We start from the raw sequence: 72089 nt of genomic DNA, 5'->3' as shown, positions 1-72089 counted from the left end.
TATAAATCAATGTCGAACCGGGAGGATACGACTCGAGTTTGATTTGACTTGAGTTCCCAAAAATCACATACTTTATTTTATTGCATTGATATTTGTAATTAATGAGATTGATATGCTTAGTCTATTGAGTTATAGCAAAGCATGTGTCGAGTCATGGGCGGATGTGCCTAGTCACTGGTAGAGGTGCCAAGTCTTTGGCGGATGTGCCAAGACACTGGATGTTGGTTTATATCGATGTTTTCTTAGGAGCGGATCAGCTTCTATCGCTGAGATTTGGTATATTGTGCCAATTTCCAGGAACCGGGATCCATAGATTAGAGATGAGTCGAGTCTGAGAAGATGAGTCCAGAGTTATTTACATCTTAATATCGATCCATGTCTTTCAGATTTTGATACATGTTATTGATATTTGTTTCATGCTTTTATATCTGTTTATATGATTGCATGTATACATTATTTATACTGGGATCTATTTCTCACCGGAGTTATCCGGCTGTTGTTGTGTTTGTATGTGTGCATGACAACAGGTGGGACAGGATCAGGGTCACGAAGAGGATGAGAGATTCAAGATTAGCGTAGAGATCCGGACTTAGAGTAGATGGGTTTTCAGTACTTGATGTAGTGACTGAACATTATTCTGAAATAAATGTACTTTGTACAAGACTTGTACATTATTGTTGATACTTATATCAGACTGATTTCATTATGTTCCGAACTTATGTATTTAAAAAAAAAAAATAGACCCAGATTAATTAATTGATCCTAATAATGATTAAGAAGACAAAGGAGGTTCGGGTCCCCACACTATACTTCGAGTTTACAAGAACAAACTGTCATTATTGTAATACATGATCTTGAAGAGATCAGTTGTGCTCAGTTATTTCAGTCCAATTGAGTACTGTTAACCAGTTTGTAATTAAGAGTTTCAATTTGGCATTGTTAATTATAAAACTGAAGTGGGTCGGTACAACTCTTTGTACTGATCAAAGTCTTTAGTGAATATCATATCAGTAACTTATCTTTGTGATAGAAGGGGTGATGTAGGAGTGTTTGAAATCTCTAAACATCTATAAGATCTTGTGTCTTCTTATTTCAGTTTTATTCTATCTATCAGTCAATTTATTTTCGTACTTTTATTGTTAATTGATTGAAATATGTTGGAAACTAAATTTCATATGTTTGGCAAACTGAGCGTTTAAAAGATTAAACCAACTGATCAAGAAGACTGATAGAAACTGATATAAAATATGCAAAATATCGGTTGCCAGTAACTGAAGAATAATACGCATATTTTCGAAGGCAACTGAACTAGCAACTGAACTACGCTGACAACTTCTGATCAGTTGGAAACTGATCAGTTACTACAAACAGTTGTGAGCTTATCAACTACATTCGATCAGCTAATCACTCAGCTGTACATGTCATAAGTTAAGGAAGAAAACATTCAAACGACAAAAGCTGACTGCAACAAGTAGTGTTATCACCGTATTTCAGAAAAGCTGCAGTGTACAACTGTCAGAAGAATGTTGACGTGGAAAGCAACGAATAGGAAGTTTCAAAACATTTTTAATATTACCATTGGCGGGAAGCCTATAAATAGCAGAGAAGAGCAGCTGAGAAACAACTTTTGAACAACTCTCTAGGAATATAAAACAATCAACTGATCGATTTTCTATTCTGTTACTCTGCTGAAATCCTTGCAAATATCAAAGCTCACGATTATTTCATACATTCATAGCTTTCAAACTATACTTATAGCTTTCAAGCACATACTGTAATACTTGATCTTGCTAGAGATCAGATGTGCTAAAATATTTCAGTTCTAGTGAGTACTGTAAACAAGTTTGTAACTAAGATTTTCACTTTGGCATTGTTAAGTCCAAACTGAAGTGGCTTTGTATAACTGTTTGTATCGATCAAAGTCTTTTATTGAATATCCTATCCTTGTGATAGAAGGGGTGACGTAGGAGTGTTTGAAATATTCGAACATCCATAAAATCTCGTGTCTTCTTATTTTAGTTTTAATTCTATCTATCAGTCAGTATATTTCCGCATATTCTATGATAACTGATTGATATTTATTTACAAGATTCTCGAGTATTAGTTTATCACTAAAATGACTCATCTATATTCGAAAAGGTTGTGAAAATTGTGAATGTTTATTCAACCCTCTTTCTAAACGCTCTTCCACCTTTAACTGATCCTATCAAGTGGTATTAGAGCAGTTGAATCTTGTTTCTGAATATTTTTATATACAAACTGATCACCATGTCTTCATTCAACAAAATTCCAATGTTCTCCAGAGAAGATTTTAATAATTGGAAAATCAGAATGCAGGCACATCTAGCTGCACAAGATGATGACATGTGGTACGTTATTACAGACGCACTCATTAAAATATTGAAGGCAAACACTGCTGTTGCCATAATTGATGGGGCACCGCACCGCATTGAAAAACCACGAGATGAATGGACAGCTGAAGACGAGAAAAGTCAACTTGGACAACGTGGCTAAAGAAATTCTGTACAAAACGCTGGAAAAAGTTACTTTCCGCAAGATAAAGATGTAGAACTGTTAAGGAAATCTTGGAGAAACTGATTCAGTTCAGCGAAGGCAACGAGCAAACAAAAGAGAATATGCTATCTCTTGTTGTTCAAAAGTTCGATAATATCAAGATAAATATTGGAGAATCCATGCTAGAATACGATGAAAGAATCAGTGGCATAGTCGACGAACTGAATGCACTTGGAAAGATGTATTCGAATAAAGAGGTAGCAATGAAAGTAGTCAGAGGTCTTCCCAAGGAATGGGATCTTAAGACAATGGAAATGAGTGAATAAAAGGACCTGAACAAGATCGAACTTCATGATTTATTTGCTGATCTAAAAGCATACGAGTTTGAGTTGCAAACCAGATAAGGAGAACCTTCTACACTAGCTGCTACAACTGCCCTAACTGCTGTCAAACTGTAACCAACTGGTTCAATTGAAAAATCTGCTGATCAGTTAAGCAATGACGCAATGTCATTGTTTGTCAAAAAATTTGGAAGATTTATGAGAAGAAATCAAGGAAACCTTCAAAGACAATATCAAAAAAATCACTCCAAACAGTAACTTAATGCTTGCTACAACTGTGACAAAACTGTTCATTTTATTGCTGACTGTCCCAAGCCAAAGGGACGGTCGAGGCTCAACTGAAAAGGGAAAGAAACCTTATGAGCACAAGAGAAGATCTAAGGATGACAATAAATCTTACAGAAAGAAGCACGAGGTGCTTCTAGCTGAGGAAAGCAAGTCTAAATAGGCAGAATCCGACAGTGACGATTCAGAATCTGAGAGCTTGAGCTGCTCCAGTGATGATGATGAAGAGGTCAAGTGTCTGATGGCTGATGACACATAACTGGAGTCAACAAGTCAACATGTATTCGAATTTAGTTCAACTGACTTCACACGAGATGAACTTATTTTTACACTTCATGACATGGTTAATGAGTATCACAAGCTTGCCTTATCATTTGAGAGGGCCAGAGCAAAGAAAACTGATCCCAAAGACGATAAAACTGAAACTGATGAATTAGTAGATCTGTTGAGTCTTAAACAAGAGATTGCTGAGATAAATGCTGAAAGAATCAAGAATCAATCTATGATTCATCAGTTAATGTTTGAGAATTCAAGGAAAATCGAGCTTATTAATTCATGGAATAAATCATCTGCTGCATTAGCTCAAATACAAGATAAAAAAAATCAGTTACTGATAAAAATGGTTTAGGGTTCAGCAACAAAAACGAAACTTTCACCAGCGATACTCAGCAAAAACTGAATATAGACAAAGAGAAATATATTCACTTTGTAAAATCAGTCATGATGCAAGAACAACCAGAGCCAAGTAAACCAGTTGTACAGCCTATTGAAAATAAAAACAAGGCAAGAAGGTATTGAAAGAGGATCGGTTTTAGGGTGTTCAAATGCGCAACGGAAGTTAAAAATTTCTTTAACACCTCATGTACTAGTGTGTAACATATACAAAACACAAACTATGACATTCATAGGGTGTTATGAAATTTACCTATCAATCACAATGGATTGATGATGGCTCCAACCAAGGTGTAAACACCTTAGCTCTTGATGGGATGAGTTGATCTACAAGCTTCCTCCTTGCTCCAAAATTAGGCCCACCACCAACTAGCTAGAACCCCTCTAATTTTGTACTAGAAAAATTAAAGGATTTTTCAAAGAGAAGTATATTGTTTCCTCAACAATTGAAGAAAGAAAAATGGAGAATTTTTGGCTTCAAATTTTCGTCCATCACATGTGGAGTGAAGTGGAGGATGAGTTTTTCTCGGTTGTGGGAAAAGCTAAAACCACTTTTAGCATGCCATGCAATTTTTTAATGAAAAGGTAATCCCCAACTCTTCACCTCCCTAGCATTCTTTTGAAGTGGGCTTGTAACATTTACAAAGCCCATGGACTTTATTTAAATGTCTCAAACACATTTGAGTCCATTTAAAACTTTACTTGATTTTACTCAAGCCCACTAGTTTAATAATTATTTCTAATTGGGATATACAAGGCCCAATGTTATTTAATTAATTCAACACTTGAATTAATTTAATTATTTGGACTCTACTACGCCCACTAGTATTTAATTAATTCAACACTTGAATCAATTTAATTTAGTCCATAATAATGTTTATGAAAATCACAATTTTCAAATACATTATTTGTTTGGCCAACTTTTAATTTAGGAACACTTCCTCAAATTAAAAGTTAAATTCTCCTTATAGAAGTCATACTACTATTTTTACTTACGCTTATAAACTCTTTTATAAGCCGTTAAACACATTGAAATATTTTACTTCTCAACGGGATCTAGAAAGCTAGTACTTGTGTGGCCCTCAATGGTTCATTGATACAACTAGCCGTGGGTTCACATCTCCATGTGATTCGGACTAAACATGTCCTTATACGAGCATACCCCAATTGCTCCATTCTTAATTATCAACTCCTTGATAACAAGAATGTCAGAACTCAAGTCTGATAGTACCCAACCAATCATGTTAAATGCCTAACAGCATCGCTTACATGATTCCCTAGGTATCAAATGATAGTTCCTGCAAGAACCATTCAATTATGGTTAGCGTACAGTACGGTCCCTTCAACTCATATATCCCGACCGATTCGACAACCATTGGTATATCGAGAGTTGTCGATGACTCGATACTATGTGTCATGTCGTAGTTGCATCGATGGTGTAATCTATGAAACCCATTTCATAATTACCACCATACGCTGATCAGAGATTTCATACTACATACACATAGGATATCCATACCCGAAGTTAAGCGGTGAATCCCCGACTACAATACATTGACTCCTATATGTTTCGACAGAACACCCAACCTTGCCACGTGATGACCCCATGAGAGTCGGTAAACAAGTCAAAGTGTAATTCTAGCACATAGAGTCTCAATGTTGTCTCGGGTCATAAGAACTAATGGTGTACAACCATAAACTAGGACGTTTCCACTCGATAAGTGAGAACCACTTGGAAAGTCCTTTATGGAGGGTTGTTCAGTGCACTCTACAAGGAGCACCTATCTGCATGCTCGGACATCACAATGTCCCCTACCAATGAAACATGGTACTCACATCGCAGATACTAGTCTCGAACTCGAGCGGCCTATATCCTTCTTAGCGGCGGCTAAATCGACTAGGAACTGTTTAGAATATAAAGTATTCCAAATATGAGTTTCATGATACTCATCATATGAGCATCTCATATTCTTTTAACAATTTGTATATTCAAGGACTTTATCTATGTAACTAGCATGGGTATACAGATAAAGAAGTGCCAAAACAATAATTTCAAATATTATTAAAATAAAGACTATTTATACATAGAGTTTCATTGTGAACATTCGGCCAACACTTGGCTCGACGTGCACCTACTCTAACAATCTCCCACTTGCACTTGAGCCAACTACCCATATGCTTCTAACCCATCGATTCGCGATGCTTCTCTAATAATGGTCCAGGTAAAGGCTTAGTTAGTGGATCAGCAACATTATCTGCGGAGCCGACTTTGTCAATCGTGACATCTCCTCTTTCCACAATCTCTCGGAGGATGTGGTACTTTCTCAATACGTGTTTGGACTTCTGATGAGACCTCGGCTCCTTTGCTCGAGCAATGGCTCCCGTGTTGTCATAAAACACCGGGACAGGAACAACTCCATTAGGAATGACGCCCAACTCTTGGACGAAATTCCTTATCCAAACAGCCTCCTTTGCTGCAGCTGATGCAGCAATATATTCTGCCTCAGTGGTGGAATCCGCTGTACTGTCTTGCTTGGAACTCTTCCAAGAGAGAGCAGCACCATTGAGCATGAATATGAATCCAGAGGTTGACTTCGAGTCATCGATATTGCTTTGGAAGCTGGAGTCGGTATAGCCTTCCAATTTCAGTTCTCCACCCCCATAGACCAAGAACAATTTATTGGTCCTTCTCAAATACTTGAGGATGTCTTTCACAGCTTTCCAATGTGGAAGACCGGGGTTCGATTGATATCTACTAACTACCTTAGTGCGAAAGCCACGTTAGGACGTGTAGATATCATCCCATACATGATGCTACCAATCGCAGATGCATACGGAATGCGTGTCATCGCCTCTATCTCTGCATCAGTCTTGGGAGACATAAACTTGGATAGGGATACGCCATGACACATTGGTAGATGTCCTCTCTTGGACTCATCCATCGAGAACTGCTTCACGATGGTATCAATGTATGTGGACTGGGTGAGACCAAGCAATCTTTTTGATCTATCTCTATAGATCTGTATTCCCAATACAAAAGATGCTTCACCCAAGTGCTGCATCGAGAACTTACTCGCTAACCATATCTTAGTTGATTGCAACATTCCTACATCATTCCCAATGAGTAGAATGTCATCAACATAAAGCACCAGGAATGTCACAGCACTCCCACTTACCTTCTTATACACACAGGGTTCCTCAAGATTCTTAGTAAAACCAAACTCTTTGATTGTACTATCGAATCTAAGGTTCCAACTCCTAGATGCCTGCTTTATACCATAAATAGATCTCTGAAGTTTGCATACCATATGCTCACTTCCGATAGATGTAAACCCTTCAGGTTGAGACATGTAAATCTCTTCCTTAATATCCCCATTAAGAAAGGATGTCTTAACATCCATCTGCCATATCTCATAGTCATATCATGCAGCTATGGCTAGCAAAATCCTTATGGACTTGAACATTGCAACTGGAGAAAAGGTTTTCTCAAAGTCAACTCCTTGTCTTTGAGTATATCTTTTTGCCACCAATCGCGCCTTGAAGGTCAATACCTTCCCATCCGCCCCAAGTTTCCTCTTGTAAATTCATTTACACCCTATGAGAACAATTCCCTCAGGTGGATCCACGAGATTGCACACTTGGTTCGAATGCATGGAATTCATCTCAGATTCCATTGCTTCAAGCCACTTGAATGAATCGGCATCAGATAACGCTTCCTTGAAGGTCCTTGGATCACATCCATGGTTAGACTAGTCATGGCCTTCTTCAAGAAGTAGACCATACCTCATAGGTGGTCTCGAGACTCTCTCGGATCTTCTAGGAGCTTGTATCTCCTCTCTTGGCTCTTCGGGTGTGGGTTCTATAATTGTGGGTGTCTCTCGAACCTCTTCGAGTTCTATCATCTGCTCTTTTCTATCCAATAGAAATTCATTTTCCAAAAAGGTTGCATTCCTAGAAACAAACACTTTTGTTTCTTGGGGATGATAGAAGTAGTATCCAACCGAATTCTTTGAATATCCCACAAAGTAACATAAAATGGATCGACTATCCAATTTATCTCCCACTACCTGCTTCACATAAGCACGGCACCCCCATATTATAAGATAAGAATATTTGGGTGGCTTACCCATCCATATCTCATATGGTGTCTTATCAACTGCCTTTGAATGGACTTTGTTCAACAACAGTGCCGCTGTTTCAAACGCATATCCCCAAAAGGATGGCGGCAACTCCGTGAACCCCATCATAGACCGAACCATGTCCATCAAAGTCCCGGTTACGACGCTCCGAAACACTATTCTACTGTGGTGTAGCGGGCGGAGTCCACTGCGAGAGAATCCCATTCTGCCTAAGATACTCTTGGAATTCGGCACTTAAGTACTCACCACCTCGATCCGATCAAAGTGTCTTGATGCTTCGTCCCAACTGTTTCTCTACTTCACTTCTGAATTCTTTGAACCTTTCAAAGGCCTCAGACTTGTATTTCATCAAATACACATACCCATACCTCGAAAAGTCATCGGTAAAGGTGATGAAGTAGGCATGTCCATGCTTAGTGGTGATGCTAAGCGGACCGCACACATCAGTATGGATCAAATCCAATAACCCTTTGGCTCGCTCCACATGGCCCTTAAAGGGAATTTTGATCATCTTTCCTTTTAGACAGGATTCACAAGTCGTGAGAGCATTAATATCAGACATATCAAACATGACTACTCCCACTAGCTTGTTCATCATTCTTAGGGAAATATGTCCTAATCGAGCATGCCATAATTGTGCCGTATTAAGAGTATCTTGCTTTCGCTTGTTTGTTGTTGTTATTGCTTTGACATTGTTTAGTGGAATATCTTTCAATTTTAAGTTATAGAGATCGTTTTCAAGTTCTCCAGTACCAATTAAACATTCATTCTTGTAAATGTTGCAAACACCTTTGCTAAATAAACAAGAATATCCATCTTTTATCAACCATAGAAATGAAAACAATGTTTTTCACCAAATCAGGTACAAACAAAACATCTCAACTTAAAATCATTGTTCAACAATAAGTAAACATCTCCCACGGCCTTGGCAGCAACTTTTGTTCCATTGACCAACCTCAAGAAGGACTCACCTTATCTAAGTCTCCTACTTCTTCTCATCATCTGTAAATCATTACAGAGATGTGAACCACAGCCAGTATCCAATACCCAAGAAGTAGAGTTAATTGAAATGTTTACTTCAATATAGAGCATACCGTTTCCAGAAATCTTCTGGGCAAGATATTCTCTATAGCTACGCCTCCAATGTCCAAGCCTTTTGCAGTGATGACAAATATCAACAATCTTGTCAGCCTTTACTGGTGTGGCTGCCACAACGGGATTCGGAGCTTGCCTCTTCAAGGGCACGTTCTTCTTGGGACATTGGAAAGAACGCTTCTTTCCCTTTTCATGTAGATCAATCTTCGTACCAGATGAAGAACCCACATAAAGAACCAACTTCTCTTCTTTCATAGAAGCCTGCATATAACACTTGGCTTTCAAGTCATGGTCACACCATTCCTTGTAAGTCTGCAATTCCTCAAGAGTGCAGTCAGTCGGAGCCTCAACAAGGGACGACTTAGTAAGTGTATACGCTATCCTTTCCGAATTCAAGACGATTTTCAGATTTCTTAGCCAATTGAGGTAATTAGGTCCGGTTAATACGTGTTTGTCGAGTATTACAGATAGCGGATTGTGAATCGAAGTCATTGTCAAAAAGTATTGAAAAGTTAAACAGATAAATGTTAATGACTATTTTAAAATATTTAGTAAGATATGAAGTATGGACTTTTACTTCATAAATTTTTTACTCCCACTGTTTTGACATCTTTCACTACCCTCTAGTGAAAACGGGAAACTCCTTTACTCAGTAGGTACGCAAGGTCCAACTAGCGAATTATGATCCCGAATAATATCAGCCAATCACAATTCCTAAAATGTAGTTTCCAATTGCATCTCCATGCAACCCTCTACGTAAACTTTTGTCTCACGTTTGATTAGGACCCAATAATATGACGTCGTTCATCTTTACGTGTCAAGCCTTACCCATCGATGTTGAACCTTAATGGACGGTCTCCATGAGTTCCCTCAATAATATGAGCCGAAATCATGGGAGTTCCACGCAGTTCACATCACCATGTCAATGGATGTCACAACTTTCCGGCACCCAGGGCCCCCCCAATAATATGAGCCGAGCCCCGAGCACGGGTAGCGTTCATCATGCACCCATTGTCGATGGATGACATGGAAATTATAAACAACTTTATAATTCTCCTTTTCGGGCTTGATATTAATTTTGAATCTTATTCAAAATGAGGGTTTTTAATTTTGAAAGGTCTCATCATTAATTTTATTTAAAAAACTCGCCATGTTTGATCGTATGTTTGCCGGATTCATGCAACTTTGTTATTATCATAATAATAACGTACATACTCATTATTTATAACATATCATGCATTATTATAAACATTAAACAAAACAAGGATGATCAATCGCCCCAAAACTAATGGCCCGTGTGAGCTAAGCACGGGCCTAGGTCCAATCCTAGGGAAATGCAAGGGATGCAAATGCAACTATTATATAAGCTTCCAATATTTACATGTCTTCGATCTTCATAATCATCAAGGCCACCATCTTCCAATCTTGATCTTCCACTATTCTAATATTTACAAATGAATATCCATGGCAAATAGGGATACATCTCATGGGGTGGGAACGGGCGATAAACCAAGCCCACTTTATAAATTGATAATTATTACAATCATTCAACACAAAATATCCTAGCATACACCTAGCAATTGGGCTTGGGCTTTTGATCATCCTTCATGCATAATATCACATATCATACACCATCAATTAATTATCACAATAATTAATTGATCCAATATTATATATCTTGATCCAATCACTAACCGCCACGATTATAAACTATATTAACAAAGTATACAAACTCCTTTGTCTACTTTCTAATTAATTTATTTATAACCGAATTTCTTATAAATCACAATTTACTATAAATAATTAAAGTCCAACTTCAATTATTTATTTCATGAGATAATATGTACAACTTTTATGGATTTAAACTTAAGGGCCCAAAAATTTATTTTTCACCAAAAACATTTTGGCCCATTTAAATTCACAAATTGTATTAGCCATCTAATGGCCCAACAACTTCAAGGCTCATGACACTTTGATATTCCAAAACACTTTTGGAAACCCTAGTCGTCATCACCATCGCCGGAGCTCCGTCGCCGGATTCCGGCCAACTAAATTTTTTTTATTTAAAAATCATGGGGCTGTTCGGGCAGCCCCTCGGGCGCTACCCAAAATGGGCAGAAACTTGCTGCTCCAAAATCCCGAAAATCCGCCCTTGATTTTGTTGCAAAAATTCTTCTCATGCGGTTACAAATCGACCTCAATACGATATTATGTAAATGATACACAAACTAGTACCCTTAGCTCATGATACCACTTGAAAGGGGATCGGTTACGGTGCCCTAACCAAGGTCTAAACACCTTAGCTCTTGATGGGATGAGTTGATCTACAAGCTTCCTCCTTGCTCCAAAATTAGGCCCACCACCAACTAGCTAGAACCCCTCTAATTTTGCACTAGAAAAATTAAAGGATTTTTCAAAGAGAAGTATATTGTTTCTTCAACAATTGAAGAAAGAAAAATGGAGAATTTTTGGCTTCAAATTTTCGTCCATCACATGTGGAGTGAAGTGGAGGATGAGTTTTTCTTGGTTGTGGGAAAAGCTAAAACCACTTTTAGCATGCCATACAATTTTTTAATGAAAAGGTAATCCCCAACTCTTCACCTCCCTACCATTCTTTTGAAGTGGGCTTGTAACATTTACAAAGCCCATGGACTTTATTTAAATGTCTCAAACACATTTGAGTCCATTTAAAACTTTACTTGATTTTACTCAAGCCCACTAGTTTAATAATTATTTCTAATTGGGCTCTACAAGGCCCAATGTTATTTAATTAATTCAACACTTGAATTAATTTAATTATTTGGACTCTACTACGCCCACTAGTATTTAATTAATTCAACACTTGAATCAATTTAATTTAGTCCATAATAATGTTTATGAAAATCACAATTTTCAAATACATTATTTGTTTGGCCAACTTTTAATTTAGGAACACTTCCTCAAATTAAAAGTTAAATTCTCTTTATAGAAGTCATACTACTATTTTTACTTACGCTTATAAACTCTTTTATAAGCCGTTAAACACATTGAACTATTTTACTTCTCAACGGGATCTAGAAAGCTAGTACTTGTGTGGCCCTCAATGGTTCATTGATACAACTAGCCGTGGGTTCACATCTCCATGTGATTCGGACTAAACATGTCCTTATACGAGCATACCCCAATTGCTCCATTCTTAATTATCAACTCCTTGATAACAAGAATGTCAGAACTCAAGTCTGATAGTACCCAACCAATCATGTTAAACGCCTAGCAGTATCGCTTACATGATTCCCTAGGTATCAAAGGATAGTGCCTGCAAGAATCATTCAATTATGGTTAGCGTACAGTACGGTCCCTTCAACTCATATATCCCGACCGATTCGACAACCATTGGTATATCGAGAGTTGTCAATGAATCGATACTATGTGTCAAGTCGTAGTTGCATCGATGGTGTAATCTATGAAACCCATTTCATAATTACCACCATACTCTGATAAGAGATTTCATACTACATACACATAGGATATCCATACCCGAAGGTAAGCGGTGAATCCCCGACTACAATACATCGACTCCTATATGATTCGACAGAACACCCAACCTTGCCACCTGATGACCCCATGAGAGTCGGTAAACAAGTCAAAGTGTAATTCTAGCACATAGAGTCTCAATGTTGTCCCGGGTCATAAGGACTAATAGTGTACAACCATAAAATAGGACGTTTCCACTCGATAAGTGAGAACCACTTGGAAAGTCCTTTGTGGAGGGTTGTTTAGTGCACTCTACAAGGGGCACCTATCTGCATGCTCGGACATCACAATGTCCCCTACCAATGAAACATGTTATTCACATCGCATATACTAGTCTAAAACTCGAGCGGCCTATATCCTTCTTAGCGGCGGCTGAATCGACTAGGAACTGTTTAGAATATACAGTATTCCAAATATGAGTTTCATGATACTCATCATATGAGCATCTCATATTCTTTCTACTATTTGTATATTCAAGGACTTTATCTATGCAACTAGCATGGGTATGCAGATAAAGAAGTGCCAAAAGAATATTTTCAAATATTATTAAAATAAAGACTGTTTATACATAGAGTTTCATTGTGAACACTCGGTCAACACTTGGCTCAACGTGCACCTACTCTAACAGGTATGATATTGGTTATAGCCCAAAAATTTCAGCTGACCCACAAAGTCTGTCACCAAAAAAGTTCAGAAATAACCTGAATTATTCTTATGGCTACTCCAATTACTATAACAGTAAGCCAGTTCAGAAAAGTTATCGGCTGAACAACCAATTGAAAAAGCCTGAAACTCATATTGCTTCATCCGCACACTTTACATCAAGCACACACAAGCCGATAAAAACTATCTGGAACACATCAGCTGGAAAGTTAGTTAGACTGGTCCAAATCTGGGTTTCTAAAGGACTAATCAATTTAGGACCCAAATAGATGTGGGTACCAAGATTATATATTGTTTGTGATTGCAGGTGACAGGTACAAAAAAAGAATCAACCTGGTATCTGGACAGTGGTTGCTCGCGTTTATGATAGGGGATGTAAGTTTTCTATCCCAAATGATCAAATACACTGGACCAAAAATCAGTTTTGGAGACAACTCCAAAGGTAAAATTTTGGGTAAGGGTAAGTTTATCCATGGTAACTTTACAATAAATGATGTATTACTAGTTAAGAATTTGAAGTATAACTTGATTAGCATAAGTCAGTTATGCGACAATAAATTCTCAGTTCAGTTCGACAGACACACTTGTTCAATTAGAGAATAACCAATGAGGTCATCCTAACTGGTAATCGTTATGGAAATACCTATAAAGTTAGTTGGACTGATCAACCTCATGCACCAGTTTGTTTTATAGCTTTTAAATCTTCTAAAAACTCGTTGTGGCATAAGATGTAGAACCACCTAAACTTTAAATCTATTGCCTATCTGAGTAACCATGATTTTGTAACTAGTTTGCCCAAAATAGATTTTTCAAAAGATAAAATTTGTTCAGCATGTCAGTTTGGTAAGCAACTAAGATCTTCATTTAAAAACATGGGTTGTAAATAATCTTCCCGATGCTTAGAACTGCTACTTATGTATCTTTTTGGTCTTATACCAGTCATGAGTTTAGGGGGAATGAAATACACCTTAGTAGTCGTGGATGATTTTTCAAGATTTACTTGGGTTAAACTGTTGCACAACGGATTAAGCTTTTCAAAAGACTTTTAAATGAAAAATCAGTTGAGATTGATCGAAAAAGGTCAGATTGAAGGACTGAATTTATCAATCAAAATCTTTCACAATTTTTAGAAAATACTGGGATCAAACATGAGCTCTCAGCAGCTAGAACTCCTCGGCAAAATGGTGTAGCTGAGAGAAGAAATCGAACCCTTAAAGAAGCTGCTAGAACAATGCTAGATGATTATGGTATTTCTCAAAGGTTTTGGGCAGAACAAGTAAACACTGCATGTTACACTCAAAATAGATAAATGATTAATAAGAATCATTTGAAAACACCGTATGAGATCTGGCATTGACGCAAAAGTGTGGTATCTTATTTCAAAATATTCGGCTGTAGATGCTTTATTCTTGATAATGACAAAAATCATTTAAAAGCTTTTGATCCTAAATCTGCAGAGAGGATATTTTTTTGATATTCATCAATTAGTAAATGGCCTACAGAGATTTTAACAAATGCACTTTAAGTGTAGAAGAATCTATTCATGTTGTATTTGATGAATATTGTAGAACCCGATAAATCAGACTACGTGTAAGCCATGCATAATTACTATTATTTAAATTAAAATTATTTTCATACATGCATGAGTGTTTAATTCATTTTAAAATTTGTTAAGTCATGATCATTTATTTTAAATCGCAGAAGTTTAGTTTTATCTTTTCGGGTAAATACGCGAGGCCGGACTGGAGTTGGAGTATTGAGATAAAATTTAATAATAAGAAAATATTCCTAAATTTAATTTAAGCCAAGTAATAATTTATTTTAATGTAAAAGAATGTTTATGGATTTATTTAATCAATTGGAGTTAAGTAGTAAATAAGTTCTTTTATATCCAATAATTAATTAAAAGCCTAAATTAAAATGTGTAACCAATTGGAATAAATTAATCTAGGCCTACTTTATTTAAGAAATTGTAACTTAACATGTTAGTAATTTATTTTAAGACCTAGCCATGCATGCAAGAAAATTGTTATCCTAAATTAAATTATTAAATCACTAAAATACATAATAAGTGTTTAAAACTTTAAGGAGTTAAAATTCAGGAATTAAGCAATATTTTTACCCCATTTTGTTAGCAAGATTTCGGCCACCCCCTTGAAGATTTAATCATGCTTGGAAACTCTCCATTTTTTTGATCCCTTCCTTATCCTTTCTTGGTATGATAATCCCTCACTTTTAAATCACTAATAATTATTAATTAAGCAATATTCTTGCCTTCATTTTTGATAAGAAAATCGGCCATCACTCCCCCTAAATCACTCCTCAATTCCATGATATCACACCTCATTCCTTATCTAGCAAACAACTAGGATAGAAAGATTTGTTTTCCATTCTACCGCCCCATTTAATTAGTAAACTTCCCCTTCATTCCCTTAGCATTTTCTCCATCCTTATTCTCAAAAATTCAGAGAAAATCAGTAGCAAAAACGTGAGCCATCAAAAAGAAAATCAAGAGAGAAAAGAGAAGAAAACTCCGTCTCCACCGTGCCGTGTTCGTCGCAATTGTTTGTTTTATTCAAAACAAATTTTCCAGGCATGTATATGTTATTTTTTTCTCTTCAATCAAGTCATATATATATTTTTAAACCATTATATGTTCTTAAATCAAGAAACAAATTTTGAAAATAGGACAGCAACTTCTTCGAAAATCTGTGCATAATTTTTTGGCTTTCTTTCATGCTTCACGGTTTTGATTGTTTTTGTGGATTCAGGAGGTTGGCTCGATTCCAGGCACTCAAGACTGCATCTAGGCATGATATAGAGTGTGTTAGGAAGGCGTTGGTCCATCGGTTTAAGTCCATTTGCCACAACAAAACAAAATGGACAGCAACTCTCCATAGTTGCAATTTTTGAGTCTCGATTTTAATGGTTTGTTGTCTAAGGTGAGGGTTCGGATCATGGTTGGTCTAAGGCCTTTAACCATGGTTAGAACCCTTCCTTAGAATGTCTAGGACGTGACCAAGGTGTCCCTTCAAGGCTTGGTTCATGGTCCCATCGATTTTAAAACAAAACATGCAAGTGCCCCTCGGTTCCATTTTTCTGATTTTGTTGTGTGAGTTGGTTGAGATTTTTTTGAGGGTGTTTGGGTGGATCTTGTTTGTCTTCTAGCCCTTACCCATGGTTCCCACAATACCTCATGATGTCTAGATCAAGCCATGGTCGATCACATGGCCATTTGAATGACCAAGACAACAAGTGAAGCAATACACCCCACGCGCAGCAGCATGGTTCTCGGGTGGGAACGTTGGGTTGTCTTCGGTGTTTGCTTGGATTGTGGTTGGCCTAGGGCCCTTAGCCATGGTTCAAGCCACACCTTAGGATGTTGGGAAGAGGCTCTGGTCGGTGGTTCAAGCCCCAACTGTGAGGCCCGGGGCCGAAGAGGGCGGGGGGTGATCGCCGGTTCCATGAGGTGGCACGGACAATGAGCGGCTCCTGGCAGGCTTCTAGGTGGAGGGAACATGGATGAACCGTTCTTACACCATAAGGAGAGGGATTCCGAGACTGTTCAATGTAATGGACTGTACAGTTGAAGAGGGCTTAAAAGATTTGATTTTTACTACTCATATCACGAAGGTGCATCTTCTTTTCGGTAGCTCATCACATAAGAACTTCAAAGTTAAGCGTGCTTGACTTGGGAAAATTTTGGGATCGGTGACCTCCTGGGAAGTTCCCAGGGTGCGTGTGAGTGAGGACATAAGCACGCTGGAAAGACTCATCTTGATACTGTGAGGACAGTAGTCGAATCTGGGACGTTACAAGTTGTATCAGAGCCGACCTCTCCGAGTACGGTGTGGTTCGGGGACGAACCAAGCGGAATCTGGTGGGCATGTGAGGCCCGGGGCCGAAGAGGGTGGGGGGTGATCGCCGGTGCCATGAGGTGGCATGGACAATGAGCGGCTCCTGGCAGTCTTCTAGGTGGAGGGAACATGGATGAACCGTTCTTACACCGGAAGGAGAGGGATTCCGAGACTGTTCAATGTAATGGACTGTACAGTTGAAGAGAGCTTAAAAAATTTGATTTGTACTACTCATATCACGAAGGTGCATCTTTTTTTCGGTAGCTCATCACATAAGAACTTCAAAGTTAAGCGTGCTTGAATTGGGGAAATTTTGGGATGGGTGACCTCCTGTGAAGTTTCACAGGATGCGTGTGAGTGAGGACATAACCACGCTGGAAAGACTCGTCTTGATACAATGAGGACAATCGTCGAATCTGGGACGTTACACCAATGATCATTAGTCTCGTAAACGAACACAGCAAGGGCAGCTGCTGCCATTGCGCATTTGACAACACCATGGCTTCGGTTTAGAGGTGTTGTTTGAGCTCTTGGTCGGTGTTTAGCTTATGGCCTTGGACTGGACAGTGCCTCAATGAGTTAGGAAGGTTATGTTTTTGGCCGTTTGTGATTTGGTTAAGTTTAGAAGTCGTACGAGAATTTACGGTGCAATGTGCCAAAATGACTCTCGAAAGAGCGTTCCACAATTTTGGCCTACATTCACGTTTTTCGCGTATTACAGCCCTAGGGATGTATTTTCCAGTATCTTAGGAGTATTTTAATCATGGTTAAACGATGGTTCAATGTTGGTTCGGGTTGGTACGAAGCCATAGTTGAATATAAAGTTTGTTGGGCGTAGTTGTCTCGTTTTTTGGTTCAAATGTTAAGTTTTGTCAAGATAAGATTATTTACATGTTTCTCATGTTAGAATTAGATCGCAGCGAGCATGGGAACGATCCAACTCATTCGGTAAAAATATGGTTATAATTATATTACGTGCATAAAATATAAATTGTTTATTTTTGAGATATATGCGATATGTCTTGTGGCCACCTTACGCTTATGGGATTGCTTCACCCGGTGACTTACGGCCGGTTTACGATTATGTATGGGTACGGATATCCAGTCCAAGGGCTGTGATGATCTCTACCGCCCAGTATACTGTGGTTTAGTCTGATCAGACGTGCATGTTATGTTATGGGCCACTTGCGTAGAAACATTATCTCTACAGAAAAATTACGATATGATATGTTATGACAGAGCTCTATCGAGCAAGCTTTTACGTATGATTTTAAGATATGCACGTATTTATAATTACTCATGACATGATTTTCAGCTTACGCTTTACGATACGATATTTTTTACGTTACACGAAATTTTATTATATATTTACTTGTTATTCACGATAGATACATGCTGAGCCTTTAGGCTCACTAGACTTGATTGTTCTAGGTACTGATGAGGTCGAGACTGAGGGCGGGGACCAGTGAGCTAGCTTGGGTCGGCGGTAGTAGGAACCCGAGGACCTCATGTTTCAGTTTATGCACTATTTTATATTCAAACTCAGTTTTAATATGTTGAATGATTTTTAAGTGAATGTTTTGAACACAATATTTACTTCCTCTGTTACTTTTAAGTTAAACCTATTTTATCAGATTATTTCATGAATGTTGCATGTTATTTATTTAAAGAGAAAATTTTTAATAATTCCGCAAATTTTCATATACGAAATACGGCCCTCTATAGTTGGTATCAGAGCCTATGTTCTTGTAAAAGGTTATACTACTACTGATCTCGAGAAGCTCACGAAGTCACGTCTTCGGTCTGTAAGTTTTACGTTTACGCATTTCGTTTAAAGCATGAAATATTTTTACAGCATGTTTCATGAAATGTTTTATGTCAAGATTATGATTATGCAGTATTTATTTAAATTTAAAGAAATAATGGAATTATGCATGTTGGTTACGTATGGGTTATATGTATGGAACAATATGCATCCTAGACGCATTCCTGAGCGCATGAGAGATGATGAGCATCGTCATGAGGACGGTGAGGATCATAGGCAGGAGAGAGATTTACCTTCACCCCCTCCACCGGACATGAACGCCCAGATGTTAGCCGGAATGATTCAGTTCTTCGCGCAGTTTGCGGGGATCAATGCTGGGGTAGCCAGGCAAATGGGGCCTGAGGCTACCTACGAACGGTTCATGAAGATGAGACCGAAGGAGTTCTCAGGGACGATAGATCCTATGATTTCCGAGGGCTGGATTAAGTCCCTCGAGGTTATCTTCGAGTTCATGGATCTTGGAGATGAGGATGGGGTCCGTTGTGCGACCTATTTGTTTGGAGGAGACGCCCGCTTGTGGTGAGAAGGAGCATCTGTGGCCTTGAATTTGGCTATTCTGAGCTGGACGCGCTTTACAGAAATATTCTACTCTAAATATTTTACTGATGAGGTGCGTTCCAGGTTGACCAGGGAATTTATGACCCTGAGGCAAGGAGACATGACTGTTACGGAGTTTATCCGTAAGTTTGAGAGGGGTTGCCATTTCGTACCACTGATTGCAAATGATGCTGGAGCCAAGTTGAGGCAGTTTATGGATGGTCTGCGGTCGATCTTGCGCCGTGATGTTAGGGTGGCTGGCGCTACTACTTATGATGTCGCTGTCTCCACAGCTCTAGCTGCAGAGCAGGATCTGAATGATATTGAGAGAGACCGCCAGGGCAAGCGACCAGTCCATGCGCCGCATCGCCCTCCCCATCAGCGGCATCAGAGTAAGAGGCCTTTCCACGACCCATCCATGAATAGAGGACAGCAGCAGCAGGGACGTGTAGTCCCGATGGCCACGGATTATCCAGTCTGTGCTAAGTGCACACGCCGTCACGCTGGAGCTTTTATGTATGGCTCAGGGAAGTGCTACAAGTGTGACCACTTACTGAAGAATTGCCCTCAGGGGAGTCTGCCTACCCAAGGCAGAGTTTTTGCCCTTCATGCAGCGGAGACGAACCCGGAGACTATGCTCTTGATAGGTATCTTAAAGCTTTAAGTTTATATTTGAAAGTTATTGTTTCGAGGGTTTGGGTTAAGATTTTGAACATAGAATTGATGATAGGATTTCATGTTCTAATCAGTGTTACTTTCGGGAATTTTAGGTTAGAAAAACTTTGACCTTCGCATGTCTATAAGTGTAGTTCTTGTAATTATTGGGTTCAGCTTGATGTTCCAACCTTTCAGGGAGAATCTTTATAGCTGGTTCAGCTACGAATGCCTTGATAGATTCAGGGGCTACTCATTCGTTCATTTCGGAGACCTTCGCAAATTTTCTCCAGATCAAGACCATTGGGCTAGATGTAGCGTATTCAGTAGTGTTGCACTCGGAGAGGAGCTAGCCGCTAATAATGTGATCCGAGACATAGACCTCGAGCTTCATGGTAACCTTGTGTATGCGGATCTTATCGTATTGCCGATGCCAGAATTTGATATCATTCTGGGTATGGACTGGCTATTAAGGAACAGAGTTTTGATTGACTTCCAGCGGAGATCTGTTCTAGTCCGACCTCTTGGGAGAGAGCAGTTCTTATTCGAACCAGACACGTACTTTCCTTTACCGCGTATTATACCTTGTGTCCATTCAAGGAAGCTCATGCGCAGAGGGTGTCGAGCGTTTTTAGCGACTTTTGTATCTGTCCCCGAGACACCCAGTCAGTCGGCCTGCGATGTCCCAATTGTTAGGGACTTTCTAGACGTGTTTCTTGATGACGTCTCTGGTATGCCACCTATGCGGGAAGTGGAGTTTTCTATTGAGCTTATGCCAGGTACGGCACCGATATCAAAAGCACCATACCGATTAGCACCGACAGAGATGGCAGAACTCAAGAAGCAGATTCAGGAATTTCTCGACAAGGAGTTCATTCGCCCGAGTTTTTCACCTTGGGGCGCTCTAGTCTTGTTTGTTAAGAAGAAGGATGGTTCGATGAGGCTCTGTATTGTTTATCGGGAATCGAATAGGGTTACAGTGAAGAACAAATACCCACTCCTGAGGATTGAAGATTTATTTGACCAGTTGCAGGGAGCTTCAGTATTCTCAAAGATTGATCTGCTTTCTGGTTATCACCAGTTGAGGGTGAAAGATTCCGATGTTCTCAAGACTGCTTTTAGGACTCGTTATGGCCACTTCGAGTTCCTTGTGATGCCATTCGGTTTGACGAATGCGCCAGCGATCTTCATGGATCTCATGAATCGCGTATTTCAGCCGTATCTTGATCAGTTCGTGATAGTATTCATAGACGACATTCTCGTCTACTCAAAGAATCATGAGGAGCACAGCAGACATCTGACCGCAGTTTTGCAGACCTTGCAAAAGCACAAGTTATTCGCAATGTTCAGTAAGTGTGAGTTCTGGTTAGAGAAGGTGGCGTTCTTAGGCCACATTGTTTCCAACAGCGGTATTGAGGTAGACCCAGCGAAAGTTGCAGCAGTGAGAGATTGGGTTGTGCCGCAGAAGGCATCATAGATCCGTAGTTTCCTTGGGCTAACAGGATATTATCGGAAGTTTATTCAGGGATTCTCCTCTATCGCAGTTCCACTCACGTCGTTGACAAAGAAGATTGCGAAATTTGTGTGGAGCGAGGAGTGTCAGAAGAGCTTCGATAATTTGAAGCAAGCTCTTATCTCAGCACCAATATTGGCCATGCCGTCAGGGCCCGGGGACTTTGTCTTGTATACCGATGCTTCGAAGCTCGGTTTAGGCGCAGTGTTGATGCAGCATGGGAAGGTAATAGCATATGATTCTCGCCTGTTGAAAATCCATGAGAAGAATTACCCTACCCACGATATAGAGTTGGCACCCGTAGTTTTTGTCTTGAAGATTTGGAGGCATTATTTGTACGGAGAGAAGTGCCAGATCTTTGCCGACCATAAGAGCCTCAAGTACTTCCTTACGCAGAAAGAGCTGAATATGCGTCAGAGGCGTTGGTTGGAGCTAGTGAAGGACTATGACTGTGACATTAGCTACCACCCGGGCAAAGCTAATGTAGTTGCGGATGCACTGAGCAGGAAAGTCACAGTGATGGCTCATTTGGTGATTCCGAGACCCCTTCAGTTTGAGATGCAGAGGTTTGATCTAGAGACATACCCTCGAGTTAGAGTTCTCCGTCTATCTACTTTGACGATTCATTCTTCTCTTCTAGACCGTATCCGCAGTGGGCAGTCAGCAGATGAGCAATTGGCAAAGTGGAAGCAGAGAGATGAGGCCAAGGGCAATATCTTGTATACAATTAGCGACGGCATTGTGAGATATCGAGACAGAATGTGGGTTCCTAGCAGTGATTCTATTCGAGCAGATATTTTATCCGAGGCCCACATGTTGCCGTACTCTATACATCCTGGGAGTAGGAAGATGTACAAAGATCTGCAGTTGTTGTATTGGTGGCCCGAGATGAAGAAGGATATCAGACGTTTTGTATCCGAGTGTCTGACGTGTCAGCTAGTGAAAGCGGAACATCAGAGACCAGCAGGTATGCTCAAGCCTCTTTCTATTCCCGAGTGGAAGTGGGAGAATGTTACCATGGACTTCGTTGTCGGTTTGCCGAAGTCAGTCAGAGGATCAAATGCTATCTGGGTGATTGTTGATCGTCTTACCAAATCAGGCACTTCTTGCCTATTAAGACGACTTTCACCATGATTCAGTATGCAGAGTTGTATATCCGAGAGATAGTCCGATTTCATGGTATTCCCGTTTCTATAGTGTCTGACCGAGATCGTAGATTCACTTCCTCATTTTGGAAGAGTTTGCATTCGGCTATGGGTACGAAGTTTTTGTTTAGCACGGCTTTCCACCCACAGGCAGATGGTCAGTCAGAGAGAGTTATCCTGATTTTGGAGGATCTTCTCCATGCCTGTTTCATCGATTTCTCAGGGAGTTGGGAATCGAAGTTGCCATTGGTAGAGTTCACCTATAACAACAGTTTTCAGTCGTCTATAGGTATGGCTCCGTATAGTGCAGATCGCCTATTCATTGGGATGAAGTAGGGGAAAGAGCAGAATTGGGTCCAGAGATCATTCAGCAGACTGCCGATGTAGTAGTCAAGATCCGTGATAGGTTGAGGACTGCTCAGAGTCGACAAAAGAGTTACGCGGATCAGAGGAAGAGAGATCTAGAGTTTGCCGTTGGCGACCATGTTTTTGTGAAGATAGCACCTATGAAAGGTGTCATGCGGTTCGGGAAGAAAGGAAAGCTTAGTCCGAGATTCATCGAACCATTTGAGATCCTCGACAGGGTTGGGACGTTAGCTTATCGTGTTGCTCTTCCGCTGAATCTGGTAGGAGTACACAATGTGTTCCACGTCTCTATGCTGAGGAAGTATATGTGATAGGATCGATTAACGTATCAAGAGTGTTTAGAAGGGGGGGTTGAATAAACACTCACAATTAAAACTGATCTTTTCGAATTTTGAGTTAAGTTTTGTGAAAAACTGATTTTCGGAATCTTGTTGGTCATTGACAATCAGTTAAACTAAAGTAGTTGCGGAAAGTAACTGACTGAAAGATAGAATACGAAAATAAAATACACTAGGATTGTTTCTGGATGTTCGGAGATTTCAATTACTTCTACGTCACCCCTTCTATCTCAAGGATAGGATTTCTACTAAAATACTTTGATCGAATACAAGATTTGTACTAACCCACTTCAGTTTGTACTTATTACTGCCTAAAACTGAAACTCTTAGTATCACAAAATGTTCTCAGTGCGTAACTGATCTTAGCACTATCGAATTTAACGAATATTACAAAGTGCTAGTGAGCTCAAATTGTAGCCTTGACTGCTACGAATAAACCAAGTAAGAGTGAGCTAGGATTTTGGCAGAGTAACAGCAAGCTTTGAGTAGAGTGATCTCTCTTTTTTATTCAGCTAATCTTCTATCATATTTATAAGCTTCCCTTCCAACGGTAACTTGAGATATATTTGAATCTTTGTATCCGTTGATTGCCACTTCATTATTTCTTGGGCATTGTTTTCTTCATTTATTGTAATGCGGCGTCTTAACTGCTTTAGCCAAAATGCGTTGTTCTAAACTGTATTAATTGAAGTGCGGCGTTTCATATTCAGTTGCAGTCTTCTATGTCTCTTTGTCGGTTGAGTGTTCTTTTCCGAGACATGTTCAGTTGAAGGATGCTTAGCTTAAAAGCATACGGCTGAATGTATCAACTGATCGGTTTCCAACTGATCTGTTTTCTTTATTAGATCAGCTTATTTCAGTTGTTAAGTCCAGTTGCTGAATATAATCGCGCGTATCAGTTGGTTGATCAGTTTAAAAGCATACGGCTGAATGTATCAACTAATTGGTTTCCAACTGATCATTTTTCTTTATTAGATCAGCATATTTCAGTTGTTAAGTCCAGTTGCTGAATATAATCGCGCGTATCAGTTGGTTCATATTTTGTCAAACGCCGGAATTTAGTTTCCAACAATTTCCCCCTTTATGGTGTTTGACAAAACTAAGTAAATAATAACTGAACGTCTGAACTCATTGTAGATAAAATAAGATCAGAATTTCTTGAACTGATAGAGGTCTTGATTCAATAACAGCTGAATCTAATAATCTGATTAACTGCTTTTTAACAAGATGGTTTCTTCTGCTGTTTCTCAAGATGCTCTTTGATTTCTTCCCCCTTTTTGTCAAACAAATCCATCTTCTCAGATAATCTTCGAACGTCAGTGGAAATAATTTTGACATCTGAGAAGATACTTGAGACAGCAGATTGTAAAAGAGTCTGCAGTAATTCCATTTTATTAGAAACCGAAGTTTTCAATCGCTCAACTCGTTTGCTGATAACGTCTTGAGTGATGGAGAGACTCTCAGCTAAACCTTTGTTCTTCTTAATTGCTTCCATTGATTGAAACAGAGAGTTTAAGGCTTCTTGAATTGCTTTCAGTTTCTCTGAGTTGAATGCCTCAGAGTGTTCTAGCTTCAGAGAATGTTCTAATTGAGTATGCTGAACCTTGTACAGATCATTAATTACTCTATGTATATCATGCTGAATTTCTGCAAGAACAAAATCAAGATCTTTGGCGGTGTTAAGATTTGGCTGATCTGACGCTCCAGCTTCCTGTGAGACTTGATCAAAAACCACCATGGTTCTTTAAGATATCATTGTTTCAGCAATTTCTTCAGTTGGTAACTGAACATAGTTTTCAGTCTCAGTTGGTGCTTCGTCAACTGGTATTTGAATGTTATCATTATGCTCTATCAACTGATCATCAGCAACGACTTCCTGCACATCTGATTGGTCCAGTACTTCTTGTTCAGGTGTTTGAAATATGTTTTGATTGCCATGACTTTCATTTTTGTCATCATCTTCCAAACTGATATCTGTAAATCTATCAACTAGCTCAACTTGATCAGTTGGCTTATCAGTTAGTTCAGTTTCATTGAAATCAACACGAGCAGATTCTTCAACATTTAGGGTTTTCTTGTTGAAGACTCTATAAGCTATGCTAACTGATGAGTATCCAAGAAATATTCCTTCTGCAGATTTAGCATCAAACGCTTTTAAATAATTTTTACCATTATCAAGAATAAAACATCTGCAGCCGAATATTTTGAAATATGTAATTATACTTTTTCTTCCATGCCAGATCTCATATGGTGTTTTCATATGATTTTTATTAATCATTGATCTGTTCTGAGTGTAACACGCAGTGTTTACTGCCTCTGCCCAAAATCTTTGAGAAATACCAGAATCAGCAAGCATCGTTCTAGCAGCTTCTTTAAGGGTCCGATTTCTTCTCTCAGCTACACCATTTTGCTGAGGAGGTCTGGCTGCTGAGAGCTCATGCTTAATTCCAGCATTTTCTAGGAAGTTTGAAAGAGTTTGATTGATGAATTCAGTTCCTCGATCAAATCTGATTCGATCAATTCCAACTGATTTTTCATTTAAAAGTCTTTTGAAGAGCTTTATTAGTTGCGAAGCAGTATGGTCTTTAGATTTGAGAAAAATAACCCAAGTAAATCTTGAAAAATCATCTACGACTACCAAGGTGTATTTCATTCTCTCTAAGCTCATGACTGATATAGGACCAAAGAGATCCATGTGCAACAGTTCTAAGTATCGAGATGAAGATTTACAGCCCTTGTTTTTAAAAGAGGATCGTACTTGTTTACCCTACTGACATGCTGAGCAAAGTTTTTCTTTTGAAAAGTCTATTTTGGGCAAACCATTTACAAGCTCATGTTTACTCAGATAGGCAATGGTTTTAAAGTTTAAATGATTTAGTCTCTTATGCCACAACCAGTTTTTAGACGATTTGGAAGCAATAAAACAAACTGGTGCATAAGTTTGATCATTCCAACTGACTTTATATGTGTTTCCATAACGTTTGCCAGTTAGTATGATTTTATCAGTTGAAGTTTTGACTGAACATGAATTTTTGTCAAATTGTACTGAAAATCCACTGTCGCATAACTGACTGATGCTAATCAAGTTATACTTCAGGTTTTCTACTAATAGAACATCTTTAAAAGTAAAGTTACCATGGATAAGCTTACCCTTACCCACAGTTCTACCTTTGAAATTGTCCCCGAAACTGATGTTTGGACCACTGTATTTGATCAGTTGAGATAACGCACTTGCATCTCCTGTCATATGTCGCGAACATCCATTGTCCAAATACCATATTGAGTTCTTGTTTGTACCTGTTACCTGCAATCACACACATAATAAAACTTGGTACCCATATCTATTTGGGTCCTGAACTGATTAGTCCCTTAGGAACCCACACTTGGATTAGTCTAACAGACTTTCCAGTAGCTGTATTCCAAATGGTTTTTCTCGGCTTTTGTGTGCTTGGTGTGTAGTGTACAGATGATACAATATGAAATGTCTGCTTAATCGTTTTCTTAAAAGGTACTAGAATTTTTTTTTTTCAAATCTCACATAGCATTCGGCCGAACCATAAACTATTTTTTTAACATCATTTTAAAATAAATCCACCGACTATAATTTGAAAACCAAATAAAATAGCCCATACTATAACCTCTCAAAAACCACTCATAAATAATTAAAAGTCATAAAAATATTCTTAACATTACTTAAAATCATAAATCATAACTAGTGCGGAAAACTAGCGTCGGTCCTCGGGTTATGTGCACCTTCAGTCCAGCAAAGTCATCCATCAAGACCTTCATTATCATATTCATAATCAGTATCACCTGCATCAATCACACCTAGTGAGTCTATAGACTCAACACATCATATTCTTGATAACGAGTACTACAAAATACAGTTAACATATAACAGTGAAAAATACTTGTACTTAAAATATCGTTTTCATGAAGATGCATAAACTTTAAAAACATTTTCATGATGCATAAACTTTAAAAACATTTTCATAATCCTTCTTCATAAACATTTTCATAAACATATTCACATCATCCTCAACATATTCATATTCATATTATCATCAACATATACGTATTCCTTTTTCCTTTCGTTGAATTCAGATCGTTAATTGTGACTTTCGTGTTCATCTACGTCTACGTCTACGTGTTGGGCGATTGATCCATCTACATGTAACCACAGTACTGGGCGGCGGGGGGACCAGTAACACTCTCACCGGTAAACTGGGCTTTGGCCTTACGTATTAACATATCATCGTATACATCTACATGTCCGTATCCAAGGAAACACGATCGTCGTGCTATCACTGGGACCATAACCTTCACGAAATTTCCAACATATCATCGTATTAGTCACAATTACTTCACTTCATTCAACGTTTCATATTCTCATCACTTTATAAATTTTAAATATGCATATAACGTTTTTTCTTTTAAACCAAGCATGCAACATGTCTTTTAAATTTCCAATTAAACCAAAAAATCCATAAACGTTTTAAAAATAACATTTTAACATATAAAAATTCAATCAACATCCATAACCATTGAAAATAATCATATTATCACATAAAACAGTATTCATGGCACTGCCATGATGTTTACTAATTTTCTAGTTGCAAAAAGACCATTTTACCCCTAGACGTAAAATTCCTCGATTTTGACTTTTTCTTGAATTCATTGACTCTAACATGTCCCAAATAATTATTTAAGCCTAAATTAATTTTTCCATAATTTTATTTAGCTTAAATATTAAACTTTTTAATTTATCTTTAATTAATTGTTTTGACGGTGTTTTAATCTCGAAAAATCCAAAACTTTATTATAAAATTCATAAACTTTAAACATAGACTTATAATAATTATTTAAGCTTAAATATAAATTTTCATAATTTTATAAAGCCTAAAACTAGACGTTTCAATTAACTCGTTAATTAGTGTTTCGTTCGACGATTAAATCCAAAACTCATTATTTTGAGCCCAAATTTTAAACATAGCATTTTTATTATTTATTATACCCTTCCAAGTCGTGAACCACACCCATGGACACATGGATTCAATTTTAGTTCTTTAATTTTCGTTTTTGACACCCTATCGAACACACCGAGCCATCTCCTAATTTACTCGAGCCACGCCCGACCCACCTTGAGCCAAAACCTAGCCAACCCACCTAGGGATCCTACTGACCAAGCCCAGCCCAAAGAACCAGCCCTGGCCCGCTTAAAACTTGCTGGAAACTCACCTTGAACTGAAACCCAATTGCATGTGGGTGTACGTGAGGTGTTCTAATTGCACTAGGAATCCTTGCTAGCCTAGGGCTCTTCCAGCCGAGCCACCACCGAACCAATATGACCCTAACCGACCCTAGACCATGTCCAGACCCAGCCCAGATCAGCCTAACCCCTTAAACCCCCGCATCGAACTACTTGAAACCAGAAGACACAATCTGCGCGCTTGTGCTTCTTAACGCCAACCTGAACCAGCGGCCAGCACAACCACTCAAGCCCCTGGCCCGACCCCTTCCCATCATCCTAGGACCCTATAGGACCCTTCTGGTTTGCCCCAGCCCAAACAGCGAGCCCCTCTTTTTTTTCCGAACAGCTTCTGCGCGTGAAGAGTCCCTTCTCGTGAGGACTCTTCTCCACCCAACTTAGCGCGAGCCCAGGCCCCCTAGGACTCTACCAGGCCCTCACCCCTGACCCTACTTGAGCCCCAGACAGCCCTCCTCGAGGCCTGGTCGAACCCCTAAGCCCCATGCACAACCAACCAAACTCATGAAGGCCAACAAGCACATCGGTCCTACTTAATTAACCACCCACGGTTCCAGCTTTTTTTTCTTTTAGTTTTTGCAACGTTTTTGGTGTGTTTTAGGACCCTTGAAAACATGTAAAAACATCCCTTAACCATTCCTAATCATGGCAGCCCCTTTAACAACATAACAAACATGATTTTTCCTCAAAGTGAAGCCTTAAAAATTGGCATATTACACAAAACCGAAAATATTTCATGTTGCAACTTGTTTTTCATGCAATTTCAAACATAATTAAATAATATGGTGTGATGATAAGTAAAAAGAGAATATGGCATGCCTTTGCGTGTAAAACACACGAATTATCATTGATGATTTAAGAACGGTGACGAGGAGACGACGGCTTGAATTTTCCTAGCAAACTTTTGAACTTTCTCCTTAAGTTTTTTTTATGTGTGTGTGTCGTGTATGTTGAGGAGTTTGGTGAGGGAAAAATTCATATTTTGAGGCGTGTAGGTTGTGTGTGGTTTGTGGGTGATTTACATATTATATACTAATTAACACTAACAAGGCTTTTAGGCCTATTAATCCATCAATTAGGCCCATTAGTTTAATTAGGATTTAAATAGAATATTAAAATAGTTTTTGGTAAAATAGTTTGTAGATTAAATAGCCGGGTTGCTAAAAGTTCGCATTTTTGATGAAAAACAAACACCGATAAAATTTTCGTCCCGGTGTATTAAATAATCTCAAAACCCCATATTTTCAAAAATGTGAAAAACCCACAATCATATTTTAAATAATTGAAAATAATTATTTAATAAAAACATTTTCTATTTTTTATCCATCGGTCTCCGTTCCTCGATCGCAACTCGAATATCCTTTTAAAAATACATTTTAATGCAACAATGTAGAAAATAAAATTTTAAATATGTCAATATGCACAACATAATTAATTTATGCAATTAAAACATCTAATTAAATTACACAAAGAATTTAATAATTCGAATGCATGTGGTTCGCGTGGACCTTCAAATTTTCGGGGAGTTACAATCTTCCCCCCTTAAAATCAATTTCGTCCTCGAAATTCGCTTATCCTTAATAACCCAAAGTTTAGATTTAATTCTAGTATCCCAAAAGTCCATGCTTCCGTCATGCTACTCTGATAAAACTTAATTTCTAGAATGTCCTTACGTCTCCTAGATCTCAATTAAATTTTCTTCTAAATCCTTATTTTACAAATTGCAACTTAAAAAGTCCCATAATAACTTAGTGATGTTACTATTATAATCTCGAATTTCAACTTTTCTTACAATTCCCAATATCAAAAGATGGATGACCACTTATCGTATATTACCTTCCTTATTTTATACCCAAAATATTCATCAACTTATCAAATTCCAATCTTAAAATCCCAAACGCGTCTGCTAACGCTTAGATTTTTCAAGCCTAATATTGTTTTATCCTTAAAACCCTTGATTAAAATTTCTTATAACTCTATAATCCAATATATCCCAAGGTTCTAAATATCCTTAAAAGTCTAAATCATCGAAAATTCTTATCATTTAACCCATTCACTTCTCGCTTATTGCTAAACTAAACCCCAAATTCCTTAATAATTGCAAAATCAATTCTTAATTTCCTCAAAAATTATCCTATTTGGTCCTTAATTTCGAAAATTTTAAGATTAACCCATAAATTCTTGGCATTCTTAATTTTCTTCTATAGGTTTCCCATAACAAAATTTCAAAATTTTAAACTTATTTCCCAAAAATCAATTCCTATAATCAATTTTACCTTTCATCAAAACTTAAAATCCGAATTTATACATTTTTATTTTCCCAAAGTCGTTGCAATTCTTGAATAATTATTACTTATGAGTAATTCCCAAAAATTAATTCAACTAGTAACCATGAATCATAAATATTTTCCTAGAAAATCTACGCAACCCAAAAAGCATTCATAATATTCATGATTAACTTATAGCCCAAAAAGTAAAACGTCAATACTAAAACCCAAAAAAATTAATATAGTCCAATTCCACCACAAAACCAACATACGTTGAAATCAAATAATTTTTCATTTCATATCGTATCACGTATAAAAATTCTAAAGCAAATAAAACATATATAATCATAATGCTATTAAACATGTGACGTGAACACATAATTCATATAATTATGCAGGTAGCATCATAAAATCATATAAAGCATGTAAACTTACAATTGAGGCTTGACGACTCTGCTCTGATACCAACTGAAATGTCTGCTTAATCGTTTTCTTAAAAGGTACTAGAATTTTTTTTTTCAAACCTCACATAGCATTCGGCCGAACCATAAACTATTTTTTTAACATCATTTTAAAATAAATCAACCGACTATAATTTGAAAACCAAAGGAAATAGCTCATACTATAACCTGTCAAAAACCACTCATAAATAATTAAAAGTCATAAAAATATTCTTAACATTACTTAAAATCATAAATCATAACTAGTGCGGAAAACTAGCGTCGGTCCTCGGGTTATCTGCACCTTCAATCCAGCAAAGTCATCCATCAAGACCTCCATTATCATATTCATAATCAGTATCATCTGCATCAATCACACCTAGTGAGTCTATAGACTCAACATATCATATTCTTGATAATGAGTACTACATAATACAGTTAACATATAACAGTGTAAAATACTTGTACTTAAAATATCGTTTTCATGAAGATGTATAAACTTTAAACATAACAATTTTCATAAACATTTTCATGATGCATAAACTTTAAAAACATTTTCATAATTCTTTTTCATAAACATATTCACATCATCCTCAACATATTCATATTCATATTATCATCAACATATACGTATTCTTTTTTCATTTCATTGAATTCAGATCGTTAATTGTGACTTTCGTGTTAATCTACGTCTACGTCTACGTGTTGGGCGATGGATCCATCTACATGTAACCATAGTACTGGGCGCCGGGGACACCAGCAACACTCTCACCGGTCAACTGGGCCTTGGCCTTACGTATTAACATATCATCGTATACGTCTACATGTCCGTATCCAAGGAAACACGATCGTCGGGCTCCCACTGGGACCATAACCCTCACGAAATTTCCAACATATCATCGTATTAGTCACAATTACTTCAATTCCTTCAACGTTTTATATTCTTATCACTTTATAAATTTTAAACATGCATATAACGTTTTTTTCTTTTAAACCAAGCATGCAACATGTCTTTTAAATGTCCAATTAAACCATAAAATCCATAAACGTTTTAAAAATAATTTTTTAACATATAAAAATTCAATCAACATCCATAACTATTTAAAATAATCATATTAGCACATAAAACATTATTCAGGGCACTGTCATGATGTTTACTAAGTTTCTAGGTGCAAAAAGACTGTTTTACCCCTAGACGTAAAATTCCTCGATTTTGACTTTTTCTTGAATTCATTGACTCTAACATGTGACAAATAATTATTTAAGCCTAAATTAATTTTTCCATAATTTTATTTAGCCTAAATATTAAACTTTTTCATTTATCTTTAATTAATTGTTTTGACGGTGTTTTAATCCCGAAAAATCCAAAACTTTATTATAAAATTTCTAAACTTTAAACTTAGACTTATAATAATTATTTAAGCTTAAATATAAATTTTCATAATTTTATAAAGCTTAAAACTAGACGTTTCAATTAATTCGTTAATTAGCGTTTCGTGCGGCTATTAAATCCAAAACTCATTATTTTGATCCCAAATTTTAAACATAGCATTTTTATTATTTATTCTACCCTTCCAAGTCATGAACCACACCCATGGATGGACCCATGGATTCAATTTAAGTTCTTTAATTTTCGTTTTTGACACCCTATCGAACACACCGAGCCATCTCCTAATTTACTCGAGCCACGCCCGAGCCACCTTGAGCCAAAACCTAGCCAACCCACCTAGGGATCCTACTGACCAAGCCCAACCCAAAGAACCAGCCGTGGTTCGCTTAAAACTTGCTGGAAACTCACCTGGAACTGAAACCCAATTGCATGTGGGTGTACGTAAGGTGTTCTAATTACACTAGGAATCCTTGCTAGCCTAGGGCTCTTCCAGCCGAGCCACCACCGAACCACTATGACCCTAACCGACCCTGGACCAGGCGCAGACCCAGCCCAGACCAGCCCAACCCCTTAAACCCCTGCATTGAACCACTTGAAACCAGAAGACACAATCTGCGCGCTTGGGCTTCTTCACGCCAACCTGAACCAGCGGCCAGCCCAAACACTCCAGCCCCTGGCCCGACCCCTTCCCATCATCCTAGGACCCTATAGGACCCTCCTGGTTTGCCCCAGCTCCAACAGCGAGCCCCTCTTTTTTTTCCGAACAGCTTCTGCGCGTGAAGAGTCCCTTCTCGTGAGGACTCTTCTCCACCCAACTTAGCGCGAGCCCAGGCCCCCTAGGACTCTACCAGGCCCTCACCCCTGACCCTACTTGAGCCCCAGACAGCCCTCCTCGAGGCCTGGTCGAAACCCTAAGCTCCATGCACTACCAACCAAACTCATGAAGGCCAACAAGCACATCGGTCCTACTTAATTAACCACCCACGGTTCCAGCTTTTTTTTCTTTTAGTTTTTGCAACGTTTTTGGTGTGTTTTAGAACCCTTGAAAACATGTAAAAACATCCCTTAACCATTCCTAATCATGGCAGCCCTTTAACAACATAACAAACATGATTTTTCCTCAAATTCAAGCCTTAAAAATTGGCATATTACACAAAACCGAAAATATTTCATGTTGCAACTTGTTTTTCATGCAATTTCAAACATAATTAAATAATATGGTTTGATGATGAGTAAAAGGAGAATATGGCGTGCCTTTGCAGTGTAAAACAGCACGAATTATCAGTTGACTGATTTAAGAACGGCTGACGAGGAGACGACGACTTGAATTTTCCTAGCAAACTTTTGAAATTTCTCCTTAAGTTTTTTTTATGTGTGTGTGTCGTGTATGATGAGGAGTTTGGTGAGGGAAAAATTCTGATTTTGAGGCGTGTAGGTTGTGTGTGGTTGGTGGGTGATTTACATATTATATACTAATTAACACTAACAAGGCTTTTAGGCCTATTAAACCATCAATTAGGCCCATTAGTTTAATTAGGATTTAAATAGAATATTAAAATAGTTTTTGGTAAAATAGTTTGTAGATTAAATAGCCAGGTTGATAAAAAGTTCGCATTTTTGATGAAAAACCAACACCGATAAAATTTTCGTCCCGGCGTATTAAATCATCTCAAAACGCCATATTTTCAAAAATTTGAAAAACCCACAATCATATTTTAAATAATTGAAAATAATTATTTAATAAAAACATTTTCTATTTTTCAGCCATCGGTCTCCGTTTCTCGATCGCAACTCGAATAACCTTTTAAAAATACATTTAATGCAACAATGTAAAAAATAAAATTTTAAATATGTCAATATGCACAACATAATTAATTTATGCAATTAAAACATCTAATTAAAATACACAAAGAATTTAATAACTCGAATGCATGTGGTTCGCGTGGAACTTCAAATTTTCGGGGCGTTACACAATATGTGTTTTAGCTTTATTCAACTGATTGTTCAGTCTATATCTCTTCTGAACTGACTTGCAGCTATAGTAATTGAAATAGCTATTCGAATAGTTCTTGTGAAACCTCTTTGTGACTGTCTTTGTGAATCAGTTGAGAATTTTTGACTATAACCAATCCCATATCTTCTAGCCTTGTTCATATTCTCAGCAGGTTGCTCAATCAGTTTACTGGGCTCAATTTGTTCTTGTACCTCTGCTGTTTTAACAAAGTGAATGTATTTTCCTTTGTCTGTTTTTAGCTTTGGTTGAGTATCATTTGGATACATTTCTCCTTGCGTGTTGAACCCTAAACCTAGTTTTATCAGAAACTAATTTTTGTGAATTCTATATCTCATTCAGTGCAGTGGATGACTTGTTCCAAGACTGAATGAGCTCAGTCTGTTTTGAGTTTTCAAGAATCAACTTCTTGATTAATGACTGATTTTTGTCTCTTTCTGCTTTTAACTCAGCAATTTCCCTTTTTAGACTCAACCCATCAACTGATTCATCAGTTTTGGTTTTATTGTCTGTGGGATCAATTTGCTTTGCTTTGATTTTTTCAAATGATGATGCAAGCTTTTGATACTCATTTACCATGTCATGTAGTGTTAGAATGAGTTCTTCTCGTGTGAAATCAGTTGAGCTGAAATCAAATAATTGTTGGCTGGATGATTCTTCTTCTGCATCGTTAGCCATCAAGCACTTGACTTCCTTATCATCACTAGAGCTGCATGAGCTTTCTGGTTCTGACTTGTCACTCTCAGTTTCTGCCCATTTAGATTTGTTTTCTTCAGCGAAGAGTACCTCATGTTTCTTTGTGAAGAACTTCTTATCTTCCTTGGGTCTTCTTTTGTGCTCATATGATTTCTTTCTTCTATCAGTTGAGCCTTGACTTTCCTTCTCGGGTTTAGGTCAATCAGCAATAAAGTGACCTGATTTGCCACAGTTGTAGCAGGCATTTGATTCATCTTTGGAGCTGTTTCTTTGGTATGGCTTCTGGAAGTTTCCTTGATTCTTTCTCATGAACCTTCCAAATTTTTTGATGAACAATGACATAGCATCACTGCTCAACTGATCAGCAGATTTCTCGACTGAATTGATTGGTTCTGTTCTGACAGCAGCTAGAGCAATTGTGGCTGCAGGGGTAGATGGTTCTCCTTCTCTGGTCTGCAACTCAAATTCATAAGCCTTTAAATCTGCAAACAGATCATGAAGTTCAATCTGGTTCAGATCTTTGGACTCCCTCATTGCCATGGTCTTGACATCCCATTCCTTGGGAAGACCTCTCATTACCTTCAGTGCAATATCTTTGTTGGTAAACACTTTTCCAAGTGCATTTAACTCATTGACGATACTGCTTACTCTTTCATCATACTCGTGCATTGATTCTCCTGCTTTCATTTAGATGTTATCAAACTTTTGAACAACAACAGAAAGTTTATTTTCATTGGTTTGATCATTTCCTTCACACAGCTGGATCAGCTTTTCCCAAATTTCTTTGGCTGTCTTACACATCTTTATTTTGCTGAAGGTTACTTTTTCCAGCGTTTTGTACATAATGTCTTTAGCCACATTATCAAGATTTGCTTTTCTTTTATATTCAGTTGTCCATTCATCTCTGGGCTTTTCTATTCTTTGTGGTGCCCCTTATGTTATGGCAACTGCTGCATGTCATCATCTTGTGCAGCTAAATGAGTCTGCATTCTGATTTTTCAATCATCAAATTCTTCTCTGAAGAACATAGGAATTTTGTTGAATGAAGTCATGCTAGCAAGTTTATAGATCAAAAGTATTCAAAAACAAGATTCAACCGCTGTGATACCACTTGATAGGATCGATTAACTTATCAAGAGTGTTTAGAAGGTGGGGTTGAACAAACACTCACAATTAAAACTGATCTTTTCGAATTTTGAGTTCAGTTTGGTGAAAAACTGATTCTCGGAATCTTGTTGGTCAATGACAATCAGTTAAACTAAAGTATTTGCGGAAAGTAACTGACTGAAAGATAGAATACGAAAATAAAATACACAAGGATTGTTTCTGGATGTTCGAAGATTTCAATTACTCCTACGTCTCCCCTTCTATCTCAAGGATAGGATTTCCACTAAAATACTTTGATCGAATACAAGATTTGTACTGACCCACTTCAGTTTGGACTTATTACTGCCAAAAGCTGAAACTCTTAGTATCACAAAATGTTCTCAGTGCGTAACTGATCTTAGCACTATCGAATTTAACGAATATTACAAAGTGCTAGTGAGCTCAAATTGTAGCCTTGACTGCTACGAATAAACCAAGTAAGAGTGAGCTAGGATTTTGGCAGAGTAACAGCAAGCTTTGAGTAGAGTGATCTCTCTTTTTTATTCAGCTGTTCTTCTGTCATATTTATAAGCTTCCCTTCCAACGATAACTTGAGATATATTTGAATCTTTGTATCCGTTGATTGCCACTTCATTATTTCTTGGGCATTGTTTGCTCCATTTATTGTAATGCGGCCTCTTAACTGCTTTAGCCAAAATGCGTTGTTCTAAGCAGTATTGATTGAAGTGCGGCGTTTCATATTCAGTTGCAGTCTTCTATGTCTCTTTGTCGGTTCGAGTGTTCTTTTCCGAGACATGTTCAGTTGAAGGATGCTTAGCTTAAAAGCATACGACTGAATGTATCAACTGATCGGTTTCCAACTGATCAGTTTTCTTTATTAGATCAGCTGATTTCAGTTGTTAAGTCCAGTTGCTGAATATAATCACGCGTATCAGTTGGTTGATCAATTTAAAAGCATACGTCTGAATGTATCAACTAATTGGTTTCCAACTGATCAGTTTTCTTTATTAGATCAGCTGATTTCAGTTGTTAAGTCCAGTTGCTGAATATAATCGCGCGTATCAGTTGGTTCATATTTTTTCAAACGCCGGAATTTGATTTCCAACAATATGGCGAATCCTTCGCCTGTCTTGAACTTCGAACCGTTGCAGCTCACTCCAAACCTGTCTTATGAAGAGAGACCAGTGCAAATCTTAGACAGACAGGAGAAGAAGCTTCCGAACAAACTGGTGAAGCTAGTGAAAGTCAAATGGATTAATCATTCGGAGGAGGAAGCTACGTGGGAATCTTAGCCAGAGATGAAGAGTCGGTATCCTGAGTTATTCGGTAAGTTTTAATTTCGAGGACGAAATTTCTTTTAAGAGGGGAGAGTTGTAGAACCCGATAAATCAGACTACGTATAAGCCATGTATAATTATTATTATTTAAATTAAAATGATTTTCATACATGCATGAGTGTTTAATTCATTTTAAAATTTGTTAAGTCATGATCATTTATTTTAAATCGCAGAAGTTTAGTTTTATCGTTTCGGTAAAATACGCGAGGCCGGACTGGAGTTGGAGTATTGAGATAAAATTTAATAATAAGAAAATATTCCTAAATTTAATTTAAGCCAAGTAATAATTTATTTTAATGTAAAAGAATGTTTATGGATTTATTTAATTAATTGGAGTTAAGTAGTAAATATATTCTTTTATGTCCAATAATTAATTAAAAGCCTAAATTAAAATGTGTAACCAATTGGAATAAATTAATCTAGGCCTACTTTATTTAAGAAATTGTAACTTAACATGTTAGTAATTTATTTTAAGACCTAGCCATGCATGCAAGAAAATTGTTATCCTAAATTAAATTATTAATTCACTAAAATACATAATAAGTGTTTAAAATTTTAAGGAGTTAAAATTCAAGAATTAAGCAATATTTTTACCCCATTTTGTTAGCAATATTTCGGCCACCCCCTTGAAGATTTAATCATGCTTGGAAACTCTCCATTTTTTTGATCCCTTCCTTATCCTTTCTTGGTATGATAATCCCTCACTTTTAAATCATCAATAATTATTAATTAAGCAATACTCTTGCCTTCATTTTTGATAAGAAAATCGGCCATCACTCCCCCTAAATCACCCCTCAATCCCATGATATCACACCTCATTCCTTATCTAGCAAACAACTAGGATAGAAAGATTTTTTGCCATTCTACCTCCCCATTTAATTAGTAAACTTCCCCTTCATTCCCTTAGCATTCTCTCCATCCTTACTCTCAAAAATTCAGAGAAAATCAGTAGCAAAAACGTGAGCCATCAACAAGAAAATCAAGAGAGAAAAGAGAAGAAAACTCCGTCTCCACCGTGCCGTGTTCGTCGCAATTGTTTGTTTTATTCAAAACAAATTTTCCAGGCATGTATATGTTATTTTTTTCTCTTCAATCAAGTCATATATATATTTTTAAACCATTATATGTTCTTAAATCAAGAAACAAATTTCGAAAATAGGCCAGCAACTTCTTCGAAAATCTGTGCAGAATTTTTCGGCTTTCTTTCATGCTTCACGGTTTTGATTGTTTTTGTTGATTCAAGAGGTTGGCTCGATTCCATGCACTCAAGGCTGCATCTAGGAATGTTATAAAGTGTGTTAGGAAGGTGTTGGTCTATCGGTTTAAGTCCATTCGCCACAGCAAAACGAAATGGACAGCAACTCTCCATAGTTGAAATTTTTGAGTCTCGATTTTCATGGTTTGTTGTCTAAGGTGAGGGTTCGGATCATGGTTGGTCTAAGGCCTGAAACCATGGTTAGAACCCTTCCTTAGCATGTCTAGGACATGACCAAGTTGTCCCTTCAAGGCTTGGTTCATTTTCCCATCGATTTTAAAACAAAACATGCAAGTGCCCCTCGGTTCCATTTTTCTGATTTCGTTGTGTGAGTTGGTTTTGATTTTTTTGATGGTGTTTGGGTGGATCTTGGTTGGCTTCTAGCACTTAGCCATGGTTCACACAATATGTCATGATGTCTAGATCAAGCCATGGTCGATCACATGGCCATTGGAATGACCAAGACAACAAGTGAAGCAATACACCCCACGCGCAGCAGTATGGTTCTCAAGTGGGAACGTTGGGTTGTCTTGGGTGTTTGCTTGGATTGTGGTTGGCCTAGTGCCCTTAACCATGGTTCAAGCCACACCTTAGGATGTTGGGAAGAGACTCTGGTCAGCGGGTCAAGCCCAAATGATCATTAGTCTCGTAAACGAACACAGCAAGCGCAGCTGCTGCCATCGCACATTTGACAGCAGCATGGCTTCGGTTAAGAGGTGGTGTTTGAGCTCTTCGTCGGCGTTTAGCCTATGGCCTTGGACTGGACAGTGCCTCAATGAGTTAGGAAGGTCATGTTTTTGGCCGTTCGTGATTTAGTTAAGTTTAGAAGTCGTATGAGAATTTACGCTGCAATGTTCCAAAATGACTTTCGAAAGAGTGTTCCACAATTTTGGCCTCCATTCACGTTTTTCGCGTATTATAGCCCTAGGGATGTATTTTTAGTATCTTAGGAGTATTTTAATCATGGTTAAACGATGGTTCAATGTTGGTTCGGGTTGGTACGAAGCAATGGTTGAATAATAAGTTTGTTGGGTGTAGTTGTCTCGTTTTTTGGTTCAAATGTTAAGTTTTGTCAAGATAAGATTATTTACGTGTTTCTCATGTTAGAATTAGGTCGCACCAAGCTGGGAACGATCTAACTCATTCGTTAAAAACATGGTTATAATTATATTACGTGCATAAAATATAAATTGTTTATTTTTGAGATATATGCGATATGTCTTGTGGCCACCTTACGCTTATGGGATTGCTTCCCCCGATGACATACGGCCGGTTTACGATTATGTATGGGTACGGATATCCAGTCCAAGGGCTGTGATGATCTCTACCGCCCAATATACTGTGGTTTAGTCTGATCAGACGTGCATGTTATGTTATGGGCCACTTGCGTAGAAACATTATCTCTACAGAAAAATTACGATATGATATGTTATGACAGAGCTCTATCGAGCAAGCTTTTACGTATGATTTTCAGATATGCACGTATTTATAATTACTCATGACATGATTTTCACCTTATGCTTTACGATACGATATTTTTTACGTTACACGAAATTTTATGATATATTTACTTGTTATTAATGATATATGCATGCTGAGCCTTTAGGCTCACTAGACTTGATTGTTGTAGGTACTGATGAGGTCGAGACTGAGGGCGGGGACCAGTGAGCTAACTTGGGTCGGCGGTAGTAGGAACCCGAGGACCTCATGTTTCAGTTTATGCACTATTTTATATTCAAACTCAGTTTTAATATGTTGAATGATTTTTAAGTGATTGTTTTGAACACAATATTTACTTCCGCTGTTACTTTTAAGTTAAACCTATTTTATCAGATTATTTCATAAATGTTACATGTTATTTATTTAAAGAGAAAATTTTTTAATAATTTCGCAAATTTTCAAATACGAAATACGGGCCTCTACAAATATGTTCTAACTGATAAGCCAACTGATCCAACTGAGCTAGTTGATTGCTTTACAGATATCACTTTGGAGGATGATAATGAAGAAGAGAATCACATTAATAGAAATATCCTTCAAACACCAGAACCAGAAGTGCTAGATCAATCAGTTGAAAAGAAATTGTTACTGATAATCAGTTGGTGGAGGAAATTGACAAAAATCTGTTACCAAATGATAGAACATCAACTGAAACTGAAGAGAATATTCAATTTCCACCCGAAGCAGTTGCTGAGATGGATGCAAAAAATACTGAATACAGATGTAAGAAATCACATCCACCAGAATTGGTAATAGGTAATCCATCTAATTCGGTAAGAACTCGGAATCAAATGTTTAACTTGATTCTGCTTTTGTTTCACAACTGTAACCTAAGAAAACTGATTAAACTCTTGCTGATCCTAACTGGATAAATGCCATGCAAGAAGAACTAAATCAATTTACCCATAACTATGTCTGGAACTTAGTTCCAAGACCAATTTCTAAAACTATTTAAGGTACAAAGTGGGTATACAAAAACAAACTAAACGAAGATGATTCAGTTGTGCGCAACAAAGCAAGGTTTGTAGCACAAGGATATAGGAAAGAAGAAGGAATAGATTACGATGAAACTTATGCACTAGTTGCAAGACTGGAAGCAATCAAAATGTTCCTTGCTTATGCCTCATTCAAGAATTTTAAAGTCTACCAAATGGATGTGAAGAGTGCGTTTCTGAATGGTCAGTTGCAGGAAGAAGTATATGTTGAACAACCACCAGATTTTCTCAATCACTCTCTTCCTGATCATGTTTATCATTTGAACAAATCCTATATGGTATTATACAAGCTCCAAGAGCTTGGTATGAAACTCTTTCAAAATTTCTAACTAATCATGATTTTACTGTTGGATCAGTTGATAAGACTTTGTTCAAAATTTCAAAGAATGATCACATTTTACTTGTGCAAATATATGTTGATGATATTATTTTTGGGTCAACTAACCCCAAATTATGTGAGAAATTTGCAAAGTTAATGCATGAAAAAATTCGAGATGAGTATGATGGGTGAACTGACATTTTTCCTCGATTTGCAAGTGAAGAGCTGGAGGCTGGTACTTTTATCAGTCAGACCAAATATACAAAGGAATTGCTTAAGAAATTTGGCATGGATACATGTTCAGCTGCAAATACTCCCATGAGTTCATCAATCAAACTAGACAATGATCAAGGGAGAATATCAGTTGAGACGACACTTTTCAAAGTTTTAATAGGTTCATTATTGTACCTAACTGCTAGTCGTCCTGATACTGTATTTGCTGTTTGCATATGTGCTAGATTTCAGGCATTTCCTAAGCAATCACATTTTTCAGCTGCCAAACGCATTTTAAAATATCTCAAAGGCACACAAAATGTGGGTTTATGGTATGCTAAGGAGACTTCTTTCAATTAAGTTGGATATTCAGATGCAGATTATGCAGGATGTAAGCTAGATCGTAAAAGCACCAGTGGATCATGTCAGTTTCAAGGTGACAGACTGATTTCATGGTTCAGTAAGAAGCAAACATCCATAGCAACTTCCACAACTGAAGCAGAATATCTTGCTGTGGAAGCTGCTATGCCCAACTGCTCTGTATTCAGCAACAACTGAAAGACTATGGAGTCATTGCAAAAGAATCACCAATATTTTGTGATAATACAAGCACGATTGCAATTACATACAATCCAGCTCTTCACTCTAGGACAAAGCATATCGATGTCAGGCATCACTTCATCAGTGATCATGCTCTGAAGAAAGAAATCAGACTGGAATACATACCAACTGAACAACAAGCAGCAAATATCTTCACAAAGCCATTATCTGAGACTAAGTTTTCTCACTTTCACAACATTCTTGGCTTAATCGACTTGTCTTAATATAATGCGCTTTATGTTATTATCTTGTTATTTATTCAGTTGTGACCAATTAGTATGCAGAAAATAAAAAGACAGTAAGAGTAAGACATCATTAAAACATAATAATCATTTTATATATTGTAGGAGGAGCGTACATGGATGATTTTTTTTTAACTGCGGACCTCCAGAAGGTCAACCATATGGTTAATCGTCAAGTAGAGGTACTTAGGAAGTCATATGAGGAAGTGATCTTCCTCACAGTCCTCCATTCCTTGAGGAGGAGCAGAAGGTAAACACCTTCATCTATGAAGATGTCCACATTATCAGCGACGCGAAGGCGCCGCCGATACTTTTTCAGTGTTGCTACCATTTTAGGGGTAGCAACCTCACCCTCCTCAAAGGAGGTTTGGAGCTCCTGGATTTTCATCTAGAGCTTTTGTATCTTTTCAAAGATACTATCCTCCATCGCAGCTTTCCTAGCAGCAACAAAAGATTTCATGAACACCTCCGCGAGGTTTGGCTGTGTGGAACTGCCTTCTTTGTCCATTGCTATTCACTTGTCTTGCTTTATCTACTGATACTTGATGTCTAACTCTTTCACTCTTATTTATAGCTGAGATGTGAGGCATCTGAAGAGACGCAATCATTATTCCGGACGATTCATCTTCTGAGAATAAGATTTCTTTTATGTACGCATCATTATTATAACCGTCATTCTATTATTCATATTAAAATATGCATTTATTTTGGGAGAATGAGGAATTTAAATGGTTAATTAATAAGACAATAGTCAGTTGATCTTCGATTGAACTGACTCAGTTTTCAACTGATCACCCAGCTACTGATCAAACTGATCTTATCCAATAAGTTAACTGATTATTCGCTATATATTCTAAATTAAGTGATGTGACTGATAATTACACATTTAATTGATGTCTTTCAATGAATAGTAATTCGAAACGTGGTCCCTTGTTGTAGAACCCGTAAATCAGTAGACGTATAAGCCATGCATAATTCTAGATTTTTTTTAAATTTAATTGACTTCATTGCATGATTATTTTAAATGCATTTATTTGAAGTTAATTATTTATTATTTCAGTTCAGTAGTATGATTTTTAGCATTTCAGTATTTTCAGTGAGGCCGGACCGGAGTTGGAGTTTTGAGATAGAATTTAAGATTCGAGAAATATTTCCAGAAGTTAATTTAGCTAGTAACTAAGTTCATTTAAGTTAGAAAAGGAGGTTTGAAGATTTAATTTAATTATTTGAGGTGATTAAGAAATGAATTCATTTAAGTTATTAAATTAAGGGGTTAGCTCACTAAATTATTTAAAGGAGTAGTAAGGCTTTCAAGGATTATTAGTTGACTAGATAATCAACATTTCCCTTTATTTTATCATGCATTTTTCGGCCACCCTTAGTGCTAGAAGATTCATTTTCCAACTCATCAACTTTGACCAATTCTTTGCATGTAATTAGTAGGATAATTCTAGGATTTTTGGGAGCACAATTTAATTAAATAAATGGACATATCCTAGTCTAGAATCAAGATAAATTTCGGCCACCACCTCCTAGAAGCATCCACCAACTCATTTGATATCAAACCATAATTCAAAATTCAAATTCAAAGGGAGTGGACTTGGTCTTGATCCTTCCTTATATCTTGCACCCACTTCCCTCACCCTCCTAACCATTTTTCCCCCTCTCCTTTCTTTCGAAATCTGAGTGAAAATAAGACCCTTTTCAGAGGTAAAAATCGTGAGCCATAGCTAGGGAGAAAGGCAAGAAAATCGAGTTCAAGGAAGGTAGACAAGAAGCGCTCCACCTCCTCCGTGCCGCGTCGTCGTTGTTTCGTTCATTTTCTTTCGAAACGAAACCAGGCATGTCTAGATTTCTTTCAAACCTCAATCAAGTCATATTATCATTTATTTTTCAGTACATGATCATGTTGTAGCAAGCAAAAATCGAGATCCATGTCAAAATACTTTGGAACACACATGCAGAATTTTCGACTTCCCTTGACAAGCTTCACGTTTTTCTGAGTTTTGATGGTTTCAGGTATTGGATCGACTCCAGGCTCCCAAGGCGGCTTGTATACATGTAGTAGGATGCATTAGGACCATGTTGGTCCATTCAAACCAGCCCCATACTTGCTGGAAAACCGAAATGACAGCAAGTTCCCCATAAGTGCAGAAATGTGATTCGAAAATTCAGTTTGGATGTCAAGGAGGAAGGATCTGATCTTGGCTGCCCCAAGGGCCTTTAGCCATGGTTGGATCACTTCCCTAGCATGTCTAAGACGTGAATAAGTTGCCCTTTTGGTGGCTTGGTCCATGGCCCCTCGGTTTTTAATCAAAACGTGAAAACAGCCCCCTCCCCTCTCGGCCCCTTTGGTTTTGACAGCACATGTACTTCGAGTTGGTTGGCTTGGTGTGGATCTTGGTTGGCCTATGGCCCTTAGCCACGGTTCATATCATGCTCCTAGATGTCTAGATTGTGCCATGGTCAATCAAATGGCCACTGGAACGACGCAAGACATCGATCATAGCATAAACACTACACACGCACGCATGAGGGCCCTCGGTGAGAACTTTCGGGTGGTTGCTGGAATGAGGCAAATTGTGGCTGGCCTAGGGCCCTTAGCCATGGTTCAAATCATTCCTTGGGACGTTGTGGAGAGGCTTTGGTCGGTGGTTCAAGCCCCAATGGCAAAAAGTCTCGCAAACGACGCGATGCAAGCTAGGTCGCAGCTGCTGGAAATTACAGCAAGTTGCTGTGTCGGTTCAGAGGCTCGTTCGAGTTCTTGGTTGGCTTTTAGCCCATGGCCTTGAACTGGACAGTGCTTCATTGAGTTAGGAAGGTCATGTTTTTGACCGTTCGTCATTTGGATCATTTTTGAGGTCGTACGAGAATTTACGGTGCAATGTGCCAAATTGACTCTCGAAAGAGCGTTTCGTGTTTTGGCCTCCATTCCACCTAGATTTCGACCCTATCATTTTAGGAACATTATTTTATGATTTTTCAGCGTATTTTAATCATGACTATACGTCAGTTCAGTGTCGGTTCAGGTTGGCTCGGAGTCATGATTAAATGCGAAGTCATTAGGCGTCATAGTCGCATCTTTTGAACGTAAATTGCATAGTTGGTCATGTTTAAACTATTGCATATTTTTCATGGCACAGTTAGGTTGCAGCGAGCCTGGGAACGAACCAATCCAATCCAGTTGGTAAAATTACAGGAATTTTCATTATGCCAGTTAATTATTTTACGTGCATTAAACAGAAAATGATTATTTTTGAGATTTATGCGATATGGCTTGTGGTTCATTCACTATGTGGGAGTGTTATTGTTATACGGTCGCCAGTGACCGATCAGTTCAGTATGGTACCACCCGGTCGCCAGTGACCGGCCAGCTCAGTTCAGTTTCAGCCTCCCCGGTAGCCAGTTACCGATCAGTTCAGCTTAGTGCAGTGGCCACAGGCGTAAAACATAATCTCAACAAAAAATTTTACCAGATATTTCAGTACAGGCTCCATGGAGCAAATATTTTTACAGTGATTTCTAGTTCAGTTATGCACGTATTATAATTGCTCAGTACAGATTATTTTTCAGTATGCCTCAGGACAGGATATTTTATCCCATGCATATTTTAAATTCAGATTTTTACTCGTTACCTGCGATTTATGCATGCTGAGTCTTTAGGCTCACTAGACTTGATTGTTGTAGGTACTGATGAGGCCAGGGCCGAGGGCGGGGACCAGTGAGCCAGCTTGGGTCGGCAGTAGTGGCACCCGAGGACCTCAGTGCAGCAGTTGTTATGTTTTTCCGCAAACAATTTTTATCAGTTGATGGATATTTTTAAATTGTGATTTTTGGAAAACTTTATTTTCTTCCGCTGCAATTATTTTGAAATATTGAACTTGTTTCACCAGTGATTTTATGAGCGAGGCCATTAAGTTCTTTAAAAAAAAAAAAAAAAAATTTAATTTTCCGCAAATTTTCAAGCAAGTAGTTCGAGGGCCTTTGCAGTTGGTATCAGAGCCGTGGTTCTGTATAGGGTTTCACTACTACTGACCGCGAGAAGCTCACGAAGCCACGCCTTTGGTCTGTAAGTTTTTCAGTTCAGCATTTTGTTCAGCATTTCAGTTATAGCATGAATTATTTTGTCAGCATGCTTCCAGATTTTGAGTATTTCAGTAATAAATTATGGAATTATGCATGTTAGTTACGTATGGGTTATGTTGGAACAGTATGCCCCCTAGACGCATTTTAGAGCGCAACAGAGAGGAGGAGCCTCGCCGAGAAGACAGGGAGGAGCGTAGACAGGAGGGAGACCTACCACCTCTTCCACCGCCCCCACCGGACATGAGTGCCCAGATGTTAGTTGGGATGGCACAGTTCTTCGCACAGTTTGCGGGGGGCAATGCCGCAGCCGTAGCCGCAGCCGCAGCCAGGCCGACAGGGCCCGAGGCTGTGTATGAACGATTCATGAAGATGCGCCCGAAGGAGTTCTCTGGGGCATCAGACCCCATGGTTGCCGAGGGATGGATCAAATCCCTCGAGGTTATCTTCGATTTTATGGAGTTGGGAGACGCAGACCGAGTCCGATGTGCCACCTACCTGTTCAATGGAGACGCCTGCTTATGGTGGGAAGGAGCTTCGGTAGCCCTGACATTGGCTACACTTTCTTGGACCCGCTTTACGGAGGTTTTCTACTCCAAGTATTTTGCTGAGGAGGTTCGCACCAGGCTGACCACCGAGTTCATGAGTCTGAGACAGGGGGATATGTCGGTTACGGAGTTTATCCGTAAGTTCGAGAGGGGCTGTCACTTTGTGCCCCTGATAGCGAATGATGCCAAAGCCAAGCTGATGCACTTCCTGGTGGGTTTACGGCCGATCTTGCGCCGGGATGTTAGGGTATCTGACCCTGCTACTTATGAGATTGCCGTCTCCAAGGCCTTAGCCGCAGAGCAGGATCTGCGGGATATCGAGAGGGATCGCCAGGGCAAGCGCCCAGTCCAGGCACCGCACCGCCCTCCTCCTCATCAGCATCAGCAGCAGAATAAGATGCCTTTTCATGGACCGCCCAGGAACAGAGGCCAGCAGCAGCAGCAGCGGGGACGCCCAGCCCCGAGGACTCAGGAGCACCCAGTCTGTCCCAGGTGCTCACGTCGCCATCCTGGAGCATGTATGGCTGGCTCAGGAAAGTGTTTTAAGTGTGGCAGTCCAGACCACATGTTGCTGCAGTGTCCTCAGAGGAATCTGCCTACCCAAGGCAGAGTTTTTGCTCTCCATGCCGCGGAAACCAACCCGGAGACTATGTTGTTGACAGGTACCTTTAAACTTTAAGTTATTATTTGAATTTCAGTATTTTGGGAATCGGGATTTAGATTTTGAACCTAGAACTGTTATAGGATTGCATGCTCTACTCAGATTTATTTCGGGGAAATTAAGCTAGAGGAACATTGACCTTTGCATGTCTATAAGTTTAGACCTTGTAGTGGGATTCAACTTAGAGCTCCGCTCTTTCAGGGAAAATTTTTATATCTGGTTCCGCTACCAAGGCCTTGATAGATTCAGGAGCCACTCACTCGTTTATTTCGGAGGTCTTTGCAAACTTTCTCAAGATCCAGACCATTGGGCTAGATACAGCCTTTTCAGTAGTGTTGCCGTCAGGAGAGGAGATGGCAGCTTCCAATGTTATCCGAGATATAGACCTTGAGCTGCACGGTAATCTTGTTTATGCGGATCTGATCGTGTTACCGATGCCGGAATTTGACATCATCCTAGGGATGGACTGGCTATTGAGGAACAGAGTGTTGATAGACTTCCAGCGGAGATCCGTTCTTGTCCGACCGCCTGGAATGGAGCAGTTCTTATTTGAGCCGGACAGGTACTTTTCTTTACCGCGCATTATTCCTTATGTTCAGGCTAGGAAGCTCATGCATAGAGGGTGTCGGGCATTTCTAGCAACCTTTTTATCTGTCCCCGAGGAACCCAGCCAGTCAGCCTCAGATGTTCCGATAGTTAGAGATTTCTTAGACGTTTTTCCCGAAGACGTCTCTGGTATGCCACCCGAGAGAGAGGTGGAGTTTTCCATTGAGCTTATGCCAGGTACGGCTCCGATATCCAAAGCGCCGTACCGTCTAGCACCGACAGAGATGGCAGAGCTTAAGAAGCAGATCCAGGAACTTCTCGACAAGGAGTTCATTCGCCCGAGCTTTTCTCCATGGGGCGCGCCGGTCTTATTCGTGAAAAAGAAGGATGGCTCGATGAGGCTTTGCATTGACTACAGGGAGTTGAACAGGGTTACAGTGAAGAATAAATACCCACTGCCGAGGATTGAGGATCTGTTTGACCAGTTGCAGGGAGCTTCGATTTTCTCCAAGATAGATCTGCGTTCTGGTTATCACCAGTTGAGGGTGAGAGGTGCTGATGTTTCGAAGACAGCTTTCAGGACTCGTTATGGTCACTACGAGTTCCTTGTGATGCCGTTCGGTCTGACGAATGCGCCAGCAATCTTCATGGATCTCATGAATCGCGTATTTCAGCCGTACCTCGACCAGTTTGTGATAGTGTTCATAGATGACATTCTCGTCTACTCCAAGAATCGGGAGGAGCACAGCAGGCATCTGACCACAGTGTTGCAGACATTGCAGAAGCACAAATTATTCGCAAAGTTCAGTAAGTGCGAATTCTGGTTAGAGAAGGTGGCGTTCTTGGGCCACATTGTTTCTAGCAGTGGTATTGAGGTAGACCCCGCAAAAGTTGTAGCAGTTAGAGATTGGGTTGTGCCTCAGAATGCATCCGAGATCCGCAGTTTCCTTGGACTAGCAGGATATTACAGAAAATTCATCCAGGGATTCTCCTCTATCACCGTTCCACTCACAGCACTGACAAAGAAAAATGTGAAGTTTATGTGGAGCGAGGAGTGTCAGAAGAGCTTCGATACTTTGAAGCAAGCTCTTATTTCAGCACCAGTGTTGGCCATGCCATCAGGGCCCGGTGAGTTTGTCCTTTATACTGATGCTTCGAAGCTTGGTTTAGGTGCAGTTTTGATGCAGCATGGGAGAGTGATAGCGTATGCTTCTCGACAGCTGAAAATCCAGGAGAAGAACTACCCCACCCATGATCTGGAGTTAGCGGCCGTAGTTTTTGCTTTGAAGATTTGGAGGCACTATCTGTATGGAGAGAAGTGCCAGATCTTTACCGACCATAAGAGCCTCAAGTATTTCTTTACGCAGAAGGAGCTGAACATGCGTCAGAGGCGTTGGTTGGAGCTTGTGAAAGACTACGATTGTGACATTGGCTACCACCCGGGTAAAGCTAATGTAGTTGCGGATGCTTTGAGCAGGAAAGTCGCAGTGATGGCTCATTTGACGATGCAGAAACCTCTTCAGATCGAGATGCAGAGGTTTGATCTTGAGACTTACCCTCGAGGTAGAGTTCCTCGTTTATCTACCTTGACTATCCAGTCCTCTCTTATTGACCGTATTCGCAGCGGTCAGGCAGCAGATGAGCAGTTGGCACAGTGGAAGAAGAGAGATGAAGCTAAGGGCAGTGTTTTGTATACAGTCAACGACGGTATTGTGAGATACCGAGATAGGATATGGGTTCCTAGCAGTGATTCTATCCGAGCAGACATCTTATCAGAGGCCCATACGTCCCCGTACTCCATTCACCCTGGGAGTACGAAGATGTACAAAGATCTGCAGCTATTGTATTGGTGGCCAGGGATGAAGAAGGACATCAGGCGTTTTGTATCCGAGTGCCTGACTTGCCAGTTAGTGAAGGCCGAGCATCAGAGACCAGCAGGTTTGCTCAAGCCTCTTCCTATTCCCGAGTGGAAGTGGGAGAACATTACCATGGACTTTGTGACCGGATTGCCGAGGTCAGCCAGAGGATCGAATGCTATCTGGGTGATTGTAGATCGTCTTACCAAATCAGCGCACTTCTTGCCTATTAAGACGACTTTCACCATGGTTCAGTATGCAGAGCTGTATATCCGAGAGATAGTCCGACTCCATGGTATTCCAGTTTCTATCGTATCCGACAGAGATCCCAGATTCACTTCCTCATTTTGGAAGAGTTTGCATTCGACTTTGGGTACGAAGTTGCTGTTTAGCACAGCTTTCCATCCGCAGACAGATGGACAGTCGGAGCGAGTTATTCAGATCTTAGAGGATCTTCTCCGTGCTTGCGTCATTGATTTCTCTGGGAGTTGGGAGTCGAACTTACCATTGGTAGAGTTCACCTATAACAACAGTTTCCAGTCGTCTATAGGTATGGCTCCGTATGAGGCGCTGTATGGTCGCAAGTGTAGATCTCCTGTTCATTGGGATGAAGTAGGAGAGAGAGCAGAGTTGGGTCCAGAGATTGTTCAACAGGCAGCAGAGGTAGTAGTCAAGATTCGTGATAGAATGAGGACTGCTCAGAGCCGACAGAAGAGTTATGCCGATCAGCGGAGGAGAGAGTTAGAGTTTGCAGTGGGCGATCATGTCTTCGTGAAAGTTGCACCTATGAAGGGTGTCATGAGATTTGGCAAGAAAGGGAAGCTCAGTCCGAGATTCATTGGACCGTTTGAGATCCTCGACAGAGTTGGGACGCTAGCGTATCGTGTGGCTCTTCCGCTGAATCTGGCCGGAGTACACAATGTCTTTCACGTCTCCATGCTGAGGAAGTATAAGGCAAATCCTTCGCATGTGCTGAATTTAGAGCCGTTGCAGCTTACTCCGAACTTATCTTATGAGAAGAGACCCGTGCAGATCCTAGACAGACAGGAGAAGAAACTTCGGAACAAGTTGGTTAAGCGAGTCAAAGTCAAATGGCTCAACCATTCAGAGGAGGAAGCTACGTGGGAGTCTGAGTCGGAGATGAGGAGTCGATACCCTGAGTTATTCGGTGAGTTCTAATTTCGAGGACGAAATTTATTTAAGGGGGAAAGGATTGTAGAACCCGTAAATCAGTAGACGTATAAGCCATGCATAATTCTAGATTTTTTTTAAATTTAATTGACTTCATTGCATGATTATTTTAAATGCATTTATTTGAAGTTAATTATTTATTATTTCAGTTCAGTAGGATGATTTTTAGCATTTCAGTATTTTCAGTGAGGCCGGACCGGAGTTGGAGTTTTGAGATAGAATTTAAGATTCGAGAAATATTTCCAGAAGTTAATTTAGCTAGTAACTAAGTTCATTTAAGTTAGAAAGGGAGGTTTGAAGATTTAATTTAATTATTTGAGGTGATTAAGAAATGAATTCATTTAAGTTATTAAATTAAGGGGTTAGCTCACTAAATTATTTAAAGGATTAGTAAGGCTTTCAAGGATTATTAGTTGACTAGATAATCAACATTTTCCTTTATTTTATCATGCATTTTTCGGCCACCCTTAGTGCTAGAAGATTCATTTTCCAACTCATCACCTTTGACCAATTCTTTGCATGTAATTAGTAGGATAATTCTAGGATTTTTGGGAGCACAATTTAATTAAATAAATGGACATATCCTAGTCTAGAATCAAGATAAATTTCGGCCACCACCTCCTAGAAGCATCCACCAACTCATTTGATATCAAACCATAATTCAAAATTCAAATTCAAAGGGAGTGGACTTGGTCTTGATCCTTCCTTATATCTTGCACCCACTTCCCTCACCCTCCTAACCATTTTTCCCCCTCTCCTTTCTTTCGAAATCTGAGTGAAAATAAGACCCTTTTCAGAGGTAAAAATCGTGAGCCATAGCTAGGGAGAAAGACAAGAAAATCGATTTCAAGGAAGTAGTTCGAGGGCCTTTGCACTTGTAGTCCATGTAACTCTTACACACGCGTTCATCACACGAACACACGTTTTTACTCAATCTTTTACTGGACTTACACGTGTCCAAAAATTTGAACAGTCACATACATAAGTACATCAAACTGCCTCATTTCCGTTCTTCTTTACGCGCATTTTAGTTTACAGAGCAAACCAAAACAAAAATCTTTCTTTCTCGTAGATAATTAATCCTTCAGAAATGGCAAACAAAGTTCCTGAATATATGTTGAACGCTATGGCTGTTGACTTTGATTCAGTCCTGTCTGTTCAGGACGAGGCTATCAAAAATGTGTTTCTCAAATTAGAAGCTGCTAGACTGAAGACATTTCTGGGACTTTCTTCCCAAGAAATCTATCCAAAAGAGATTCAGAATCTCTATACCAACAGTTTTATCTCTGCTGACGGCAACATCACTACTACCGTCAACAACCAGTTGCTCATGATCGACGAAGACTCCTTCAGAAACCTCTTTCAGCTGCCAACTAATGGTCTGCCCAATGTCTCTGAGGTAAAAACTTCTGATGTTGATGAGATGCAAACTCTCCTATTTGCTGCTGGTCGGAAAATCAAGGTTTCCGATCCCAAGAAAGAACTTAAGCCAGAAATCCAGTTACTGACTGATATTGTGGCCAAAGTGCTTCTCTCCAAAGCAGGATCGTTTTCTGCCCTTACTTTTGATAAATTTCAAGTCATGACTCCTATCAAGAGTGGAAAAAGACTGAAGTGGAAATGTATCATCTTCAACCTTCTGAGGAACATGTTTCAGTATTCGAAGCAGGCGAAGGGGCTTGCTGTGCAACTCAGCTATCTGCTAAAGAACAAGGGCTTGCTGGGTGACTCTTCTGAAAGGTCATCCAAATTCAAAATCTTTAATGCCAAGAGTGTTCAGCAGCCGAAGCTCAAGCTGGACATCTCTCCTGAGCAGTTTGTCAAGGTAAAGAAGGAGATTGGGACGCAGGAGGCTCCCAAACTAGCAAAGAAAGCCAAGAAAACTGATCAGAAAAATAAAATCAAACGCAAACTTATTGTCAGTGAAACTGATTCAGAAAAGACTCCTTCTCCCAAGATTGCCAAGAAGCCCAGAACTCTTAAGACCAAACCAACAGTCATTATGGGCACCATCCCAACTGAGAGACTGGTTCTATCAAAAGCGGAGAAGCCGATCAAGGCTACTCCTTTGCGGGCAATACCAGTTAAATCTTTAATTGAAGACCAGTTACCTCAACCTGCTGCTCCTTTCAAGAAGCCTATCACCGAATCTGGTGATAAAAAAAGCCTGCTGGAGTTAAAGCTCCACTAATCACTATCTCTTGCCTAACTTCATTGCCTTTTGCCAGACCCAAAGGGATATTGATTAGAGAAGTGATTGATGCAACCAGATCAGGATTGAACATTCCTCATGTCAAAGGGCAAAGAGAAAATGACAAAAGAGCCCCGACCCACAAAAACCATCCAAACCCATATTGACCTCATCTGGAAAGAGGTCAATGAATTTTCTGAGACTAAGCGTAAAGCATATGATGAATGGGTGAGATTTAGGACTCAAGTGCTTGCCAGAAAACTACAAAAGAAATCAGTTCTGAAGAAGTTTGTTGCCTTGGAAACCATAGTCCTAAAAATGGTTAAAGCAGCTTCAGTGGTTCAAGCATTGTAGAGGAAAAAGTACTTTTTCGATCAAGTACAAGCCAAGAAGTTGAGACAAAACTATGATCCTACCAGTCCAACTGCCTTCAATGATAAAGCAATTCATGATCAGCTGGACTCAGGATCTCATCTTACTACAGATGGAGATCAAACATTGGGAACTGGATCAAGAACTGAAAATTCCAGCAAATTCCCAAAATATCTCATCAGAAGAGGAAGGTGAACAATCAATTCCAACGCAAAATCCGTCCCAGGAACCAGTTGCTGATTTTTCTGAGCAAGCAACTGCTCCTTCTTCAAAGGATGCGCAACTGTCACCTTCTGCTCCTCAATCCATAACTGTAAAACTTCAACTTTACAATGATGCTGAATTGTCATTGACAAACATCGACGAAGTCATTAAATAGGTTGCCTCTGATATTCAACAGACTACAATTGAAGCAGTTGGAGAGCAAACAACAACTGAAGAACCAGCCTCACATGCTACTTTTCAACCGACTGAAGATCCAGTTCACTTGATTGCCACGACTGAACAGGCAGTTATCACAGGAACTGAAGAGGTGAAGAGCCAACTACAGTTTCAGTTGTTCAAGCAACTGAAGAACTTATTTCTGATTTTGCTGAGCAACCAACGTAAGAACCAGTTACTATTTCTGCTGATCAACCTTCTACAGAGCCTTCAAGCTCCATTGCTGTTCCGATTCTCTCTTTTTCTCCTCAGCTTCAACAGGAAACTATACCCGAGGATGCTTCGGAAATGGTTAATCTTGCAAATGAACCAACTGACAGGGCTTTGGTGATCTTCAATCGAGAAAACCGGGAGCAGGAACCAGAAGCTTCTGATGCCATGTATCCTGGTATATCAATAGAAATTGAATCCATGTTTGAAGAAATTCATGCTATTCAGACCAACCTAGTTGGTGTCATGACCTCCATTTCTGATATCAAGTCAACCCAGTATCTGCACACGATGAAATTCGACTCTATAAAGGAGAATACTATAAGAAGACTTCAGCAAATCCATAAGGACATAACTTCTTTTTTTTCCAAATGGAAGAACTTCGCAAAGACAGAGCGTCAGCTGAAGCCCACTTCCAAACTTAGGCTTTGGTTACAAAACGCCTTGACTTTTTGGAAAACACTGTATCTAAACAAATGGATTTGCTGCAAGAAATCCTGTTGAATGCAGTTTCAAACCTCTTCTCAGAAGTGCATATGCTATCAAAAAAGGTTGATAGGTTTGACAAAAAGGGGGAAGAGGAAGGAAGAGATCAGCCGGAGCAATCTTCAAAGTTGATCAAGAAGAACTAGAAGACTAATTGGCATATTTTTGAAGATTATTTTATTCAGTTAAAATATTATTTATTCTTTTATTATTTGTAAGAATCTGTACATTGAAAGAGTTATTTTATCTACGAAGAGTTCTGTTGTTCAATTTCAGTTCATAGTTTCTAAGTTTTGTCAAACACCACAAATGGGGAAATTGTTGGAAACTAAATTTCGGATGTTTGAAAAACTAAACGTTTAAAAGATAAAACCAACTGATCAAGAAGACTGATAGAAACTGATCTAAAATATGCAAGCTATCGGTTTCCAGTAACTGAAGAATAATATACAGATTTTCGAAGGCAACTGAACTAGCAACTGAACTACGCTGAAAACTGATTGATCAGTTGGAAACTGATCAGTTACTACAAACAGTTGTGAGCTTATCAACTACATTCGATCAGCTGATCGCTCAGCTGTACATGTCATCAGTTAAGCAAGAAGACATACAAACGACAAAATCTTACTGCAACAAGTACTGTTATCGCCGCATTTCAGAAAAGCTGCAGTGTACTACTGTCAGAAGAATGTTGACGTGGAAAGCAACGAATAGAAAGTTTCAAAACGTTTTTAATATTATCGTTGGCGGGAAGCCTATAAATAGCAGAGAAGAGCAGCTGAGAAACAACTTTTGAACAACTCTCTCGGAATATAAAACAATCAACTGATCGATTTACTATTCTGTTACTCTGCTGAAATCCTTGCAAATATCAAAGCTCACGCTTATTGCATACATTCATAGCTTTCAAGATATACTTAGAACTTTCAAGCACATACTGTAATACTTGATCTTGCAAGAGATCAGTTGTGCTAAAATATTTCAGTTCTAGCAAGTACTGTAAACAAGTTTGTAACTAAGAATTTCGGTTTGGCATTGTTAAGTCCAAAACTGAAGTGGGTTTGTACAACTGTTTGTATCGATCAAAGTCTTTTAGTGAATATCCTATCTTTGTGATAGAAGAGGTAACGTAGGAGGTTTGAAATCTCCGAACATCCATAAAATTTTGTGTCTTCTTATTACAGTTTTTATTCAATCTATCAGTCAGTCTATTTTCGCACATTCTTTGTTAACTGATTGATATTGATTTACAAGATTCCTGAGTATCAGTTTATCACTAAACTGACTCATCTATATTCAAAATGGTTGTGAAAATTGTGAGTGTTTATTTAACCCTCCTTTTAAACACTCTTTCACCTTTAGCCGATCCTATCAATATCTATTTAAAAAGATTCTCGAGTATCAGTTTATCACTAAACTGACTCATCAAAGAAGAAAATGTTGTGAAAATTGTTAGTGTTTATTCAACCTCCCCTTCTAAACATTCTTTCACCTTCACCCGATCCTATCAAGTGGCATCATAGCAGTTGAATCTCGTTCCTGAATAACAAACTGATCACCATGTCTTCATTCAACAAAATTTCAATGTTCTCCAGAGAAGATTTTGACGATTGGAAAATCAGAATGCAAACTCATCTAGCTGCACAAGATGATGACATGTGGAACATAATTACAAACGGACCCATGAAAATATTGGAGGCAAACGCTGCAGTTGACATAACTGATGGGGCACCACACCGCATTGAAAAACCTCGAGATGAATCGACAGCTGTAGAAACGAGAAAATCCAACTTGGACAACGTGGCTAGAGACATTTTGTACAAAATGCTGGACAAAGTCACTTTCAGCAAAATAAAAATGTGCAAAACTGCAAAAGAAATCTGGGAGAAACTGATTCAGTTCTGCGAAGGCAATGAGCAAATCAAGGTGAATAAAATATCTGTTGCTGTTCAAAGATTCGACAATATCAAGATGATGATTGGAGAATCCATGCATGAATATGATTAAAGAATCAGTAGCATAGTAAACGAACTGAATGCAATCGGAAAGGTGTATTCAAATACAGAGGTAGAATTGAAAGTGGTCAGAGGTCTTCCCAAGGACTGGGATGTTAAGACCGTGGCAATGAGAGAATCAAAGGACCTGAACAACTTCGAACTTCATGATTTATTTTCTGATTTAAAAGCCTACTTTTTGAGCTGCAAACCAGAGAAGAGGAACCTTCTACACCAGCTGCTACAACGGCTCTATCTGCTGTCAAATTGGAACCAACTCGTTCAGTTGACAAATCTACTTATCAGTTAAGTAATGACGCTATGTAACTATTTGCCAATAAGTTTGGAAGATTTATGAGAAGAAACTAAGGAAACTTTCAAAGACAAAATCAAAGAAATAACTCCAGGGAGGAACCTTATGCTTGCTACAACTGTGGCAAAGCTGGTCACTTTATTGCTGACTGTCCTAAGACAAAGAAGGACAGTCAAGGCTCAACTGAAAAAGGAAAGAAATCCTATGAGCACAAGAGAAGAACTGTTGGAACATTTCATGTACGAAATCTTGTTTTTGATGTTAACAAAACTTGTTATTTTTTTCTAATAATTTACCGAGTGTGCAGATTTTGTAACTGATCAAACTGATCAGTTACAGAGCCTAAACTGAAGCTATCAAAGACGTAAACTGAAAAGTTGTAATGCCCGAAAATTTTGTTACCGTAATCGGAGATGATTTGTTGATAATTGTGATGTGATTATAGACAGGATGGATCAGACGGGTTTTATATCATATTAATCTGCGATTATTGATTTATGGATTGATATGATTATGAAAGGGCCAACCGAGACACGAAATGAGATTGCATGTGATGATGTATGTGCGAGGACAGTACCCCTCGCGCATATGCGCGGCACTGATGCGCGCATATGCGCGAGGCAGGCAGAGGACCTCGCGCATAAGCGCGAGAAAGGGCGCGCATATGCACGAGGAGGTGCATTGACGAATGCTATGTCCAGAGAACCTCGCGCATATGCGCGACGATGGTGCGCGCATATGCGCGCGATGCTGAAGGGAAGCCTGCCGAGACCAGTAGGTCTAGCGCATATGCGCCGGTTGAGGTCGCGCATATGCGCGAGACGTGTTGTATACAAAGCAAGCCACATGGCTCTATCATGCAAGATATATATATGAAATGCATTTCATTTCCTCAGATTTCAGAGAAAGGATCGAAGCTTTGAGGAAGAAAATCCTTATGCCTTTTTATATGATAGATTTGTGATTGTGTAAGATCCGCCCGTCAGAATTTCAATCCGACTTCAGTACTGTGTTCCTATCGACAAGGACTTGAACTAGAAGTAAGTTTTATTACGTTTTTAAAATATGATATTGAAGGAATCAGACATGATTGGTATATGGTGTTCTTGACATAGTACACATCGTATAATCGAAACCAGATTGAAAAATAGATACCGTATGAAATTGTTATGATTTTCAGAGTTGATTTGATGTAGATTGATATATGATTTGTACTATGAGTGATCATGAGTTGTGGAATTGTTATTTGATTGATCTTGTATCGCTGGGTATATTGAGATTGTACATTTATGCTGTTGAAACAGAATTTGATTTAGTTTTGTCTATATCCAGTATTGATCTGAGTTGTATATTGATACGATACCCTCGATATTGTCATTGCCAGATTGAGTATTGACAGGCATTGAATCCGAGACTTCGATAGAGTCAGATTGAAAGAAAGAAAGGAATAAATCAATGTTGATTTGGGATTGCACAACTCTAGTTAGATTTAACTTGAGTTTCCCAAAATCACATACCGAATTATTATTGCATTGACATTTGCAATTATTGAGATTATTATTCTTAGTCTATTGATTTATAGCAGAGCATGTATTGAGTTGTGGGATGATGTGCCTAGTCATTGGCTGATGTGCCAAGTCTTTGGCTGATTCGCCATGACACTGGATGTTTGATTTATATCGATGTCGCTTAGGAGTTGATTCATTCCTATCGCTGAAATTCGATATACGATACAATGTCCAGAACCGAGATCCCTAGATTAGAGATGAGTCGAGTCTGAGATGATGAGTCCAGAGTTTTATTTACAGCTTTATATTGATACATGTCTTCTGATTTGATACGTGATATGGATATGTGTTTCATGCTCTTATATATGCTTTTATATGACAGCATGTTTACATTGTTTATACTGGGATGTGTTTCTCACCGGAGTTATCCGGCTGTTATCTTGTTTTTATGTGTGCATCACAACAGGTGGGGCAGGATCAGGATCAGGACGAGGATGAGAGATTAAAAACTAGCGTGGAGATCCGGACTTAGAGTAGATTGATTTTCAGTACTTGATGTAGTGACTGAATTTTAGTTTGAGATAAATAATGTTGTACAAGCCTTATACGTTTATATTGATATGTATATCAGATCGAGTACATTACGTTTCCACGCTTGTCATTTAAAAAAAAAAAATTTATGTCCCACATTTCTTAATTGTTATATTGATTCTTAATAATGATTAAGAAGACGAATTAGGTTCGGGTCCCCACAGCAGGTGGTATCAGAGCAGTAGGTCTTTAGACTGAGATATAAGCTAGTGAGCGGGGTAGAATGAGTTTTCTTTCCTTGCTTTTGAATGCTAGCATGTGTACTGCTTTATATAATACATGTTTACTTGTTTATCTGATTTGATTTGGTAACGTGTATTATTGAGAATGATCAGAGGAGGACTGAAACAGGTTTGTGGTATTTGGTTACTAACCCTTTTGGTAATTAGATATGCCTCCTCAAAGAGTATCTGAACAGGGTAGTACATCTGCAAATCCGATGGATGTGACAGCAACACCGATGGAAACACTGTTGAAAAGGTTTCAGTCATTCAAACCGCCAACCCTGAAAGGAACAGAGACTTCTGTTGATTGTGAGAGCTGGTTAGATGACATAGAAATGTTGTTTGATTCGATGGATTATACAGATGAGCGACGAGTTCGACTGATAGGGCACCAGTTGCATGATGTTGCCAAGAACTGGTGGATTACGACAAAGGAGCGTTGGAGCATCGAGGTACGACTATTACCTGGAATTTCTTTAAAGCTGAATTCTATCAGAGATTTTTCACAGTGTCATACAGGAAAGACAAGTGGGCAGAGTTTGCCAATCTGAGGCAGGGTCAGTTGAACATTGAGGAGTATGTTACTAAGTTCTCTACCTTGTTGCGATTTGCTCCACATGTGGCCGAGAATGAGCAAGCTATTGCTGATCAGTTCATCAATGGTTTGAACCCCGAGATCTTTACATTGGTGAACACTGGGCGACCGAATAAATTTACTGATGCCCTGAATCGAGCCAAAGGAGCTGAAGCTGGTTTGATGAGACAGAAAGGAGCTTTGTATGTTCCTCCAGCACCGAGACCACAGCAACCTCCTCCCAGATTCGAGGGTGGTAGCAGCAGTGGTGGAAAGAAAGAGTTCTTAAAAGCCCGAGAAAAGCAATTTAAGAAGTTGGGCAGCAGTTCTTCTGGCTCCAGTGGATCCATACAGAGTTATACCGGAGTTTACTGCAGAACCTGCGGAGGAAGACATCCCACGGAGCAATGCCAATGAGTATTTGGTAGTTGCCACATCTGCAGACAGTCGGGACACTTTGCTAGGGTGTGTCCACAGAGAGGTTCCCAGAGATCCCAGGGAGCTGAGTCATCTAGATCAGTGGCTCAGACCGGTGGACGATCGTCAGCTGTTGATTCCTTTCAGCCACCACCGACTACTCCGTCACAGCAGAGGCCACGAGGAAGCCAGACAGTGAGCCAGCCTCCGAGACAGCAGGCCAGAGTATTTGCTTTGACAGAGGAACAGGCCCAGGAAGCACCAGATTATGTCTTTGCAGGTAACTGTTCTTTATGTGGTTACCCTGCTTATGTATTGATAGATACCGATGCCTCCCATACGTTTATTTCTGAGAGATTTGCATTGAGTCATGCATTGTCTGTTGAGTCATTATCTGCTGTAGTGTCTGTCTCTTCTCCTTTGGGGACATGTTTGATATCAGTGAATTCTGTGAAACATTGTATGCTACAGTATGACGGGCATGAGATCGAGATAGATTGTATTGTGCTTAGGTTGTCTGATTTTGACTGTATTATCGGTATTGATATGCTGACCAAGTACAGAGCTACTATCGATTGTTTCCACAAGATTGTGAGATTCAGACCGGATATGGCTGATGAGTGGAAATTCTACGGTAAGGGTTCTCGATCTAGAATTCCTTTGATATCCGTATTGTCTATGACTCGATTGTTACAGAAAAGAGCAGAGGGATTCCCTGTCTATTCAGTTGATCTACTAAAATCGAGTCCAGTATTGGCTGATTTGCCAGTGGTATGCGAGTTTGCTGGTGTCTTCCCAGATGAGATTCCGGATTTGCCTCCGATTAGAGAAATTGACTTCAACATTGAGTTGATGCCAGGTACAGTTCCGATTTCGAGGGCTCCGTATAGAATGGCACCGGTTGAATTGAAAGAGTTGAAAGAGCAGTTGGAAGATTTACTGGCCAAGGGATACATCAGACCGAGTGTTTCGCCTTGGGGTGCTCCAGTGTTATTTGTTCGAAAGAAAGACGGTTCTATGAGACTTTGCATTGACTACCGGCAACTGAACAAGGCTACGGTAAAGAACAAATACCCTTTGACTCGTATTCATGATTTGTTTGATCAGTTGCACGGTTCTTCAGTATATTCCAAGATCGATCTGAGATCTGGATATCATCAGCTGAGAGTCAGGGATTCTGATATCTCGAAGACAGTGTTCAGAACAAGGTATGGACATTATGAGTTTCTTGTCATGTCGTTTGGGTTAACTAATGCTCTAGCTGTGTTTATGGGTCTGATGAACCGTATATTCCAGAGATATCTTGATGATTTCGTTATTATATTCATTGATTACATTTTGATATATTTGAAGAATATGATTGATCATGCCGAGCATTTGAGGATTGTAGTGAGAACTCTGAGGGGTGAGAAAATGTATGCCAAACTATCTAAATGTGAATTCTGGCGGAGACAGGTTGTATTTCCTGGGTCATATTATATCTAGAGACGGTATTTCTTTTGATCCTAGTAAGGTTGAAGCCGTGATCAGTTGGTCGAGACCGACATTTGTGCAAGAGATTCACAGTTTTATGGGTTTGGCTGATTATTATCGTCAATTTATTAAAGATTTCTCGAGTATTGCTAAACCTATTACTCAGTTGACTCAGAAGAATGCTCCATTTATATGGTCTGAAGACTGTGAGTCCAGTTTTCTTGAATTGAAGAAAAGATTGACCAGTGCTCCGATCTTGACTATTCCATCAGGTACTGGTGGCTTTGTTGTCTATTGTGATGCTTCTCACAGAGGGTTGGGATGTATTCAGATGCAGCGGGGACATGTTATCGCTTATGCTTTGAGACAATTGAAGCCACATGAATCTCATTACCGAATTCATGATCTTGAATTGGCAGCCATTGTATTTGCACTGAAGATATGGAGACACTACCTATACGGTGAGAAGTTCGAAATTTATTCTGATCATAAAAGTCTGAAATATCTGTTTTCACAGTCAGAGTTGAATATGAGGCAGCGAAGATGGATTGATTTATTGAAAGACTTTGATTGTGAAATCAAGTACTATCCGGGGAAATCCAATGCAGCAGCAGATGCACTGATTCGAAAGGTATGTTCTTTATCCTTATCGAAGATTGGTGTTTCGAATTTGATAGAAGATTGCTGTTTGTCTGGAATAGTATTTGAGACAGATTGTAGACCGCTGAGATTATGTGCTGTTCAAGTCGAACCAGAGCTGATTTTGAGAATTAAAGCGGCTCAGAAAGTTGATCAGAATGTGCAGAACTCGATATCGATGGTCAGAGCAGGGCATCGATCACAGTATCAGGTACGGGATAGTGTACTGTATGTGAATAATCGTTTTGTTGTGCCGAATGTTTCAGAGTTGAAACGACAGATATTGTCCGAAGCGCATATCAGTCGATTCAGTATTCATCCTGAGGGCAGAAAGATGTATAATTATTTTAAAAGACAGTTTTGGTGGAAACAGATGAAAGCTGATATTGCCTAATTTTTAGCCAAATGTCTGAATTGCCAGCAGGTGAAAGCCGAGAGAAAGAAACCAGGAGGACTGTTACAGAGTTTATCTATTCCTGAATGGAAATGGGATCACATTTCCAAGGATTTTGTGATAAAGCTACCGAGTTCCTCCCGAGTTGTGATGCGATTTGTGTCGTGATTGACAGATTGACCAAATCAGCATGTTTTATTTCGTACAAGATGACGTACCGACATGACCAAATGGCAGAGATATATGTCAGAGAGGTAGTCAGATTGCACGAAGTGCCAAAGTCGATTGTTTCAGACCGTGATCCTCGGTTTACTTCGCACTTCTGGCAGAGTTTACAGCAGGCTCTAGGTACGAAGTTACATCTGAGTACCGCATATCATCCTCAGACTGACGGACAGTTAGATCGAGCTATCCAGACATTGGAGGATAAGCTTAGAGCTGTAGTGCTTGATTTTAGCACTGGTTGGATGAGTATTGAGATGGCTCTTTTCAAGGCGTTGTACGGTATGAAATACAGATCCCCTCTGTATTGGGATGATATCTCTGAGTTTCCCGAGATTGGACCTGATATGATCAGAGATATGACTGAGAAAGTAAAGCTGATACAGAAGAGAATGGAGGCAGCTTAAGACAGACATGCCAAATATGCCCATGTTCGACGTAGACCATTGGTGTTTGAGACTGGAGACCGAGTGTTTTTGAAGATTTCACCTTTCAGAGGAGTTGTCCGATTTGGCAAGAAATGGAAACTGTCTCCACGATATATTGGGCCGTATGAGATTCTTGAGAAGATAGGAGATCGTGCCTATTGACTCGCATTACCGCCTTCTTTATCTGGGATACATGATGTTTTTCACGTATCGTTACTGAGGAAATATCTTTTTGATGCTTCACATATCATTCAGCCAGACGAGGCAGAAATTGACGAGACACTGAGTTATTTCGAGAAACCGATCCAGATTCTCGATCGAAAAGAAAAGCAACTCAGAACGAAGACTATTCCGCTTGTGAAGATTCAGTGGAGTCGTCATGGCATCGAAGAAGCTACCTGGGAGACTGAGTCAGACATGAGACAGAGATTCCCAGAGTTATTTCACTGACGTGAGTATTTTTATTTAGCTTCTATTCTCCATTTCTTATTGTATCTGATTTGATATCTTATTTGATTACCTGTGATTTCGGGGACGAAATCGGATCTTAGGGGGGGAGAAATGTAATGCCCGAAAATTTGGTTATCGTAATCGGAGATGATTTGTTGATAATTGTGATGCGATTATAGACAGGACGGATCAGACGGGATTTTATATCATATTAATCTTCGATTATTGATTTATGGATTGATATGATTTTGAAGGGGCCAACCGAGACACAAAATGAGATTGCATGTGATGATGTATGTGCGAGGACAGTACCCCTCGCGCATATGCGCAGCACAGATGTGCACATATGCTGGAGGCAGGCAGAGGACCTCGCGCATATGCGCAAGACAGGGCCCGCATATGCGCGAGGAGGTGCATTGACGAATGCTATGTCCAGAGAATCTCGCGCATATGCGCGCCGATGGTGCACGCATATGCGCGAGATGCTGAAGGGAAGCCTGCCGAGACCAGTAGGTCTCGCGCATATGCGCCGGTCGAGGTCGCGCATATGCGCGAGATGTGTTGTATACAAAGCAAGCCACATGGCTCTATCATGCAAGATATATATATGAACTGCATTTCATTTCCTCAGATTTCAGAGAAAGGATCGAAGCTTTGAGGAAGAAAATCCTTATGCCTTTTTATATGATAGATTTGTGATTGTGTAAGATCCGCCCGTCAGAATTTCAATCCGACTTCAGTACTGTGTTCCTATCGACAAGGACTTGAACTGGACGTAAGTTTTATTACGTTTTTAAAATATGATATTGAAGGAATCAGACATGATTGATATATGGTGTTCTTGACATAATAGACATCGTATAATCGAAACCGGATTGAAGAATAGATACCGTATGAAATTGTTATGATTTTAAGAGTTGATTTGATTGAGATTGATATCAGATTTGTAGTGTGAGTGATCATGAGTTGGGGAATTGATATCTGATTGATATTGTATCGCTGGGTATATTGAGATTGTACATTTATGCTGTTGAAACAGAATTTGATTCAGTTCTGATTATATCCAGTAATGATCAGAGTTGAATATTGATACGATACCCTCGATATTGTCATTGCCAGATTGAGTATTGACAGGCATTGAATCCGAGACTTCAACAGAGTCAGATTAAAAGAAATAAAGGTATAAATCAATGTTGATTCGGGATTGCACAACTCGAGTTAGATTTAACTTGAGTTTCCCAAAATAACATACCGAATGATTATTGCATTGACATTTGCAAATATTGAGATTAGTATGCTTAGTCTATGGATTTATAGCAGAGCATGTATTGAGTTGTGGGATGATGTGCCTAGTCATTAGCTGATGTGCCAAGTCTTTGGTTGATTCGCCAAGACACTGGATGTTTGATTTATATTGATGTCGCTTAGGAGTTGATTCATTCCTATCGCTGAAATTCGATATATGATACAATGTCCAGAACCGGGATCCCTAGATTAGAGATGAGTCGAGTCTGAGATGACGAGTCCAGATTTTTATTTACAGCTTTATATTGATACATGTCTTCTGATTTTATACGTGATATGGATATGTGTTTCATGCTCTTATATATGCTTTTATATGACAGCATGTTTACATTGTTTATACTGGGATGTATTTCTCACCGGAGTTATCCGGCTGTTGTCTTTTTTGTATGTGTGCATCACAACAGGTGGGGCAGGATCAGGATCAGGACGAGGATGAGAGATTAAAAACTAGCGTGGAGATCCAGACTTAGAGTAGATTGATTTTTAGTACTTGATGTATTGACTGAATTTTAGTTTGAGATAAATAATGTTGTACAAGGCTTGTAAGTTTATATTGATATGTATATCAGATCGAGTACATTACGTTTCCACGCTTGTCATTTCAAAAAAAATATTTATGTCCCACATTTCTTAATTGTTATATTGATTCTTAATAATGATTAAGAAGACGAATTAGGTTCGGGTCCCCACAAAAGTGACAACTGATTGATCGAACTGAACCAGTACAATTGAAGTATCAAGAGCAGTTCAACTGATTGTCCCGTTGATAGGTGGTTCAGAAGAAGACCTTCAAAAGCCCGGCCAGCTGATGAAGTGTTCAACTGATGAAGAGTCCAACTGACCAGTTCAACTGAATCAGTGAAATCATGTCAGCTGAAAAGTCAACTGATTTCACCTCATCTATTCAAGACTAGTTCAGAACATCAGTTAGGAACGAACCAGTTTGCAGATGCGACAAGCTGAATCCAGCTGTGTACAAAGGTACAAAAGATATTGTACGATCATAGTACAATGAGAGACGTTGCAGCAGCACTTAAAGCCAAATGTTCCAGATATCTATTTGGGGGCACAAATTCAAACTGCAACGGATTCATTCAATGAGTCTCACTGTACGTTCAGCCAAACGCCTATAAATAGAAGCCGAAGTTCAGTGAAGACAATGATGAGAGTTGATGAAAAATACAGAAAGGGCACGTTTATTGCATATCAGCTTTGAAGAAGCAATCAGCACAGTTTCTAAGGGAACACTTCAATGTTTTATCAGCTTCGATTAGAAGCATATTTCCCTCAGTGTGTGAGAACATTTTCGGGTAGTTCACAGAGATCAGTTCTCGCACACGCACACACCACCACTCAAATTCCGTCTTTCACAATGACGCAAGACATGTGTATGTAGTCTTTCTCACAAAGACATTAAAGAAGTGTTGACTGGAAGGTAGTTGCCTTCATTCTAGTCTAGGAGTTCTGATAAAGATAAAAAATTGTATATTAATTAAATGTTTTATAATATAAATATATAGTTTTTGTTTTATTAAATGTTTAAATATTATATGTTTTATAATAAATTGTATAAAATATAAGTAGTTGTGTAATTATAATTTTTACTATTTTTTTACAGGTTCGATAAAACAAGAATAGCCATGCCGTTGCAAATGGGATTAAGATGATTCTTGGATCTGTAGAAAGTTGATGTTAATATCTACAATATTGGTGGCAAGCATGAGATAAAAATCTTCTCACAAGTGAGATCAAATTAAGCAACAAATAAAGCTACCAAAGAAGGGCAGTTTTACCATGCTCTAGCATTTTGACCATATTTTTCAAATTACTTTGTCAAATAGTTAAAAACAAATACCACAATTCAAACAACTCTGATATCTACATGTTTTGTTTTATGTAGAGAAGAAAATTCGGATGGAATGATTTCAAAAGTGATGTGTATTAAAATATTAATTTCTTGGAACACCAATGAAGACTTATGTGTAAAAAATAATATTTTATTTGTGGTTGTCTCCCCAAATTTGGCTATAAATAGGGGTGCAATGTAATGTATTATGATTTCCCTCATTTTATGAACAAACCTTTGAGTTCATAATATTTATATCTTTGTTTTTCCTTTATTTTTTTATTTAAATATAATTAGCATGTTAAATTCATATTCAAAGTTTTACACTTTGAATAATGAGTAGCTAACTTCCCAAAGTTGAGATGAAAAGGTGAAACTCTTGGCATGATAATAAGGTTATTAAAAGGTAAGTAATCTATGTTTTATATTATTTAATCATTATTTATTGTTTATGTTATTTTTATTTCTTTAAGTATTATTATACCCAACTTGTAAATGGGAGTTTTGATTTATTGTTGATATATGTTACACTAAATTTTTGGAACCATTTAAATGTTAGTTTGGTATTACCAACAATTTAAAGTGGATGCCTTGATTTATTATATATGAATATATCATAATATTAATTTCTTGGTACCATTTAAATGTTTGTTTGATTTTACCAACCATTTAAAGTGGATGTCTTGATTTATTATATATGAATATATCATAATATTAATTTTTTGGTACCATTTAAATGTTTGTTTGGTTTTACCAACCATTTAAAGTGGATGTCTTGATTTATTATATATTAATATCATAATATTAATTTTTGGTACCATTTAAATGTTTGTTTAGTTTTAACAACCATTTAAAGTGGGAACCTTGATTTAGTGTTTACAAATATATATATAGCACAATAAATACTTGACAACATTTACAAATTTTGGTACATATTATATACTTATAAGATAATAATATATAACATAATATAAATATGATTATTTAATATATATTGGAACCATTTTATTAAATGGATTTCAATAATGTTCATTAATGATAACTTTATTAAAATATCAAGAGTGGATCCTTTAATCTCAACTACTTAAATTAAAATTTGAACAATTAAAAATTACCAATTAAATATTCAAACCAGTAAAAGAAAAAATAAAAGATATTGTAGTGGACTTGTAATAACCTTAGCTTCCCTGTGGATACGATATTCGTACTCACCGAATTATACTACTTGTGGACAACCTGCTCTTGTGAGTGCAACAATCAAGGTCGCAACAAGTTTTTGGCGCCGTTGCCGGGGAAGTATAATTTAATTTCAAGTCTATTTAATTTTGTTTATAGTTTATTTTTCTTTATTTGAATTTTTATTTGTGTGTTTTTATTCTTTTGCAATTGCATTTGCATGAGCATTTGGTCACGTACACTTAGTGGTCGACTCATTCGAAATAACCCTTTATTTTTACAAAACATGGCGGAAGAACCCATCTAAGAAAATGAAGATGAAATTCAATCTCAACATGATCATGATAGACGAAGAACACTTAGAGATCACATGAATCATACACGTACTAGTGCACCTTCATGTCTAGTTTTTCCTTTTGATGCATTTCATTTCAATTTTAAGCCTGGTATTATCCAACTTTTACCCAATTTTCATGGCTTAGATTCTGAAAATCCATACATGCATTTACGAGAGTTTGAAGAAGTGTGCAACACATATAATGATCTAAATTGTAGAATGAATACCATTCAACTTAAGCTTTTTTCCTTTTTCTTTAAAAACTAAAGCTAAAACTTGGCTACAAAATCTTAGATCTGGATCCATTCGAACTTGGGATGAATTGCAACAACAATTTTTGAAAATTTTTTTTCCATCTCAAAGAACAATTCTTTCAAAAGGCAAATCATCACTTTCACTCAAAAACAAGGAGAAACTTTTTATCGATGTTGGGATAGATACATATAATTACTTAATCTTTGTCTACATCATGGTTTTGAAATTTGGAGAGTTGTTTCTCAATTTTATGAAGGCTTAACACCTAAAGATATGCAAATTATTGAATTTATGTGTAATGGAACATTTGAAGATAAAGATCCAAACGAGGCAATTGAGTATCTCGATTCATTAGCTGAAAATGCTCAAAATTGGGACACTATAAGTACAATCGAACCATCAAACAAGATTCAATCTCTCATATCTGGTGGAGGTATGTACACCCTCAAAGATGAACATGATCTCCAAGCTAGATTTACCTCTTTGGCAAGAAAATTTGAGGCACTTGAATTGAAAAAAAATGGTCAATTAAAATATGTTCAAGAAATTGCGTGTCACATCTGTGATACAAGTGATCATTCTACAAAAGATTGTCCCACTTTGCCCTATTTTAAAGAATGTCTCTATGAACATGCCAATGTTTTGAACAATTTCAAAAGGCCAAATTTTGAACCATTTTCTCAAAATTACAATCGAGGTTGGCGAAATCATCCAAATGTTAGTTGGAGGAATGATAATGCTGCACAATTTTCACAACCACATTTCCAAAATCAACAAAATTTTCAAAATTATGCACACTATGTTCCTCCACCTAAAAGGAACTTGGAAGATATATTGAATTCTTTCATTGCAAAGCAAGAGTCTATCAATACTCAAACTGCTCAAACCATGACAGATTTGAAAGATACTCTTGCTAAATTTGCATATGCACTTAATGTTCATGAAAAAGGTAAATTTCCTTCAAAACCACAGCCTAATTCCATGGATCATCATTTACAAACTGGAACTTCTGGAACTCAACCGATGGATCAGGTAATATCTGTTATTACCCTTCGAAGTGTTAAGGTTTTGGAAAAATCCATTCTTGAACCTTGTGAAGATGATGATAAATCAACTCCAAAAGGTAAGGAAGTGGAACGACAGTGTCACCACCATTCCCTCATGCATTGAAAAATACAAAAAAATCAAATTTGAATTCTGATATATATGATATTTTTAAACAAGTAAAAGTGAATATTCCTTTATTAGATGCAATAAAACAGGTACCATCATATGCCAAATTTTTGAAAGACTTGTGCACTGTGAAAAGAAAATTGAATATGAAAAAGAAAGCATTTTTAGCCGAACAAGTAAGTGCAATCATTCAAAATAATAATACCTTGAAATACAAATACCCTTGTTGTCCTACTATTTCATGTATTATTGGAGAACGAAAGATTAAGAAAGCCTTGCTTGATCTTGGAGCTAGTGTGAATTTACTTCCATATTCAGTTTATCAAGAACTCAATCTAGGAGAGTTAAAATCTACTTCGGTAACACTTTTCCTTGCCGATAGATCTGTTAAAGTGCCAAGAGGTATGGTAGAAGACGTGTTGGTCCAAGTTGATAAATTTGTATATCCTGTCGATTTCATAGTTTTAGATACACAACCTGTCGAAGCTAGTAATGCAATTCCTGTAATTTTGGGTCGTCCATTTTTAACGACTTCTAATGCTCTTATAAATTGCAGGAATAGAATAATGAAGTTGTCATTTGGTAACATGACCTTGGAGCTTAATGTTTTTAATCTTTGTAAGCAACCACATGACAAAGGAGATGAAATTGAAGATGAAAATCTTATTGAAACTCTTGTGGAAGAAAACATTCAAGAAGGGAGTACTCGTGATCAATTAGATATTTGTTCAATTGAAATTGTTAAAGAAAATATTGAAATTTATTTTGATGATTTTATCAGGTATAACTCGTTAAGAGGATCAGGGAAAGAATTTGAGGCAAAATATGAGAACAAAGACGAACCACCCATATTGGAGTTAAAACCCTTGTCAGAACAATTGAAGTATGCATTTCTTGGAGAAGATGAATCATATCCAGTGGTAATTTCTTCCAAACTAGCAAGTGATCAAGAAGGTAAATTAGTTGATATGCTTAAAAGACATAAAAATGCAATTGGTTGGACACTAAAAGATCTCAAGGGCATTAATCTATTAATTTGCACTCACAAAATTGACTTAGAAGAAAATGCAAAAACATCTCAACAACCACA

Source organism: Primulina tabacum, chromosome 9 (assembly GCF_025594145.1).
Source record: "Primulina tabacum isolate GXHZ01 chromosome 9, ASM2559414v2, whole genome shotgun sequence".
Taxonomy (NCBI): domain Eukaryota; kingdom Viridiplantae; phylum Streptophyta; class Magnoliopsida; order Lamiales; family Gesneriaceae; genus Primulina; species Primulina tabacum.
The sequence above is the reverse complement of the archived record's forward strand: the minus strand, read 5'-3'. Positions refer to the sequence as shown.